The sequence below is a fragment of the Calliphora vicina genome, chromosome 5 (assembly GCF_958450345.1).
Source record: "Calliphora vicina chromosome 5, idCalVici1.1, whole genome shotgun sequence".
In the NCBI taxonomy this organism is placed as follows: domain Eukaryota; kingdom Metazoa; phylum Arthropoda; class Insecta; order Diptera; family Calliphoridae; genus Calliphora; species Calliphora vicina.
The window spans coordinates 105,562,705-105,634,793 of record NC_088784.1 but is presented as its reverse complement, the minus strand read 5'-3'; positions in this window follow the sequence as shown (position 1 = coordinate 105,634,793).

Genomic DNA, 72,089 nt, shown 5'->3' with positions numbered 1-72,089 from the left:
AATGTTAGACAACCTCGACCAAATTGTATGTAATTTCCACAGAACTTTATTTTTAAGAACACATTTTAAGCCTTATCCTGTTTCATAAAAGTTAACCAATAAATGAATTCCTCATATACATTTTACAGAAATTAACAAAATGGAAGCTTCTTGCTTATTCCTTGACTTATTGTTTTTCCTTTTTTATTCATGTCTATAATTTTTCAAACAATTTCTTAACATTTATACAGCATTTAACCAAGTCAAATTCTCAAAGCCATAAATATGCAATCAAATGTAAAATTTTAATGTATTTAAAGGGAGTTGCAGCGTAAAATTTGCGTCAACATAATTCAGACGTAAAACAAGCGTAAAAACATACACAAAACACTCATATACTCCAGCAAACACAGCCAATATAAAAAGGCAATAGAAAACAGCCAATACCAGACATACAAAGACTTTTGAGTTTTATATTAAACCACTCACAAATATACAAACAAAGAAGGCTAGAAGGGGGGTAAAAAACTCATATAAAGAGAAGAAATTGAAAACAAATAAAAAAAAAACATAACAAGGAAGAAATCGGCAGACTCTCATGCAACAGCAATAACGACAAAACAATATTTTCTAATCAGCTGCTTGAACTGTTTTTATCCTAGTGAGATAAACAAACAACAAAAATAATAATAATAACACAAACAACAAGAGCAGCATTTTTAGCAAAAAGGAAGGAGTCCTCAACTCAACTGGAATACTTAGCTATGGGAATATTTTTATAAATTTTAGCAATAAGCATAACAAGGTTTAACACAAATTGGTGTTTTTTACTGACAGCAACAACAACAACAGCAACACCGCAATAACAACAAATACAATATTAGCAGCAGTATTAAAAAAACAACTTTGACTTGTACTTTAGGTCGATGACAACAGCAACAACATCGACGACAGCCATAACAATGGTTAACGACATTTACAATAATGTCAATATAAAAAACTCAAAATATTTGCCAATAATACAACAATGACGTCGACGACTACAACGACTACAACAAAGGCATGCGAAGAGCCAGGAATGACAACGAGTCTGGCAAAGAGAGACTAAAGATACGTTTAGTTCTGGTACAAGAAAGAAAATCTACAAAACAATTCGACATAATCCACAAACTAAAAGAATTTCTAGAACAAAAGTCAACAACAATCCGATGCTGATAATGATGATGATGATGACGAGGGCAAAGACTAAACACTAAGTAAAATTAGCAGACGGTGGCAGCAGCTATATACAGTCAGCAATTGCAGCGACAACACAACAGCAATCATCATAACTTATATTTTTACAGTTCCATTTTGGTTTTAAACGCTTAAATGTCTTTTTTTGTTATAACCACCATCAAAAAAGGTGGGGTGGGGGGTGGTATATTGTCACTCCGTTTGCAAAAAGTATATTTATCCGGGGTTCTCATAAGATTACTCTCCCGAATACTGGCTGTTGATAGGGTTTGTCTGATATTGACAATATCGGTCCATGATTTCACCTAGCCCCCATACAAATTGTCGCCCCCGTATACTGTTTGAGCAGACATAAATATTTTGATTATGCGGCAATTATAATAAAATTTTGCAGAAATTAGTTCTAAAAACTCTGATATTATACTAAAGTATGTCGAAAATCGGGCAACATTTGGCCGTAGTCCGCACACAAATGACTTGAACATTCATAATTTTCTTATAATAACACTGTGCACGAAATTGATAATTTTTTTCTGTAAAGAGGGGCACCCAGCGCCTTAAACTAATTCGGTTACGCTGAATTCTGTGGTGCTAACCGTTATTTAGGTTAGCTCGAATTTACGAGATATACCGCTATTTCGAAAATGGAGGAGGTTGCATAACATAAATTCTCGTAACTCAAAAAGGGTTTGGTTTATTAAATAAACTGAAAAAATTCTGCAATAAAATAAACTTTAAGTAAGGCTTAACATGTTTTTAATCTTCGCAGTCGTTTTAGAAATATAAATATTTTTGTACTAGATTTTTCAATTACTAGAGTTTTATTGTAATAGACAAATAGTTTTTAATATTGTTATTATTCCATTAATTCGGAAAATTCCATCGATTATTCGAGTAAAATTACAAGTAAAAGTATCGTTAAATAACTTATGAAATTGTTGTTGAATGAACGATTTAGATTCAAAAGTATCTTTTCAATTTTCATAAATTGTATATATGTTGGTTATTATTAATTCTGATCTTGGTGTTTTGGTATTTTATCATGTAGTGGTGTCCGTGTATGGTTATGTATATTCAAAAAAAGCTCCAATCGAGAAAAGGATGATCCCTTTTATTTTCCACCAAAAATCGATTTTTATATGAAAAACCTAAAATCTACTGTAGTTCCTTTAAAAGAGCTCCAATCGAGAAAAGGATGATAATCTGTGATCCCTTTTATTTTCAACCAAAAATCGATTTTTATATGAAAAACCTAAAATCGACTGTAGTTCTCTACAAGAGCTCCAATCAAGAAAATTATGATAATCTGTGATCCCTTTCATCTTTTGTTCTTTATGACAAGGGCTACAACCTTGCCTCAAAGAGTAAATCAAAATTCCGAACTGTTTGAAAGATATGAGTCTGAGAAAATGATCACTTTTTTGCAAAAATGACACCGAGGTCCTAAATCTTTGGGGGCTTATAAAAAAATGCATGACTTTGGGCAAACTGGGAGACATTGGTATTTTTTTCGTGTTGCACTCTATAATCTAAAGTTGAACAGAAAGCTAATGTGGAAAGTCATTTCTAATAAAATTTGCAATACATTTATTTGACATAACATTATAAACTATTGGTCTCGTTTCTTTGAAATATTTTTTCCAAATTATTCAAAGTGTATTCGATAAATCGACAATTATTGATCAAATAATTTTTTAATCCAGAAGCTTTATTGTCAACAAGTTTTAAAGTTGTTCAAAAAATTAAATTTCGCTTTGAATTGTTTGTTTTCTATCGAGGATCCAATTTAAATTTGTTTTATAAAAATGGTATAAAGTCGCTCATTCAATTGTATATAAATTTTTAACAGCTTATCCAATTTTTACAATATTGGTCTCATAGCAATACCTATTTAGACTGCTTTCAATATGTATTTTTTTTTAGAAAAAAAATTGTCGATCAGCAAAAACGCATAATAACCTCCACATTATGGTATAGGGTATAATAAGAACTTTGAAACTTTATAAAAACTAAACTACAGCGAATTTCAAAATTCTGGAGAACTTTAAATTTTGTATGCGCATGGCAGAGCTGTAAATGAATCATTCTTTTTTGATTTTAATTCATTATGAATTAGCTAAATTTTGAATTAATTCATTGAATTGAAAAAATGAATTGAATGAAATTTGAATCAATTCAAACGAATTAGGCAGAAATGAATTTCAATTCATTTCTAATTCAAATGAATTTGTAAAAATGAGTTGCAATTCATTTACAATTCATTTGAATTGAATTGATTTTGAATTAATTCAAATGAATTAGAAAAAAGAATTAGCAATTCAAATGAATGACTCGAAAATGTATTGCAATCAATAAAATTCAAGAGCAGATCTCTAGGGGGAATGAAAGATTTCTCCTACCAAAATGAAAATATCCAGTAAAAAAATTGAAAAGCCTTGTCCTGTATACGCGCATGATCAATGAAAACATGGTGTTTGGGGTTTATTTCTTCAAGAAGAACTGATTTTTATTTTGAAATACGCTGAACGACAAAACATATTTAATATTCAAGAAGCAATTAATAATTTTTGAAATTTTGTAACCCACGACCACCCAACGACAAACTTTTTGCTAATATTTATATTATATTTATTTCAAAAAAATAAAACTATCTTCCAAAAATAATCAAAAATCAGGAAAAATAACAATGTATGTAGTTCAAAACACAATTGAGTTTCATAAATAAGGCTAATTAGATTTAATTAGAATGCACCATTCACCTTAAACAATAATAGCTTTTCAAAATTATCATCTGAAAGTGATCCACGTTTAGGGATGTTTAGAATAGAGGCGTACGAAAATAATCTTTCAACGCCAGCTGACGATGGTAACGGCGCATTATATTTAAAGAAAGACTTTTTAACCGTCGATTAATTACTGCATACTTGATGACTTTGAACAATCTGCTAAATATGCTGCGAATTTCGCGTCGGAGTTGGAAATGAATTGCTAATTTTTTTCTAATTCATTTGAATTAATTCAAAATCAATTCAATTCAAATGAATTGTAAATGAATTGAATTAATTCAACATCAATTCAATTCATTTGAATTGGAAACGAATTGCAATTCATTTTTACCAAATTCATTTGAATTAATTCAAAATCAATTCAATTCATTTGAATTAGAAACGAATTGCAATTCATTTTTACCAAATTCATTTGAATTGACTCAAATTTCATTCAATTCATTTTTTTGTGTGAATGATTCGCGAATTAATTCAAAAATGAGTGATTCATTTACAGCTCTGGCGCATGGAAAGCGTATATATGAACTTAAAAAATAATTTTTTTTTATCATATTCTGGATAAAATTAAGTCTTAGTTTACTTATACACGGAACAAGTTATTGTATTTTTTTCATGAGCAAGAAAACATATTTTTACACATAAATCTGGTCAATTATATAATCAATTAAATTCATAATGAGATTATTAAAATATTTATCTTTTATCGCATTTTTAATACAGTTTTATACAAAATAATCTTTTCATTAAATATAACAAAAGATACGCATTGGAATACACGCACTTATAATGATTTTGTAATAAATTTAAATTAAAATTATCACACACATTTTAGTAATTATATATTTTTAATTAAAAAGCTAAATATTTAGCAAGAAATGTTTTTGTTTTTACAAAAATAATAATTTTTAATATAAAAGTAATTAGTTTTTGAAATAGTTTTGAAAAAAGAAAAGAGATAATTTATACTAACTAGTACATTGAAAATATATATGTGTATTTTAAAAAATGGCTGTGACGAATCTTAAATACCCTTTCATCTAACGATGTGTTTATGTTTAACATTTGGCACTAAGGGTGAATAACGTTAGTTATATCAGAATATATCATTGATTGTCAAATTCGTTTAAACTAGGGTCTAAAATGTAGAGTTTTTCCAATCCCATTTCGATTTTATCTGACACGCGTTCATTATCAAAATCGTGAATTATTTTCAATATAATTAAAAACTCAAAAGAATCAATGATATTATAGTGTAAGTAATTTCATTAAGCTGCATATTAACAAATAAATATTTACAAAAGTATAATTATTATGTTTGGTTACGGGTTATTTCTAAGTAAGCAGCAAAATACCATTTCAATTATATACCCTACACCACCATTGTGGGGAGGGTATAATGCGTTTGTGCAGATGTTTGTAACGCCCAATATTAGTCTAACACCCATCTTAAAGTATACCGATCGACTTAGAATCACTTTCTGAGTCGACTAAATGATGTCCGCTGGCTGGTCGGCCGTGTAAACCTTGTGCGCAGTCCGTGTAAACCTTGTGCGCAGAGTACAGGTCGCAATTTTGAAGATATCTCAGTAAAATTGGGTACGTATAATTTTTTCGGCCTAAGGACGGAGCCTATTGAAACTGGCAGAAATCGGTCAATTATTTCACCTAGCCTCCATACAAATGTCCCCCCAAATTGGACTTGATCGGTCATAAATGTTTAATTTATATAGGTAACTACACAAATTTTGCTCCGAATAAGTTTTATATATACGAAATTCATGTCGCCAGATTTTAATTTGATCGCTCCATAATTAGTCATAGCTCCAATATAAGGCCCACTTCCGAAAATATTAACGAGCATAAATCTCTTAAAAATGTCGGTATATACATAAAATTCAACAAAAATAACTTTCGTATAGACACAAATAACATAGCCTAATTTAATGGTAACCGGTCCAAAGTCGAAATTCATTCACGAAAATAAATGATTGAAATTTTAAAAGAAAAATGATTTTGCTCATTTACTTAGTGTAGGGTATTATATGGTCGAGCTTGATCGATCATACTTTTTTACTTTTTTTTAAATTAATTCATAATCATATACAGGCAAATCCAGGTATAACGAACGATATGTTGTCAGGCCCATTCGTTAAATATAAAAATTCATTATACCGAGATGTCTTTTTTTAATTTTGGACAACTTTTTCTATATTGGAATTTAACTTAGCTAGGTTGGATGAGCGGTGTGACATTAGGAGGCATGAACATCGTCCAAATTGGTATATCTTTAGTAGTTTTTACTAATTGGTCTTCTGGAGGATGGCTTGGTGCATTATCCACGGTTAATAAAGTCTTCATTGTAAGGGATTTCTATTCGGAAAATGAAAATTAAACGCAGGGACAAACATATTTTGAAGATTCTAGATTTCACTTAGTTTGTGTAAAGATAATTTACAGGAAACACTTAGTCACGATAAAATGTTTGTTTTTATTTTCTTCAAAATACATGTTGAGATTTTTGGTATTCCATATTTCATTCATCTAAATTTTTTGTTTTTCTTTCAATGAAATTCTTCTACGGTTTCCCATATTTAATTCACGTGAATTATAGCCTGATTCACAATATCGAATGAAAGATTTCGTTCGCATTCTAAGTGAAAGAAAGCTGATTTTGGATTCCCTAACTTCATATTTATGTGAGCGAATCAGTTTTCTTTCGCTTAGAATGCGAACGAAATCTTTCATTCGATATTATGAAAACAAGCAATTAAAACCACTATAGAAAAAATGACAGCACCTATTATTAAACATTGAAAACGATACTTTTGTTTTTTATACTTTCTGTTCGTTATATTGAGCGTACAATTTTCGAGATATTCGCTAAAAATTTGGTCGTTTGTTTGATTTTGTTTGTTTTTCTCATCATTCGTTATATCCAGCATACAATTTTTGAAACGTTCGTTATATAAGGTGGTTAATGTTACGAATTCGACCGTGCCTTAAATCGGATTTTCGTTAAAGTGAGATTCGTTAAACCGGGATTTGCCTGTTCAGAAATACAGAATTTAAATATGAAGTGATAAATAAACTTTCTACGGTATTATTGCTTTTCTATAAACAGGGTTTAAAAATCGAACAGCAATGCCTTGAAATCGGAAATGAGAAATCTAAAGAAATCCTTAAAGTTTTAAAAAAATCACCAATCAAAATGAATTTTATATAAAATCACCATATGCTTGTTGTTTCTACCAACATATTTTAAAATTGTTATGCACAATTATCTTTACTTTTGGTGTTTACAGTTTTTAGGGACATATATGTCATAGCAAACCAAATCTGTAACTTATGTGACAGTTTCCAACGAAACTAAACATTCATATTTATTGATATTATAATAAATTTTGATTATACCTACATACATATATTTATGAGTTATTGGTACAATCAGTCAGCCAGTTTGCCATGTATTATATTATATCAACGATGATTGTTCAATTGATACAAAAAGCTAATGAAAATGTTAATTTTATATGCAAAAATTTAAATTTCGTTTATTTCTTATTTAACTAATATAATGACGTATGAGTAATATTAAATGTTATGAGGAAATTAATATGAAATTAAATATTAATCATACGTAAGAGAGAGAAAAAACGTCCTGTGAAAAACCGTCATTATTGGCAACATATGTAGATAGTATTATATTTATATTAGACATATTTTATATTATTATATATATTAGACATATGATAAAATTCAAAATTTGCATAGCTGTTGAAATATTTATACAAGCCACTGTACCATAAAATGCATTTAAATGTGAGCTTTGTATTTAGTCATTGTGAATATGATTCGCAAATTATTTATATAACTACATACTACTATAGCAAGTAAATAAATGTGTAGATCTTTAGCAGGCTTTAATTATTATTTACAGCATTAACAACACATCACATCCAAAATGTAATAATTGCAATACTTTCGTGTGCTACAAACCGATTAATCGTAAAACCCCATAAATAGTTAAAATATTTATTTATTTATATGGATGTGTTAAACAGAAAAAGTAATATTTTAAATATTTTTGTTTTCATATTTTAATTAAAAAACTGTAACAAACAAAGAAACCAACTAAATCCTGTAAATACAAAAGTTATTAAATAAATACATTACATTTGCATATAAACATTAAAATGTATATTGCATTCACACATATTATGTTGTATATACATATTTAGTAGGGTATTCAAATTATTCAATTTTTATCTTGTTCGAATAAAACGAATAATTCGAATAAGAGATTTTAATTTATTCGAATAATTCGTTCACACGTTTAAAATTAATCGAATTACATATTCGAATAATTTAAATTTTTTTAATAAAGCAAAGAATAAAGTTTTGATGTTGAATTTCAGAAAAAAATGTAGTTTTTGTAGTCATTATTACTTATTTAAATTTGGAATTATGAAAAATTTTAAGCAATTTAATAAATTTAAATATATGTGGGATTAGAGCCGCCTGGTCACTGTACTAGATCTGGCAGACCTTATTAAGGGTTAATTGTTATTTAAATTAACTGACCAATATTGACGACTATGAGAGGGAAAGTGACAACACTATGACATATTGCACGGACGAACTTTCTAGAATGTTTTATAATCGGACGAGTGACGAGTATGGTTTGGATAGACAGATATTTTTAATATGGAAAAGTTTTATTTAAGTTGCAAAGTTGTATTAAACTGAAAAGTCGAATTAAAGTTGTTTTCCTATATTACTTTATACTATTTTTAATTAAGAATATTCCTAGATCTAAGTGAATTAAATAAATAATTTTATAATAAACTATTAAATAAAACAATTGGAAGTCAACAAACTTCTGGGGAAATTAATCCCACATATTTATGTACATTTATTCGTTTTATTCGATTATTCTACATAAAATTTTTTGGAATTATTCGTTATTCGAAAATGTTCATTTTTAAATTGTTCGAATAATTATTCGCAATAAATTATTCGATTAATCGAACGATCATTACTCGTATGAATACCCTAGTATTTAGGTTCAACAAATTGACATTTTATTTAAGCTCAAGCGTATTTAATTTTAATAACGATTTAAAGCAATTGAAACATAAAATAAATTTGACCATTAATTAATGTGGTTGTTGGTAAATACTAGAAAGAAAAAAAGATGAAAATATTTTAGCTAACTTTCTAATACCCTACATACTTTGAACTAAAACTGAATGCCATATTGCATTCAGTTTTAGTTCAAATAAATCTGTAATTTCTAAACTAATGGTTTGAGATAATAGATTTTTGTGTGTAACCGTCATTAATTGACCCAACCCCCCTATAAATCTTTCAGCCTCGGTTTTATGTGTATAAGTTTATAATCAAGACAATTGCATTTTTACTTTAATTAAAATGAATGTATTATGAAAAATAAGAAAATATAAAAATACAGCTAAAGGTTTCTATGAAATGTGGTGGTTAGTTTATTAACCACCTTTGAGGTTGGCATTAAATATAACTATGATAAATATTATCGTAGCGTATAAATTTGTTTGAAAGCTAATCATTTTGACTAAATTTTCTGACCAAAAAAAACGAAATAGCTGTGTAGGTGAAAGATTCTCTAATTCGAATAAATCATTTGATATACTTCCACCTACCGTGTAATTACATGACTCTTCCAATCGAAAATTTGTTCATCATTTTGGTTACATCACTGCAGTTTATGTAGATAAGTCACAAACAGAAGTATTAGCCAAATTTGACATAATTCATCATCCGAATCAAAATCACCATCAAATTTTGACTGGAGCACCATCAAATCGGTTTGCTCTTCATAATTATCTTCTTTGTCGTATTCAAGACTGCAGTCACTTTCACCATCCAAAGGTATACCTTCCTACAAAATATCTTCTACCAGAGTGCGCTTACGTCAAAGTTTTTCAAAAAAACATAAACGATGACTTTAAAAAATTTTAATTTTTAGCAAAATTTAAAGACTCTAGAAAAGGTGGTTAGAAAAATGACCATCCATCAGGCAAATATTTTTTTTGTCACACTCTTACTTTTCAATAGTGTAATAGTTTATATTTAAGGGAAATTTGGATGAATAATACCTTTTTTGATGTATACTTTGCTCAAAGACAATTTTCTATGCAGTTTTGGTAAGAAGTGGATTTCGAAAAAGAAACTTTAAAATCTACACAGAAAAAACTATTCCTTAAACCATTTCTATTCAAATATATATCACATATTGAACAGGTTTCAATTATTTTGTAATTGAATCAAGTATTCATGTGCTAAAAAACAAAATTTTCTGATATTTTCTATTGAATTTTGAGTTTTGAATTTGATAATTTTGACAATTGAATATACAATTTTCGTTATTGGTTGAACCATAAAGAAAACACATAGAGCGGAAACTCTCCTGACAAAGACCTAACTCAGTTTTCAAAAACCTATGTGGTGAGAATGTATTAGTAAAAAAAACTATGTGAAAACAAAAACAACACTCGTATGTGTAACTTTTTTGAGTAATTTTTTTGTTTGAGTTTTTTTCGAGTTTCCGCCCTATGTTCTCTATGGGTTGAACTTTAAATACAAAAATTATTGAATAGATAATTTTCGTAATTGAAAACACATTTTTGTTATTTTTTGTTTTTCATTTACGAAAATTATCTATTCAATAATTTTTGTATTTGAAATTCAACCAATAACGAAAATTGTATATTCAATTGTCAAAATAATCAAATTCAAAACTCAAAATTCAATAGAAAATATCAAGAAATTTTGTTTTTGAGCAAATGAGTACTTGATTTAATTATGAAATAATTGAAACCAGTTCAATATGGGATAAATATTTGAATTGAAATATAATTTTTTCTGTGTACGATTCATTAGCTTTAATATGAGATGAAAAATTGCAAAATCTTACTAACAATTTTAAAGTTATTTACAGTTTTTATTTAGGACTTTTGCACGCATTTGTTAAAAAGATGAACTTTTAACCTATATAAATCTAATGAGAAATGCTGGAGAAATTTAATATTTATGGAAAATAAAGAATTAAGAACAGTAAAGGTTAAGAATTATTTTTATCTAAAGTTTTCGTTTCATCTGCACGCAGAGAAAAAATATAGTTGTCCATGGTTACTGTAACCATTTGAATATTGTTACAAGTTTTTTTTAACAATATTATAGTCACAGTAACTATTTACATGGTTGTGGTAACCATAATATGGTTAATATGCAATTCACATGATTGTATCAACCATATATATGGTTACAGTAAACAAGTATATGTTTGTGACAACCATTCATATAATGAAGGACTTACCATATTATGTTGCTCTCGGCTTATGGATATCACAATCTGAGAACAACATATTATGATAAAATTATTATATGATGAATAATTTTGGTTGTCAAAAACATATACTTGTTTACTGTAACCATATATATGGTTGACACAATCATGTGAATTGCATATTAACAATATTATGGTTACCACAACCATGTAAATAGTTACTGTGACTATAATATTGTTAAAAAAAACTTGTAACACTATTTAAATGGTTAGAGTAGCCATAGACAACTATATTTTTTCTCAGCATGTGTGTTAACATTCTCTTAAGTCATTATTCACTATTCATCTGAGAAGCTTTTTTAAATGAGCAATATAATTTCAGTTTCATAAATATTCATAATTTTTATTTCAAAAACAACACCTAAACGTAACACTGATAATAACTTTAGTGTAGCGTGTAAAATTTCATTCATGCATTAATTAGATACAATTATGTGACAAAATTATTACGACTTTTTTTATTTTGTTCCATTTGATGCAATCAGAGAAAAAATATTATTGTATGTACATGTTTACTGTAACCATTTACTAGTTTTATAACAATATTATTTTCACTGTAACTATTTATATGATAACGGTAAACACAATAGGTTAAAGATAAGATAAACATGATTGTATCAATTATATATATGATTGTAGTAAATAAGTATATGTTTGTGACAACCATTTGAATGATAACGGATTTATCATAATCTAATGGTTATCATAATCTCAGGACAAGATTTAGTCATATAATGATTCATCATGAACATGATTGCCATAAACATATATTTATTTACTACAATCATATATATTATCGGGATTATCATTTGGTTGCCATAATCATATAAATAGTTACGGTGGCCATAATATTGTTAACTAACTTGTACAAATTTTGAAATTGTGTATAGTAAACATGCAAAACTATATTTTTTCTCTGGGTGTGGTCAAACAAATTCTATTGGTAAAAAAAATAAACCATCAAAGCGGCTTTAAATAAAATTAAAATTAATTTTGCTAAATAATATGCTATAGAAATATAAAGAAAATTCCACTTACAAAATTTATATTATTTTTAAACATTATTATTATAGCTTAAGTTTATTAAAAGTTTATTTTTATCCAAAATTGCTTACAAGGAAAAGAAAAAAAAATAACAAATAACACTTTGAAAAAGAGTCTATCAGCAGACTCTGAAATGCAAGTGTATGCTTCAACTTTAGATACATGCACGTATGCTTTAGTTAATTTTGTCATTTTTTTTTTGTCAGTCTCCCTGCTGCCCCAGCACTTTTCGCAAAGTTTGACTTGCTTGCAATAGCAGTGAAATTTAAGTTGATGAAGATCTCACCAGTGACATGTTGGCAAAGGTAATTTAACACTTTAATACATAGTTGTTAGTCGTCCTCGAAAAATTCACAGACATGCATGCTAAAGCAACAACAATACAAAGAATGCAGATTTTTTTCAACACTTTTCTCATTTATTTCCTTTATACTAGTATAAAACTAGAAAAAATAAAACAACAATTTATATGAGTCCTACATGATGTATGTATGTTTGTAAGTATGTTTATTGGTTGCTATGACGACAGTCAAATTACTTTAAAAGGATTTTAAGCTACAGCAACTAAAAAGTTAATTTTGTCATGCAAAATATGCTCAAGGGATAAATTTTATCACATATTTAATATGCATTAAATTGTGTTATTTTTCATAGGAGACTTTACAAGTTTTAAAAGCTTAAAGTTATAGGGCCTCATTTATGAACTATTTTTAAAATATTTGAACAATATTTGAATAATAATGAAAGTTTGGCAGTCACAGTTATAACAAATGCGGGTTTCTTAATAACTTATATGTCATTTTGAAGGCTACATAGTCGTATATGGGCAATTCCATGTCATCGTACGTGACATTTGTATGCCTATAGAGTGGAATAGATTTTGCAAAAATAAGAGTATCTGAAAAATAATTTGGTCCATATGTTCCATTCAGAGGGTAATATATTTAGAAAAAATAAAAAGTTCTTTCGAAATATTGTTGTACAAAATATCGAGCGAAATAATGGTATATCGTACGTGACATAAAACGGAAGTAATTATGTTTTGTTTTAATATCTTACACTAAATCAAATATTTTGCCCTCACAATCCGTCATATTTAACTAAAAAATTTTTTTGGAAGATTTTATAATAAATTAAATTTAATATCGTACGTGACATATTTTTCTCTTATAATAAAATAATATGTAGGTATATATTCTGTAAATATATGTATGTATATAAAAAACTACAAAAAGAAATATAAAATATATAATCTGTTTCAATAAACAATTTGACAATAGCAAAAAAACAATCAGAGTCAAATTCATTTCATACTACAAGCTAATTGGGAGCCTAGTTTTCGCCGCAATTTTAGCCTAGTTTAGTTTAAACTATTATTTTTGTCTTTAAAATGTTGTAATATGATCTAAATACTTTCACATAGTAACATTTTATTATTTTCTTCTATTCAAATCATCTTGAAAAAAAGTTTCAAGGGTTTTTTGTTTTTCAGTCGTGGTAGCGATGTTTGTGGAATATGTCATTTATTTACTCTTAGTTATTGATAGTGTAAACAACAAAAAGTATTTGCTTGTCGAATGAATGTCCAATTTTGTGCCAACAAGGCGTCGTATGCAGGAAGTTTTGCTTTATTTCTTTAATTTGAAAAAAAGTGCCGCTGAAGAACACCATCGGTTTCAACGTGCGAGAGATGGTTTGTGCGTTTCAGTAGTAGCCAAAGATGTTTGTATACCAAGAATTGGAGGAACTACTTCACGAAGATTGTTGTCAAACTCAACAAGAGCTTGCAACATTATTGGGAGCTACTAATCAGCAATTTGAAGAGTTTTACCAGCAGCAGGATTCATCCAAAGCAAGGAATTGAGTACCATACGAATTGAAGCTGAGAGACCTTGAAAGACGATTTTGTATGTCTGAAATGCTGCTTGAACGCTATAAAAGAAAATCATTTTTGCACCGAATCATTACTTGCGATGATAAATGGATCAATTACGATAACCCGAAGCGTAAGAGGTCATATACGAAGCCCGGCCATCCAGCCGAATCGACACCAAAGCCAAATATCCATAGCTCTAAGCTAATTCTCTGTAGTTGGTGGGAGCAAGAGGGTCTTATCTATTATGAGCTGCTGAAATCCGACGAGACCATCACAGAGAATCTATACCGATCGTTATTGACTCGTTTGAAGTGAGCATTGGCTGAAAAATCATGAAAACGCTCGGCCACATGTGGCAATACCTGTTAAAACTATTTAGAAAGAAGTGGTTGGGTAGTTTTACCTCACCCGCCTTATAGTCTAGACCTTGCCCTAATCCGACATGAAACCGTAATATTCCATCATGACAAAGCCCGGCCATATGTTGCAATACCTGTTAAAACTATTTAGTAAGAAGTGGTTGGGCTGTTTTGAGTCACCCGCCTTATAGTCCTGGCTGTGCCCCTTCCGATCGCTCACGATTTGGAACAAAGTTTACGATATTGGCTTGATTCGTTTTTGGACTCAAAAAATGAGCAGTTATTTTGGATCTGAATCCATACGTTGCAAGAAAGATGGGAAAAGGTCATGGTTAACAATTACCAATACTTTGAATAAATTTATATTGAACAAATGTTTTAAAATAAACACTAAAAATTAAAAAAAAAATACACATTTTTCAGTTATACGCCAAATAATTGACAAAGTTGCCCTTTTTCGAGAAATGTTTTTTGTGCACTTCGAGCAACAATGTCTTTATCGAGAAATCATTTTGATGATAATCGAAATTTATCGTTACGGAACTGTCAACTGACTACCTGGAACTTCTGATATCACAGCTCTTGATTTCGTACGTTGAGATATAACGATAGCAATGCTGGAAAGAGTGATTGAAAATTAAAATTAAGAATAGACCACCTACAGCTAAGTCGTGACCAACATTTGCTTGAAGTTTTTTATGAATCAAAACGTACATAAAACTGCTTAAATTGGGAACAGTTTGTTACAATTTAAACAAAATTAAACGAATCACAATATCGTTTTACATTTCTAATCGAAAAGATAGGACAACTAAACAAGTAAAATATTCATTTATAAAATTATAAACAATTTTGTCTACTAAATACAAAACTGAACAATTGATCATTTAAGCATTAAATGAAAAAAAATAGGAAATCCTTCCTATTCGCTTTCCAAACAGTGACACTGAAACCCAGAAGTAAAATACAGCATTTTAAGGCAAATAGTAGTAGATGTGAATGAATGGTGGCAACAGCTGCTATTGCTGGTAGTAGTTGTTGTGATATGTATCTTAATAAAAATAACAAAAAAAAAATCAGTGATTGTAAGAACACAATACAAATGTCTGTATCGTCCAGCCAACATAGCAACAAGAAATTATTCTACTATTTGTTAAGATGATGATGATGATAATATTGGCGTTTTTGTTGTATCTGTTATTGATGCTGCTGCCGTTGTTGATGCTGTTTGTTGCTGGCAATAAGTAATCAAGATTGTGTAGCAAATTTGCTAAATAACAAAATATTGGAAACGAGAAGAAAGCAGCCACTCTCCTTACCAGCAATAGCAACAGCAATATGGCAAAACCAACAAAATAGACAGACAGACAATAAAAAATAACAGCAAATAAACAAACAACAAACACATTTTAGTAGACAACAATTGTTTGGGTAAATAATTTACCAACTACAACAAGAGCAACCAACAAACAACAACAAAAAATGCCACATTAAAAGCATTAAATGAAAACCATTCTCCAGTTGTACTTCACTAACTAACCTTAAAGAGGAAAATGAACAAAGATATGGCCGCAACATTATCATTGTTATCACTGATGATTCGTTTAAAAGCGTACACCGACCAACAATTGACATTTAAACATTTTTGAGGCGTACTACTACTGTTAGTGCTAGAGGCAATTGTGTTTGTGTTTAGGACACAAGAAGGTATTATAGTTTTACCTGGGATTTTAATAGTTAACTTAAATGAAGATTTTAATATTTTTGTATAATGTGAATTTAAAATATAGGGACGAAACGAAAAATTTCGGTCAGGAAATAAACTTTGAGCAAAAGTCGTAAACAGGCAACATAAAACTGTTCATGTGATTTAATCCACAAACTTTACAGAAAATGTTCAAAATCTGAAGACCCAAGTTCAGAGACTTATGGTTTCTCTGATAAACATATTTCCAATAAAAATTTGTTGAATCGGTAGTTTTATTTTCTAGGTTTTCAGAATATTGTATCTGAATTTATTATATTTAGATACGTCTTGCTGAATCTTTACCAGAAAATAAATTTAATAATACAAGGATTACTTTTAGCTTATGTGTAACATAACTGATAGTAATTTCATTTGGTTTATTGTTAACAAATGCCCATAGTGCATACATACTATTAGGTGGTTTCCTGTTGATAATGTTAGGTATTAGAGTTATCCTCTATATCTGCCATCAGAGATATAATAAAAATTTGTTAACATTTAAAGATTATCCCTAAAGCTAATATTGTTTAAGAAAAAAATGCCCAAAAGACTTGTAGACAAAATGTAAAAAATCAATGTAAAAAACATAACTTTTCTTACTGTAACTAAAATTTCGTGCATCATACGGGTTTTAGAATTCACATTTCATTTTCAGATTTTTTGTTTGTGTTGTTGTTTCTCTGTCCGTCCGCCCGTCCTTCCATCCATCCATTCCTCCATCAGTCCTAAGTGTTTTGTGTCTGTTGATATTCTCCTGGTTCGCTATCCTGCCTCATACACAGTACAGCATGGATGGAAGGTTGTTGTTGGCTAGCTAGATGAATGAATGGGCCCAGCTGTGTTGTTTTTGTAAAAAGTACAAAACATTTAACTTCAACCGGATGTACAGATGCACAAATTTCGCAATCATGCCATTTGTTATTTCCGCTTTGATGCAAAATGAATGGGCAACATTTTTAAATGTTTGATACAAATAAATAAATAAATCAATTTGATATTTGTTGACAGCTACCAACGAAAAAATTGAGCAAAAAAAAAAAAACAAACTAATAATTTGTAATAAAATCAAAAACTACAACGGAAACACAACAAACCATCTATGAAGATTGTGGGGGAAATGGTTATTAAATAAATATTTGTTAATTTTAAAATTTGTACTAATGAAGTAGTTTTTACTAAAATGTAAATGGATGATACTCAAGTTTTATAACTAATATATGAAGTATTCATATTGTAGCATATTTTGTATAAAGTCAATATTATGTACAACTGCTTCTATGCCTTTAGTTATGGCAATGAGAAAATCCAATATCAAATTATGCCATAAAACACTTTAAGCTATTTGTATATACATATGTATTCTTAATAAACATTTTGCAAATAATACTTAAATGTCATAGTAAGTTAGTTTTTAGTAAATATAAAAAAATTTAGTCAATTACAGAATTTTTAATTTTATTCTTAGGCGTCCAAAGTAACTATATTGAAAGTTTAACCAGTACCAATCACACAAACTTTTCTCTTTGGAAGGCATCTAAGAACATTAAGCCACCGGTAGAAGGGCAAAGTCCGATAAGAAGATGTGATGGTATCTGGGCACGTAATGCTAAGTATAAGGCCATAGTTTTCGCTGAACATTTAAGTAATATGTTCCAACCAAACTCCACAAGAAATAATTTTGTATTAGGGTGTTACCTGTTCGCATAGAAACAGACCCTGAACAATTCAATGTTAGTCTAGAAGTTGTTCAGAAAATCATTAAAGACAATCTTAAGCTAAAACAATTGAGAGAGCTAAAAATACAAATATTTTTAGGTAAACAAAATTTATTTTTTTTTCAAAATTAAAAAAAAAAATTAAACTTTTTAAATTTGTTTCCAAATTTTTTTTTTTAATTTTTTAGAAAAAAAATTTATGACAAAAAACTTTTTTTTGTGAAAAAAAAATCGAGTTAAAAAATATTTTTCTTGATTTTGACTCTTTGTAATTCCAACTTACTGTATATAGCCTTATATACATCGTTGTAATGGACTTTGAAATATCTATAATTAGATATCCATATTGTCTATATTAATGACTTAATAATCCAAATATAGATAAAAAATAGGCCAAATTTCGAGGTTGTCCCGGTTTTTTCCTTATATATCAGCCATTTTATGGCCGATTTTCTCAATTTTAAATAGGAACCGAGCCGATATATTGATGTATCAATCATGTTTGTAAGTTATTTGGGGAATACGGAAAGTGGATTTCAACATACAGACGGACAGAGAGATATGGCTATATCGACTTCGCTATCTACAACGATCCAGAATACATATACTTTGTAGAGTCTCAAATGATAAATGTAGAAATTACAAATGGAATGACAAACTTATATATTTCCTTGCTACTCATGGTGAATGGCATAAAAATCTCCATTTTATGATTTAATTACACCTTCAATGATTAGAAACATACCAGATTTGGCAACAATTGTGATCACAGTATTATTCAATGCGATCTTTTATCTAGAAGTTTTTCCGAATGATAGGAATATCTCCCAAGTTATAATGATTCCCAGGCAGAAAGGATTTGACATTGGCATCATCCAACAGAACGATTATCTTATTAGCTATTATATACTTCTGATTTGCCAGAGTCCGAAGAAATAAACATTTCATTTGTAGCATCTAGAAACCTCGCCAATTAAAGAATTTGGAGAATACAAATAAATGATATCAAAAGTAAGAACACAACGTTTTCTCTTAAGATAGGAAGTTATCTACCAGTGAAACTAAACAGTGTGAACATCTCACACTCTGATCACGTCACATACCGTGGTAGTCACTTGAAACTAAAAGCTTCTAATATACACTGGTTAATCGAAATAATCAATCGAAATTAATCCTTAACTGCAAAGTCATCCTGTATAAGACAGTTAAAACAATTTGGACATACGAAATCCAATTATGGGGAACAGCAAGCAATACCAGCATAGATCTCATACACACGCAGAGATAAAATATAGTTGTGCATGTTTACTGTAACCATTACAGTAAACAAGTATATGTTTGTGACAACCATTTTTATGATGAAGGACTTACCATATTATGTTGCCCTCTGCCTATGGGTATTATAATATGAGAACAACATAATGATATAATGATAATATAATAATATTATGATTGATATAATAATATGAATAGTAAATTAACCATATTATGATTACCACAATCATATAAATAGTTAATGTGACTATAATATTGTTAAAAAGCTTATAAAACAAGTAAGAAAGTATGGTCGGTCAAGCCCGACCATATATAATATCCTACACTAAGTAAAAGAGCAAAAACATTTTTCTTTTAAAATTTCAATAATTTATATTTTTGAGTGATTTTCGGAAGTGGGCCTTATATGGGGGCTATGACCAATTATGGACCGATCACATTAAATTAAGTCGTGTGATTTATGTCTATATGAAAGTTTACTATGTTGAATTTTGTGAGTATACCAACATTTTTAAGCGATTTATGCACGTTAAAGTGATTTTCGGAAGCGGGTCTATATGGGAGCTATGACTAATTATGTATCGATCTTAACAAAATTTGGTGACATGAATTTTGTATATACAAAACTTATTTGGAACACAATTTGTGTAGATACGTTTATAAATTAAACATTTATGACCGATAAGGTCCAATTTCGGAAGGACATTTGTATGGGGGCTAGGTGAAATAATGGACCGATTTCAGCCAGTTTCAATAGGCTTGGTCTTTGGGCCGAAAAAATAATATGTACCAAATTCGATCGAAATATCTTCAAAATTGCGACCTGTACTCTACGCACAATGTTTACATGGACAGCCAGCCAGTCATCCAGCCAACCAGACGGACGGACATCGTTTAATCGACTCAGAAATTGATTCTAAGTCGATCGGTATACTTTTATGTGGGTGTTAGACTAATATTTTTGGGCGTTACAAACATCTGCACAAACGCACAATACCCTCCCCACTATGGTGGTGTAGGGTATAAATATTGAGCTCCATGGTACATAATAAATGAGAACATCCACAGAACGTCTTTGATCAAGGATGACTTTAAAACTCGCGAAGCTGGCTGTGAAAGACATGTGATTTGAACAAGATGTTGCCACTTGACATACAGTTCTATGAGACCTTTCACGGTCGTGCGCTCCCTCCTTTCAGAGTTCAAATTCAACTCTGAATCAACGAAATTCAGCTACATTAATGCAAAATAGTACTGGAATGCGTACCTTTTGGAACACCCTTTATTTTAGTTATGGATTTAAATACAATACATACACTTAAATATGAATATAAATATTACAAATGGAAAATAGTTATTCATAAGTGCTTTTATAAATATTACAAACATATTTTTTTCAACATTCAATTGTGAGAGAATTTTGCAATTTTACTATAAATTTCAGGTATGTATTACGAAGTGATACAATAAGTGATGTTAACATATAGAAAATTAATAAAAATACAAACATGAACTGAAAACTACAACTACCCAAAACAAATTCTGTCATGTGTCTACTGTGTTGTCGATAACAAGACTGACGAATTCTTAAATGAGGTCTTCAATCAATTTATAGAAGAACTTTTAATTTTTATTGTGTGATTGGCAATCTGAGCGACATTATCTCTCTTTCGACATTATCTCTCTTGACGATTTATTCTAGCTGACCATCATTTGTCTTCGTTTAATAAATATTATACTGCACCTATTATTGGGAATGCCTTGAAGACATGGTCAACTGGTTATACACATAAAACATAAATACTTATATATACATATGTATATATTCGACTATATATGAATTTGATCCATATAAACAAAATAAAAAAAATATATATTTTTACACACAAGTACTCCATCTGTGTATTTAAGCACACATGTCATAAACGTTTGTGTCAGTAGTTAATTCAAGGATATTGAAAAATTTTCTCATCATTTCTATCTTTTAACAACCAAATTGAGTTTGAACAACTTTTCAAATGCTTCAGTCATCAGCATCCTTCATTATCATATCGAATGCATAAAATTGTGGTTGTAATAAAAGGACATCCGTTTACCGTGGTGCCCTGTGCATGTGTGTAAGAGAGTGCGAAAGTAATCACATTAAAATTGGCAGAGAAATCATTTTGATTGCATTACCGCCGTACTTCCGGCATTCTGTGTGGTTACCAAATCTATCAACACTTTTATTTTTTCTTTGCATTCATTCGTTCAGTCAATCATATTTAGGGCCCACAAAGTCATATAAGGATTTGTACTGAAATACAAAGAAGCAAAAAGACACACACATGTGTTTGACATTATTTAACGAGCAAGAAAACAAGGTATCAAAATGTTCCACAATAAGGGTTAGATTTATATCAAAGATAGCTAAAATGTTTATAAACTAATTTTTAATATATTTTTATATAAAAATAATATGACCAAAGTAAGAGTGTAACGAATCAATTTGTAATGATAAAAGTCTATTGTGTAAACTTCAGAAATGACACAAGGCTTGTTGACAGTTTTCTTAATATTTTTTTTAACAACATGTATGTATGTATCATAGCCATCTAGTAATCATCAATCATGTGGTTGATAATATGGAATAAATTTTTCTTTAAACTTATTTAAAACAACTAATTAAGCAAGTAAGGAAGTATAGTCAGTTAGTAGTAAATGTATCCCTTTTAGACAGTTATTTTCATAAATATCGTTACTTGCATTAATCCAATTTATATATATTTTTGGGTTATATGACAGGAATGTGTTCTTTGCAATACTAAGATACTTCAATAATATAAACTTCTATATTATTAAAGATAGTTATTTTATGCACCAGAAAAAATCTATTGATGTGTTAATTGTCCCTTTGAGATCTTATATAAAATTTAAAAAAAAACCAGAATTTTATCACAAATATAGCTGATAATTAAAAAAAAATCTACCCTCCGTAGGACTAGCAAAATAAAAAAAGTAAACCTAAGTATCTCTTGTACTAAAAGTGATAACTAACATATGTATGCATATTTTTGTAGATCTTCTCAAGGACTATTATTTTATATACATATAAACTATACATTTTAAATTTCAGCTCATTGGGATCATAAATGGATTTTTGGCGATTTTTTTTAAAAAATATGAAATCAATAATAAAGAGCATTATTTACAACTTTGGTATCTTTGGTGACCCCAATGAAATTTTCCTGCAAAAATTTTCGTAGAATGATTTAATCTTTAAATGTCCTTTTTGAAAGGACTTTTTGATTTTCTGGAAAAAAGTTTCAAATTGACCCCTAAACACAGGAGCTAGAGGGTTAAGATAGTCCACAAAAATGATCCCCATAAAATTCCACAATATAACTTTGACAATAATTTTTTTATTCGATCAAAAAATTAAAACTTTGACCGACTGTAAAAAAAACTAAGACCAGCTGGACCATAAATTAATTCTACAAAAATGATCTAAATGACGATTTTTGGAGGTTGACGTTATGTGGCGGCTATGGTGAAATATGAATCGATCCAAAAATAATATAGTGTTGTGATTTCTTTTTACATGAAGAATATTTTGTATGGATACTGCTATTCTATTGGCATTTATATACCATAGATCCATATTCTGGGAGGAAATTCTTGCTATTTTCAATAGAGCTTGTCCTTTTATCATAGGAACAATGTGTGCACCATTTGCAATATATTATTAGGTTTTTACCTTTTAAAAACGGTGGTTTATTTCCTTTAAATAAACCGGACACTTTTGATTGCAAATAAAAGTCGTTTAAGATTGTGACAACTATTTATTTATTCAAATGTACATCTACTGTATAAATAATCCCTCTCTATTAATACACACACTTATATTAAACACTTTAAAATGCAGTTGATATTAACTCTAATAGCGACTATAATAAAGTAGCGACTGCAACTGCTACCATAATCTTACTCAGAGTGGCTTCAAGAATGATCTTAACGGACAAAGTTAGAATATTCGAATTCTATAGCTTTTAGCATCTTAAACATTTGTGTTGCCATACTTACGAAAAATAAAAATTACTGCGTGATATTAACATTGATGATAAGTATAAGCTTCTACTGATGCACATGTTAATAAACATAATGAAGTCGCTAATGCAAATTCGTAACAATGTAAAAGAAAATACCAAAAAATAATGTTCAATACCAAACATTTATAACCAACAAAGAATATTTGAATATTTGGTCCCTCTACGTCCTTCCTTCGAGGCACTATAGTGCCAACAACAGACAGACGGACGAATATAGCTAGATCTTGTTAGAATTTTATAAGGACCACTTTTTGGTTCTACGACCAATATTTCGATTTTTTACAAATGTAATGACAAAATCGATATAGATCTCTATTTGCTTGTATGTTTTGGCAAAACTTTGTAATATGTCCGAATATGCTTAAATTTGACATGAAATTACCCCTTGTGACCATACAATATTATGTTCGAAATTTCGATGTTATGTTCAAAAAAGTCTTAAAGCTGTTAAAATGATGTCTGATATAGACATCAGCATGATGACAATGGAATTTTATGTTTGAACATTTGGAAAGCTGCTAAAATAATCTCGAAATCATAAGGATTATTAAAAAATATTTTTAGTTTTATTTATGATCAATTTCCTACATTTTCCTATTTCGAAGTTAAGAAAAACTTCTAAAATTTGAAATGAAAAGATGAAGGATAAATTAATAATAAAAAAAAAAATTTAAAACATGATTTTATTTAAATGCTCTTTAAAGAAGAAAATTAACTTTATTGAATTAAATAATAGGGGATTCAAACGGTCTTCTATTAGGTCGTATGTATTGTCATAGTGTCGTAAAATATTATTTTAGTTTAATTTTTGTTGTGTTTCAAACAAATTTTGTTAAGAAGTTCTAAACTAATGAGACTTTTTGAACTATGTTTATTGTTTTGTCTTAAAATAACACTTTTTTTGTTTGCAGCTCAACAACAATTTGTTTAAACTAAAATAATAATTTACGACATTGTGACAATATGACCTAATAGTAGACCGTTTGAATACCCCAAATATTGATTAGAAAATATTATGCACATAATTAAAAGTTTAATAAATTTATATTTTTTGTTGAATAAATTATCACAAAACTAATGGCGAATGAAGATGCAACACATCAGCTAAGAGGTTTAAAAGATTATTATAAAATTTCAATTAAATGAGAAAATGCAACAATAAAACCAATAATTCTTTCTAATAAAACTTTATCTTTATGGCCATAGTATCACACAATATAATAAATAATGAAAAAAAAATAGCAGAACAACTTCATATTCGTACAAGTACAAGTTTGTTTGGTAAATTATACCACTATAAATTAAGTAAACTTAATTGCTTCTTTAAAATGTTCAAAAAATTTTAGTTTTAATTCTCCAAACTTCTTTAATTTATCTATAATTATGGCAGAATTGTTATGAGTACTCAGAGTTTCAATGCTAAAATAAAGAAAAACTGGCATTATTATGCAATACACTACTTCCTCACTATGTACTGCAGCTCTTGCACTTAAACGAATGTGTTTATGAAAATTATTCTTAAGCTAAAATTTTTAACAATTGGAAAATAAAAGGGGAAATAATATATAATATTGGTTGGTTGGTTGGCTGGTTAACTTTGCTGTGCTACTCAGTCGTATATTGGCACCCACTTGAAAATTCATTGCTTTTTATTGTTTTTTTCATATTTGATTTTTTTATTTTTTTTTTACTATTAGTATTATTTGTAGCTAAAACTTTTGTTGTCTGTATATATGTATGTATGTGAACATTTGTATGTAGATGTGTGTAAGTTTGTAGAAAGTATATTGGTTTTGGAAACTTCTATAACAACTATAAGTTTATGTATATTGGCGTTTATATTGGAATTGTTCAGCGGTTTGCAAATCGAAATCAACATTTCGCATTGTAACAATTTTAAATAAAAATAAATATAACAATTTGAAATGAATTGAAAATTACACACACAAACAAACTCACACACATCGCTTTCTCATTTTGCTGTTGATTTTCATGTATGAAAGTATGAGTTTCCTGTTTTTCATTTTTATTTTTCTATTTTTTTCATTTCTCTTTCACATTCATATGAATACAAGCGTAGCTGGAATCTTAACATTTGAAAATGTTTCATATAGTTACTACATACTATAATATAAACAATATTTGAATTTGGTTGTGGAATTTTGCAGCAGAAACTTGTTATTGTTGCTGCATGAACTATAGTAGCAATTGTAGCGATTTCATGCTGCTTTTACTTCAACTGATACGAGTACTTACTGCTGCTGCTGTTGGTATTGTAATGCTGCGACTGCAGCTGCCATGGCAAAAATTTATTGTTACATTTGTTGCAGTCAAAAGTGTGGAAAAATATAAAGTTTTTGCATCAAAACTTTATCACTTGTATATGAATATTGGCTGGCTGTTTGGTTAGAAATAGCTGCAACTTATTTATTTGGCCGCCCTCCCTGCCTCTCTCTCTCTACCATTAGCTGTGATGAGAAACTGTTAACAAAATTTCAACTATGAATTTTGTGTTTGCTCCCGGAGAAAAAGTTTGTTCGCTGTCTAAAGATTAAGCAACCACGTTTATAGGCAATACATTTTACATGTTTGCTCAGTTATTCATTTATATTGCATATTTATTTGGCAAGTGGTAAGAATACAAAAAAAAGGAAATAAAGTTTTCCTGCTTTATGCGAATTTAAATATACGATTGTATACAATTTTTAATAGGTCTCTTACACTATGAAACAAATGGATATAGAACAAGCCGACGTTTCCAAAACTAATATAGTCTGAATATCATATTAATCATATTAAACTTTAATTCACTATTTTATTTAGCAAACTTATAACAAAAAAATTAAAAATTACTTTTTAAAAAATCGGCAACTTTATTTTGAATTTTATTTTTGCCAACTTTCAAGGAATTTCTTAAAACTTTTATATAGATTTTATAAAAGTTTGCAGTCTTATGTTCATATAAATGCCTAAAATTTATTTAAATTGCAGCAATTTTCAACCAATGTCGAGGAAAAACAATAATAAGTCTTAATTAATATTAATCATACGTAGTATAGCACCAAATTGAAAATAAATTGAAAAAAAAAAATTTGCAACAAACTAGTTTAAAGTTTTGTAAAACATATCAATAGCGTGAAATTATTATCTTTTAATTTTCTAAAATCTTGATCTACAAACCTTCAGATATTCCACGGAATAGGATTTTAATATTTTGGATGGTTTCATATTAGTCTTAAAGAGATAATAAATTTAAACTAACTGGTTTATTTAATAGATTTGGCATAATTCCTAGTGCTATCCCATATCCCCATATGGAAAAATGATTCATATTGTAATATAGACGAAGTTTGAAGACTTCCCAATACCACACACAGAGAAAAAATATAATTGGGCATGGTAACTATAACCATTTAAATAGCGTTACAAGATTTTTAACAATATTATAGTCACAGTAACCATTTACATGATTGTGGTAACCATAATATGGTTAATTTATGATTCACATGATTGTATCAACCATATATATGGTTACAGTAAACAAATATATGTATCACTATTGACTAGGTAGTTACTTTCTATACCTATTGACTACACAACATAATAAAAAAAACCAAACTATTGACTCGATCGTCGACAATGTCACCAAAAATGCACTGGAACTGTTGTCTCTAATGTATTTCTACTGACGCTTAAAGGAAAGTTTGTCGACATTTTAACTAGTGCAATTGTCTGTAGAGAAATAGTATTGACATAGAGACATATGGTCCTAGGCTGGCTACAGGGACCTAAATGTTAGGGATTTTTTCAAATGTGTAGCTTTTATTTTCAAACATTTCACAATATAAATTTGTTCGAAGTATTGGCCATGTTTAGCTATGACCTTTTCCAATCTTTCTGGCAACATTTTGATGCCTCGCCAAAAGAACTGCTAATTTTTTGAGGTCAAAAACGAATCAAGCCAATTAAGCCAATTCCGATACTCCGTTTTGAAGCGAAAACAGATTCGTGATAGCAACCGAATTTGTTGCCAATCGAATGATTCTATCTTAGTGACCGAATTTTACAGTTCTGGCTACAAAATTTAGAAGGGGTAAGAAAAGTTTCGGGGCTCCAACCGAAATTCTTCTTTATCAACTGAATTTCTGTTGATAGAACCGAAAAATTCTATCTGCACAACCGAATCATTCGAATGGCTACATATTCGGTTCCTATCACGAATGTGTTTTCTCTGTGTATAGCAGAGAGAGCGTTCTGCATCGATCGAAATAGTAGTCGGACGGAGCAAGGTCTGGACTGTAAGGCGGGTGAGGCAAAACTTTCCAACCACTTCATTCTATATAGTTTTTTGTCAGATTTCTGCAACTCATAATAGATTGGACCCTTTTGCTTCCACCAAATACAGAGCATTATTATATTTGGCTTTGGTATCGATTTGGCTGGTTGGCCGTGCTTCACGTACAATCTCATACTATTATCGTAATGGATCCAATTTTCATCGCAAGTAATGATTCGGAGTAAAACTTATTCTGACAAGTAGCTCTCAATGTCTTTGCAAGCTTTTGTTGAGTTTGAGTAATACCTCAAACTCTTGGTTTTCAAACTATTTTGGCTGGCCTGGGCGATCTTTGTCTTCCGTATCAAAATCACCACTTCTGAACAGCACAAACCATCTGTTGAACGTTGAAGCCAATGAAACACATTCACCATCAGCTTTGGTGAGCACTCAGTTTGCTTCAGCGGCACTTTTTTTCTAATTAAAAAAGTCAAGCAAAACTTCCCGCATATGACGCTTTGTTGGCACAAAATTCGACAATTTCGAAGCAAAAAAATTATTTTTTACACTACAATGTTTAACAACTAAGTGAGAATTAATGACAGATATATGCCCTACAAAGTTACATAAAAATTATTAAAATCAATAACCGTATTCAAAAAATACGCCATCTATTGCAAATCCTGCATTTTTAAGTCTGTGGCATTTTTAAGTGGTAGAGAAATGGTTAGCATTTGCACTACATCTCTCCAGCGTATTTAAATAGCAAACAATAGTCAGATGTTCGCTTTAACTTTTTGAACATAAATTCAAGTAGAATAAATTCCTCGAAAATAAACCACTTCGATGACCACATGTAATGCTGAAAATGCATAAATTGAGCAGTACTAATAACAGCTCTGTAGATCAGTGATTAGCGCATTTGACTATAAAACGAGAGGTTATGAGCTCAATACCGATCTCTGAAACAATTATTTTTGCTTTTAGTAGTTTTGAATTTAATATTGAATCGGCCACCTGCAATGACATCCCCGTGTCGCTAACTAATTCGACGTGGCGGAAATAGTACAGTGAACTGATCTCTCCCATTTACATTCCAACTACATACAATTCTATCAAAATAACTCATTCAATCACACTATTATAGTTCTACAGATATCTAATAATAACTATTTACATTATGCGGAAGGGGTCACGCCCACTGTTTCGATCTCCCTAAATAGTGGATACTACCAACAAAAGTATTTTCCAAAATTTTCTCAGATAATCGATAATGAATATTTAATTGATATGGGAAAGACAGCGCACACTCTTCCGACCCATTTAACAACGGATGAAGATTCCCACAATTAAGGTTCTTCAGATATTCGAGGACAATTCAGAAATAAAAAAACTATTTTAATGGGATTTTTTATTTAATTATTTTGGGCCAAAACTAGCAACTTTAAATTAAATATCATCCTAGTTTATAGACATCCTTGTTGAATTTGTATAATTTATTTTATAAATAATGAGTACCTTTTCAAATAACTCACAGTGTATTGAAGAAATCTTCGAATTCTTCTGAATATTTTCAACTCATTTAAAAGAAAACCCCCAAAAATGTTCGCTACTTTTCCAGACATTTTTTTTATTTCTTGATTCACTTCCATTTGAATTCATTCATTCTCCAATTAAAATTTTATTTTACTGCATTAAACATCTTCTCTATTATTGCGGATTGTTATAAAATTTCCCATCTACAATTACAAATTTTTCATACAATGTTTATAGTTCTCTTTTTTTCTTTTTCAGTTCAATTTTCAATTACGTCGATAGTGTAACAATGCATTTATGATTTTACTTCCTATTTCCGTTATTGATGGTTTGCTGAGTTACATGAGTCTGTCGAAGTGCGGTGAAGCTTTAATAATATTTTGCTTATTGGCGCCTTCGCCATTTTGTTAGTGCTGGGGCAAACTTGTTTGGCAGCAGGAGAATGACGAGGATGATTATGATTGTGATACACTTGAAGAAACTTGCAAATTAAACATTTCCCAAACGAACCAAACAAACAGGCTGATTATTTTCAAGTGCGAGAGCCTGGCTATAGCTACCATTAGATTTCACAACACTTATATATCTACAGATTTACATACAAATGCCTCTCTACTACTCGCAAAATGCCAAAGGCTATCAGTTTTGATTGGAGAAGTTTTTTTTTCGTTCTTTGATTATTATTGACATGTTGTGGCTAAGTTATTGGCAAAAAAGAAGTTTTTTTAACAGCAATAAATTGAGAAAACCGCAAAATAGTTTTTGCTAATGAGTGACTTTAAGAATTTAAATATTTAATATTCAATATTTCTAAGAATTATGCGATTTATATACAAATGATGTAAAAATATGGTTAAAAGTTTGCGATTTATTAAATAAAATTCTAAAACGATAGGGCAAAGACTAAAGGACTTTGGTTGTGAAATTTGTTCCAACATATTCTTTGTTCATCAGAAATAATTCGTAATAAAGAAGGCTAAAATTGATATCTTAAAACCTACATTTCTTTGTAAATACTGCAATAAGCAATACTTTCTAAAATCTAGTACAAAAATCCGGGTAAACTAGAGTGTAAAGGGATATTGGTACTTTTCAAGGTACTTTTAAAGAAAGTACCTTTTAAATAAAGTACCTTTTAAATAAAGTACCTTTTAAATAAAGTACCTTTTAAATAAAGTACCTTTTAAATAAAGTACCTTTTAAATAAAGTACCTTTTAAATAAAGTACCTTTTAAATAAAGTACCTTTTAAATAAAGTACCTTTTAAATAAAGTACCTTTTAAATAAAGTACCTTTTAAATAAAGTACCTTTTAAATAAAGTACCTTTTAAATAAAGTACCTTTTAAATAAAGTACCTTTTAAATAAAGTACCTTTTAAATAAAGTACCTTTTAAATAAAGTACCTTTTAAATAAAGTACCTTTTAAATAAAGTACCTTTTAAATAAAGTACCTTTTAAATAAAGTACCTTTTAAATAAAGTACCTTTTAAATAAAGTACCTTTTAAATAAAGTACCTTTTAAATAAAGTACCTTTTAAATAAAGTACCTTTTAAATAAAGTACCTTTTAAATAAAGTACCTTTTAAATAAAGTACCTTTTAAATAAATTACCTTTTAAATAAAGTACCTTTTAAATAAAGTACCTTTTAAATAAAGTACCTTTTAAATAAAGTACCTTTTAAATAAAGTACCTTTTAAATAAAGTACCTTTTAAATAAAGTACCTTTTAAATAAAGTACCTTTTAAATAAAGTACCTTTTAAATAAAGTACCTTTTAAATAAAGTACCTTTTAAATAAAGTACCTTTTAAATAAAGTACCTTTTAAATAAAGTACATTTTAAATAAAGTACCTTTTAAATAAAGTACCTTTTAAATAAAGTACCTTTTAAATAAAGTACCTTTTAAAGAAAGTACCTTTTAAAGAAAGTACCTTTTAAAGAAAGTACCATTTTTAACTTTCTTTAGCTGTAAATTCAAATATACAAAACTACGTCACTTATATTTCTTTTCTTTTAGTGTTTACCACGGTGAACCTATATTTTAAAGAAAGTACCTTTTAAAGAAAGTACCTTTTAAAGAAAGCACCTTTTAAAGAAAGTACCTTTTAAAGAAAGTACCTTTTAAAGAAAGTACCCTTTAAAGAAAGTACCTTTTAAAGAAAGTACCTTTTAAAGAAAATACATTTTAAAGAAAGTACCTTTTAAAGGAAGTACCTTTTAAAGAAAGTACCTTTTAAAGAAAGTACCTTTTAAAGAAAGTACCTTTTAAAGAAAGTACCTTTTAAAGAAAGTACCTTTTAAAGAAAGTACCTTTTAAATAAAGTACCTTTTAAATAAAGTACCTTTTAAATAAAGTACCTTTTAAATAAAGTACCTTTTAAATAAAGTACCTTTTAAATAAAGTACCTTTTAAATAAAGTACCTTTTAAATAAAGTACCTTTTAAATAAAGTACATTTTAAATAAAGTACCTTTTAAATAAAATACCTTTTAAATAAAGTACCTTTTAAATAAAGTACCTTTTAAAGAAAGTACCTTTTAAAGAAAGTACCTTTTAAAGAAAGTACCATTTTTAACTTTCTTTAGCTGTAAATTCAAATATACAAAACTACGTCACTTATATTTCTTTTCTTTTAGTGTTTACCACGGTGAACCTATATTTTAAAGAAAGTACCTTTTAAAGAAAGTACCTTTTAAAGAAAGCACCTTTTAAAGAAAGTACCTTTTAAAGAAAGTACCTTTTAAAGAAAGTACCCTTTAAAGAAAGTACCTTTTAAAGAAAGTACCTTTTAAAGAAAATACATTTTAAAGAAAGTACCTTTTAAAGGAAGTACCTTTTAAAGAAAGTACCTTTTAAAGAAAGTACCTTTTAAAGAAAGTACCTTTTAAAGAAAGTACCTTTTAAAGAAAGTACCTTTTAAAGAAAGTACCTTTTAAAGAAAGTACCTTTTAAAGAAAGTACCTTTTAAAGAAAGTACCTTTTAAAGAAAGTACCTTTTAAAGAAAGTACCTTTTAAAGAAAGTACCTTTTAAAGAAAGTATATTTTAAAGAAAGTACCTTTTTAAAAAGTACCATTTTTAACTTTCTTTAGCTGTAAATTCAAATATACAAAACTACGTCACTTATATTTATTTTCTTTTAGTGTTTACCACGGTGAACCTATATTGTTTGAAATTTAATTTTTTTTAAATTTAAGAATTTACAATGTGCAAAAAAAACCTTGCTATTTAAATATAAATAAGATGCATTGTAATATTAAATATTAGCGTGTATTGCAATGTTAACTCATTCTGGTGTTTTCTATAATCTACACAAATATAGAATGTATAGGTATTTATTATTTATTTATGCAAATATCAAATGTAAATAATACATTGTATACATATTATATCATAACTATAGCTATGTATAAATATTACAATAAAAAAAATGAATATTTATATTTATTTTTGTACAATAACTTAGGTAAATATTAATAAATAGTTTGAACTTTTATCAATAACCACAATGAAAGAAAAAGAGTAGAAAAAGTTCAAATTGTTTCACCTTCTAGCCATTGTTTTCATAATGCGAGGGCCACAACTAGCATTTTGGGGAAAAAAATATAAATAATTTTTAAAATGTTCATGCCACAGACTATTTTCTGCAAACAATTGACGCCTTGGAGACCATCTCTGTTCGAGACAAACAGAGAGCAATGCCCGAAAAAGTGGCCCAAAATAGAACATCCAGAATGCTCCTTATCAAATGTTACATTAATAATTAAAATTTAGTTTTTGTGTTATTTTTTACAACTTCATGTTCTATCGGGCTTAGGAAACCACATTTCCTTATCATTTTCTATAATATTTTCAGAGTGACCCTCGTACCATTATAAATATGCATCATTTTTCATTTTAGTTTGTATAGATTTCCAAGAAAAACTTATATTTTAGCATGTTGCAACTTATTACCATTATTATTTTTTATTACAAATTGCACTTATTTAAATGTTATGGCCAACAAAGTATTTATTTAAAATATTATTGAACAAATGTTTTAAGTCCAAGAATAATTGTTAAATATTTATTTACAAAAACAAGTTTAAAGAAGTTAAAAACTTTAGAAATAAAAAAAATATAAATTAAAACCTATAATTTAGTCAGTGATAAACAAAAATAAAAGACTCAATTAAAAACAAGTAAGAAAGTATGGTCGGCCAAGCCCGGCCGTATAATACCCTACACTAAGTAAAAGAGCAAAAACATTTTTCTTTTAAAATTTCAATAATTTATATTTTTGAGTGATTTTCGGAAGTGGGGCTTATATGGGAGCTATGACCAATTATGGACCGATCACCATGAAATTAGGTCGTGTGATTTGTGTCTATATGAAAGTTTACTATGTAGAATTTTGTGAGTAGACCAACATTTTTAAGCGATTTATGCACGTTAAAGTGATTTTCGGACGCGGGTCTCTGTGACTAATTATGGACCGATCGTAACAAAATTTGGTGACATGAATTTTGTATATATAAAACTTATTTGGACCGCAATTTGACCGATAAAGTCCAATTTCGGGAGGACATTTGTATGGGGGCTAGGTGAAATAATGGACTGCTTTCAGCCAGATTCAATAGGCTTCGTTTTTGAGCCGAAAAAAAATTATGTACTAAATTTGATCGAAATATCTTCAAAATTGCGACCTGTACTCTGCGCACAAGGTTTACATGGACAGCCAGCCGACCAGACGGACGGACGGTCATCGTTTAATCGACTCAGAAAGTGATTCTAAGTCGATCGGTATACTTTAAGGTGGGTATTAGACTAATATTTTTGGGCGTTATAAACATCTGCACAAACGCATAATACCCTCTCCACTATGGTGGTGTAGGGCTTTGTATGTGGTCTAGACGTATTTAGAGCGATTTACACAAAATTTTATAAATTGCTTTAAGATACTGATACTCTGTTTCAAAGTGAAGCGTGTCCCAGAGACAGCGTTCTGCATTGACCGAAACAAATAGTAGTAAAACGGGCACGGTCTGTACTATAAAGCGGGTGAGGCGAAAGTTCTCAACCACTTCTTTTTAAATAGTTTTTAACAGGTATTGCAACATATGGCCGAGCAGAGCATTACCTTAGCGCCATGGTTATTTGGCTTTGGTTTAGATTCGGCAACTTGGCCGGGCTTCACATACGATTTCTTAAGCTTCGGGTTAGCGTAATAGATGTATTTTTCATCACATATAGCGTTCAAGCAGCACTTCGGACTCTCAATGTATCTCACCTTCAATTCGTTTGATACCCAATTAACCTACTTTTAGATTAATCCTGCTGCTCTCAAACGTTTTGAAATTGCTGCTTGAGTAGCTGCAAGAGTATTGTAAGCACTTGTTGAATTTTACAATCATCTTCATGGTTTTGTTCTGGCCTGGGAGACATTTGTCTTCCGTGTCAAAAGCACGACTTCTGAACCGCTTTTCATTTCGAAATACAAGCCATATGAATTCAGTTTCAGCGATTCTCCAAAATTATTGATTCTCCTGATATAATTTTTGTGTACTAAAAAGGATTTATAAGCAATTCCGGAGAAATCTTTGTATGGAAGCTCAGTGAAATCATGGACCGATTATGGGCCTTGGAACGAAAATGGTACATGTGCAAATATCATTGAATTATCTTTAAAATTATGAGCTACATTCTAATTGCAAATATTATGTGGACAGACGAAATGATGGACATCGTTTATTCAATTCAGAAAGAGATTCTGGTTCGATTGGTACACTTTAATATGAGATTCGAATCCTTAGTTTTCAGTTTATTCCCATCAGCACGAAGGCTATATACCCTCTGCACTAAGGTTGTCCATTAAAGGATAACATATTTAAATTCTCACTAAAACGCAAGAATTAGCAATCCTGACAGCCGCCAAAAGTAGTTGTTATCAATTTATAAAATCTCTGCTTAATTGACTATAAACTACTTATTTATGTGTAGTTATAATCTTCTAACTATTAAATTCTTTGCAATATTTATGCTAATGAGTTTATATAAATTCATAAAGCTTAAATACATGTAAGTTTCAAATAAACTTCTTACTAAATACCAGCCTGAGGGGTAAATATGCAGTAAAGAGGCCTAATTAAATGCCTTATTTTGCAAATACTAGGACACCACGCCATATTGCAAAATCATTTAAATTTTACACGACGTTCTATTGAAAGACTAGGCCTTGCCTAATAGCTTCTGTTAGAGGTTTTATAGAAAGCCTACTTAAGATGATGCTGAGTATTTAATTTTTAATGCACACTTTCTTTATTCAATCACTTGTTATTAGAAGAAGATTCATAGGCCTACTAGAACAGCTTCTTAGAGAAGGAACAGTGGAATGATTATAAAATGAATAAAAAATCCGCGGCAATTTTTTTTTCCTTTTCCCATTTTTAACATTGTATTTGAATAGAAAAATTGGGAAACGGAAAAAAACTCCCGCGGATTTTTCATTCATAATTGGGCTGAATGTAAACAGGTATTTAAGAAGGCCTACACAGTAAGACCCTAACAATTTTTCCCACTGGGCATTTACACATGTAAACACTCTCTCAATACAATAACGCACAAAACGCCAAGCGTCCCCGCAAAATAATGCACAAATCTACACATGCCCTTCCAAATGCAACTTATGCCTAACGGCCTTCCTTAAATAGATAATTAAGATAAATAATAACATTATTAATGATTTTAAACTAACAAAAACTTGACTACAGACCTTTAAATTAGATTAACGAAATAAGCGCCTAAAACCAGACTGCAATAAAAACAAATTAAACTACATACAAACACGTGCGTTGAAAATCAAATATTTTTTCTTGGAAAAAGGAAACAATTTAAACCGCACATATTGTTTTTGGGTCATTAAAAGTTTGGCATGTTGTTTTAAATATTTAATTTTAAAATAGAATTCCAAGAAAATGTTGGCAGCCAATACTCCACATGTATGACTGTAAAAGAAATTAAACTTTTTAAATACATATAAAGATAATAGAAACCAAACAATGACCGGATATGGTTAATGGTAATTATACAATTATGGTCACTTTAGTACGAAAATAAAATCTAATTTTAAACAAAATTCAATTTGATATTTTAAATATGGTCGCTTTAGTTATGGAATATAATTTTTTTTTGGTTTTAATGCTTAAATAGAAAAGTAATCAGTGTGCATTTTTATTTCTATTGAGTACATGTTTCCACACGTCTGCCTACATCGATTGAAGGACTAAATATAAAAGAAAACTTTTAAGACTAACGGAACTGGCAATACAAATGTTTGTAGTTTTCTAAGTTTGGTGTTGGGCAAGTGAGTTGACAATTAAACAAGATATTATTGGATGTATGACTTAACAATATATGGCGTATAATTTGAACGCGGTTTTTGTTTCTAATAACTGTTATGTCTTTTTGAAGGGAACATATCTGTCACTTATTCTCACTTAGTTATTGAATATTATAGTTTAAACAACAAAGTTTTTTTGCTTTGAAAATGTCGAATTTTGTATCAACAAAGCGTGATATGCGGGAAGTTTTACTTTACTTCTTTCATTTGAACAAAAGTGCCGCTGAATCAAACCGATAGCTCACAAAGCGTGTGCTGAATATATTCCATTGGCTTCAATGTGCAAGAGATGGTTTGTGTGGTTCAGAAGTGGTGATTTTAATACCGAAGTCAGAAATCGCATAGGCCAGCCAAAAAAGTTTGAAAGCCATTACTCCATGAAGACTGGTGTCAAACTCAACAAGAGCTTGCAAAATCATTGGGAGCTACTCAATCAGCAATTGCAGAACGTTTGCAAGCAGCAGGATTCATCCAACAGTAGGGAAATTGGGTAACATACGAAATGAAGCCGAGAGACATTGAAAGACGATTTTGAATGTCCGAAATGATGCATTTTTGTACCGAATCATTACATGCGATGAAAACCGGAGCCACTACAATAACCCGAAGCGTAAAAGATCCAGCCGAATCGACAACAAATTCTCTGTATTTGGTTGGAGCAAAAGGGCCCTCTCTATTTTGAGCTACTGAAATCTAACCAGACCAGGGAACCTGAGTCGAATGCAACTAATTCATTTGAAGCGAGCATTTGCCGAAAAAAGGCCAGAATATGCATCCAGACATAAAACTGTGATATTCTATCATGAAAACGCTCGGCTGCATATTGCAATACCTGTTAAAACAGAAAAAACACTATTCTTAAACCGTTTCAATTCAAATATTTGTCACATATTGAACTGGTTTCAATTATTTCATAATTAAATCAAGTATTCATTAGCTCAAACACTAAATTTCTTGATATTTTCTATTGAATTTTTGAGTTTTGAATTTGATTATTTTGACAATTGAATATACAATTTTCGTTATTGGTTGAATTTCAAATATAAAAATTATTGAATAGATAATTTTCGTAATAGAAAACAAAAAAAATAACAAAAATGTGTTTTCAATTACGAAAATTATTTATTCAAAAATTTTTGTATTTAAAATTCAACCAATAACGAAAATTGTATATTCAATTGTCAAAATAATCAAATTCAAAACTCAAAATTCAATAGAAAATATCAAGAAATTTTGTTTCTGACCAAATGAATACTTGATTTAATTATGAAATAATTGAAACCAGTTCAATATGGGATAAATGTTTGAATTGAAATATAATTTTTTCTGTGAAAGTATTTAGAATGAAGTGGTTGGGAAGTTTTGCGTTACCCGCCTTTTAGTCCACACCGTGCCCCATCCCACTACTTTTTGTTTCGATCGACGCAGAACGATCTCTCTGGGATACGCTTCGCTTTGAAACAGAGTATTCGAAATTGGCTTGATTCGTTTTTGTCAACTCTTTTGGCTCGGAAGCCATATGTGGCCAGAATGATGGGAAAATAGTCAACAAATGGCCAAAAAATAATTTTTTAATTTTTCGTTTCGTCCCATATGTGTATATCCTTAAAATAAATGGTAAATTTAGAACATCAAAGTGTGATATAATTGTATGTTTTTCTAACCACTTGTCCATCTCAAATATCAGATTTACATTTCTTTTTTTCGATGCTGAAAGATGACAATAAAAAAAAACTCACTACAATGACAATGTATGAAGTGACAAACGCTTTCATTACGAACGTGTTTGTCATTCGTAAATTGTACGTGATGATTTTTCAACTCTTCATATTTTACAAAGTTCTTGTCCACAAATAAAAACAACAACCTACAACTAACTAAATGTAGTACATGAGTGAATCAATGAATGAATGAATGAATGATTGTAAGTGGGTGTTACAGCAAACAACATCTTGAATCAGAAAATAAAAAAGATAAGAATAAAAAAAAAAAAGAAAAACTATATATACATATTTATAAAAGTATTTGTAAATGCCCTTCGGGTCTTTCGATCAATAACTAAATAAACTAACCTCAATTATTTACTATTCATAGGATCAACACTAACTCAATATAAAGATGTTTACAAAAAAAAAATACTAAAACCCACAAATACAAATAACACGAATAATAATGCAAAGAAATAGAAAAAACCCACAACTTAGATAAAAGTGTTCATCAGAAAAATAAAGTTTGAAATGAAGAAGCCTGCTACAAAAAAAAAAGTGCAATCAAACCAAACCAAGCCCCATTTGAACAATATGGTTTATTTGCGTTATAAGTTTTATCTCTATTATTGTTAAATTGAAAAGAGCAAAATAAATACAATTTCATTATTTCACAGGCCTTGAAAACTAAATACATACGATATAAATTTAATAAGTTTATGGAGATTTGGTATCATATTTGATTTTATGTCTACATAAGTAGGTATTTTTTATAGGGATTAGTATTTAAGTAAGTTGGTGGTATTATTGAAAATAATTTTTATATAAATTTTATTTTGAACCTCTACTTAATTTAACTTCTATTTTGATTTTTTTAGGCATGCAGACTTCTGTTTAATTTCCCAGTATATTCTATTATGTTTTAAAATGTTTAGGTGAGAGAAAATATCTACATACACCAAGAGAAAAAATATAGTTGTACATGTTTATTGTAACTATTTAATAATTTTTACAAATTTTAACAATATTATGGTCATTGTAATTATTTATATGATTACGGTAACCATAATATAGAGCCCTTAGCGCCAAATTATCGTAAGCGACAAAACACAAATTTTACAGGAGAAGGTTTTATTTGATTATTTTGAAATTTATACATAGAATTAAAAATGTTATGATGTGATATAATAGAATTTCGTTCAAGCTATTTGTCTATTTTTCAAAAATATTTATAACTTTTGACAATTAAAAATTCATGGAATACTTTATAGAAATATATGGCAAAAATGTTTTTTATTGAATTTTTGCATAAATACAAATTTTTCGAATTGAAATAAAAGTTTGATTTAGTTTTTAATGAAATTTCACAGTTATGTAGATTTTTCTATTTAAAATGGAAAACTAAAAACGAATTTTGAAAATTATTATCAGCAATCCCGCAATTCCCAAAAAAAGTTTTGAAAAATTCCAAAAATGGTAATTTTTAGTTTTTTGGCTATAATATCCATACCAGGGTCCGGGTTATCGAGACCCTTTACAAAATAATTAGAAACATATTGAGCCACCTATAATCGGTTGCTATATTTTGATATCGGATACGCGATTTGAGAATTTTTGCCCCAAATTTTTATTTTACATAAAAAATAGGTGTTTTTTGAATGAACCTGGTCCCCTCGGTAACAACAATTTTGGTTTTCCTTTAAAATATTTTATGAAGACCAGGCTTTCAGAAAGCAGAAATTCCTTATACGTCCTCTTAAAAATTTTTTGCGATAACTTAAAAAGAAAAAAAGTTATTTTTTCCCAAAAAAAATAGCGAAAAATTGTTTTTTAAAAAAATTTTAAATTCAAATGCATATAACTTTGGACTTAGTCATTATTTTTAAACAGTTCTTTTTCCATTTGACACATACATGCGTTGTTAGTCCAACAAAGGAAAACTGGAGAGAATCCGGAATTATTTGGATACGCTGTTATCAAAAAACTGGAGTAGGGTGGGTAAAAATGTTGAAAATTTAACTTTCAAATGCGAATATCTCCTAAGCTATAATATATAATTGATAGCTACGACGAGATTTTGTGTAGTGCTCGATGAGAAGATTCTACATGTATTATGTTTTTGAAATCGGAACTCAAACCAAGAAATATTATCAATTTAAAAATGTAACATACCCGAGGTGTCCTACTTTGAGGACCCTTGGTCATTCAAACCTTCATTCAAACCAATCTAACCGTTTAGAAGTTACAGATTTATTTCCCTCTTTTTTTTCTCTACCACTGTGTCGCTTACGATAATATTTGTTTACTGTAAAATATAAACATTGACTTACGATAAAATCTTATGTTATTAACAATTTTGATATTCTGAGAACGCTAAAACATCAGTCGGCACATAAAATTTTAATTTCTGCAATAAAACAAAAATTTTAAAAATGTCGCTTACGATAATTTGGCGCTAAGGGCTCGATATGTTAAAGTTACCATCCACATGATTATCGCTGAAATATTTAGATTCATATTGGGTGTACGACTTTAAATTTGAAACATTTTCACAATATAAATATATTCAAATTATTGGTCATTGTTAGCTATGCCCTTTTCCCATCTTTCTGCCAAAATAACTACTCATCTTTTGAGGCCAAGAACGAATCAATCCAATATCCACAACTCTGTTCCAAAGTGAAGCGTATCCCAGAGTGAGCGCAATGCATCGATTGAAACAAACAGTAGTCGGGCTGGCACTGTCTGGACTATAAAGCGGGTGAGGTAAACTTCTCAAGAAATTCATTCTAAATAGTTTTTAACAGGTTATTACGGATTCATGTGATTGTGTGACCAGATTTCAGCAGCTCTTAATAGGTGTGACCCTTTTGGTCCCACCCAAACAGAGCATTACCTTAGAGCCATGGATACTTGGCTTTGGTTGACCAGGCTTCAAATACTATTTCCTACACTTCGGGTTATCTTCATGCATCCATTTTTCAAGCGTTCATGTAGTATTTCTGATATGCAAAATCGCCTTTCAAGATCTCTCGGCTTCAATTGATATGGTATCCAGTTTCCCTGCTTTTGGATAAATCCTTCTACACGCAAATGTTTTGAAATTGCTGATTGAGTAGCTCCCAATGATTTTTCAAGCCGGTATTTTTAGCAACAATCTTAATGAAGAAATTCCTCCAATTCTTGTCTACAAACTTTTTTGGCTGGTCTGGGCGATCTTTGTTTGCCGTGTCAAAATCACCACTTCTGAACCGAACAAACCATCTCTCACACGATGAAAAGTAAAGCAAAACATCCCGCATTTGACGCTTTGTTGGCACTAAATTCGAAATTTTCGAAGCAAAACTAAATTTGTTGCTTACACGTTAATGTTCATTAACTAAGTGAGAATAAATGACAGATATGTATGTGGAATTCAAAATGACATATAAGTTTTTAAAAACAAAAAGCACGTTCAAAAGATACGCCATCTATTGTAAATCCCACAGTTTTAAGTCATACACCCAATATTATGAAATAAGGTCCATTGTTTTCTAATTTGCGAAGAGCATATTATGTATCACGTCTGAAAAAGCTTAGAAGATACAATATACATAAGTTAAACTAAATCCTTTTTACATGTTTAAGAATTCATATTAAAAGTCTTTTGAATTATTTAATGCTTCAAATTTTTAATATTATAAAAAATCATCATTAATATTAACCCATCATTCCAAAAGATTTATTGGGTTGGTTGGTCTATATTGCAAAAACTAGTCGCTACAAATTTGAAATCAATTTTAACAAACACAACAACAAGAAACCTACACACATACCATACGTACATATGTGCAACGTAGCATAAGAAAAAGGAAATAAACATTTTGCCTTGATGCACAGCAAAACACAATTTGCAAACACTAACACATATACACACAACAGCCGAAGTAGCAGCAGCAGCAACAATCAAATGAATGAATTGAAAAGTATTGTGACGTTTGCCAATGACACATACACAATCGCCAAACACAAAGAAGACACAGAGGAAGAACAGGAACATGAATACAAACTGGATGAGGAAGTAGCAAAATCTCGAAAATATACAAACATACAAGAACAACAACAACCGATAGAAATGGCAGCAACAAAAATAAGTGTTATATTGACATATACAATCCAGCAGACACACACAAATACATATCCATTCACATGCATGCAATTGTAACGGTTTTGTAACAGTTTCTATTTCTTACAAAGTGAGAGTGTGTGCTTATTAGGGTGACAATTGTTTTGCACTTTTGCGAATTTCGTTGCTACCAAGATCTAAAATTGTTCTACACTTTGCCACAAAAGTCTAAGAACGACTTGGAATTTCAATATATTTTCAAAAATAGGGGATTTCATGTCAAGTGCAACAAGGTTAGTTTTACTGAATATTAATTCAGACACATTTCTTAGCAAAATGTGTACCAAATAGTTTAGATAGCTATTTTGCAATCTTTCGAAAAAAAAAAAATAAAAAATAATTATAAAAGCCACCATTTTGAAAAAAAGTCAAAAAGTTTTTAATTTTTGCCAAAAAAATCAAAAATTTTATATCTTGAGATACAAAACACTTATTTTGATATATATCGCACTCGCATTCCACTAAGCGAACAAAATATTCTTAAAGGAATAGACCCAAGCTTTCTATTGAGCAAAAAAAAAAGCAAAAACTGGCTCCATTTTGAAAAAAAGTTATATTTTGCCAAAAAAAATGTAAAAAATTGTATATTCTGAGTTAAAAACCATTTATTTAGATGGATATCTCATTCGCATCTAGACTTATCAATTATTCGACATATTCCAAAAACCGGTTTTCGAATAATTCGAAAAAGCGTAATTTTTAAAAACCGGTTTTTGGTTTTTTCAATTAAAAACAGGTTCGAATAACTGGTTTTTAAATTTTTTGTCATTTATGAATTGAGGTATAAATTAAGCTTAAATATTTTTTTATTAAAACTAATTAAAAAATCATTCAGCCTTTTAAAAATTTATTTAACTTAAGTTAAATTTATATAACACACGATTTGAGGAGAATTTATTATACCCTTCACCTTCGTGAGAATGGTATATATAAGTTTGTCATTCCATTTGTAATTTCCACAATATAATTTTCCGACCCTATAAAATATATATATTCCTGATCCTTATAGATAGCGCTGTCTGTTGAAATCAGTTTTCTGAAGAACCCATATATCTTCGAGATCCAAATCTTCCATAATTCTGTCAGACATGCTTTCGAGAAGTTTCCTATTTAAAATCAGCAAAATTGGTCCACAAATGGCTGAGATATGAGGAAAAAACCAGGACAACCTCGATTTTTGACTATTTTTGACCTATATCGGGATTACTAAGTCAATAATATAGACAATATATACAAAAATTATAGATATTTCAAAGACCTTTGCAACGACGTCTATAAGATCATAGTAAGTTGGACCTACAATGGGTCAAAATCGGAAAAAATATTTTTTAACCAAAATTTTTCTTTTCATCAAAAAAAATTAAAAAACCGATTTTTTTTTTAAATTTAAAAAAAAATTAAAATAACAATTCGAAAATTTTTTTTTAAAAAAGTGAAAACAACAACTTTGGAAAAAAAAATGGAAAAACTAAAATTGGAAAATAACCGGTTTTTCGAATAATTCGAAAAGCGGTTCGACCACTCTATTCGCATCCCACTCAGCGACAATAAAGCTCTTAAAGACCTAAGCTTTCTTTTGAGAAAAAAAATTAAAAAAAGTTTTCATTTTGAAAAAAAACTTAGATTTTGCAACAAAAAAAGTCAAAAATTGTATGTCTTTAGTTACAAAACATTTATTTCGATAGATATCCAACTCGAATCCCACTAAGCGACCAAAAAGGTATTCAAGGAAATAATCTAAGCTTGCTTATGAAAAAGAGTTCTTGTTTTTGGAAAAAAAAATTCAAAATTAAATGTACACGCAGAGAAAAAATATAATTGGGCATGGTTACTGTAACCATTTAAATAGTGTTACAAGATTTTTAACTATATTATAGTCACAGTAATCATTTACATGATTGTGGTAACCATAATATGGTTAATTTATAATTCACATGATTGTATCAACCATATATATGGTTACAGTAAACAAATATATGTTTGTGGCAACCATATTTAGATGAATAATTTTATCATAATATGTTGTTCTCAGATTATGATAAGCCTTAAGCCGAGAGCAACATAATATGATAAGTCCTTCATCATATGAATGATTGTCACAAACATATATTTGTTTACTGTAACCATATAGATGGTTGATACAATCATGTGAATCGTAAATTAACCATATTATGGTTACCACAATCATGTAAATGGTTATTGTGACCATAATATAGTAAAAAACTTGTAACAATATTGAAATGGTTACAGTAACCATGCCCAACTATATTTTTTCTCTGCGTGTAAGAAAAGATAAATCACGGTTTATTGTTGGTGTTTTGTTTAAGCTTTGATATTTTTACAAATAAAGCTCAAACACTCTATAGTTTTATTTGTATAATATCTTTAGTTTTTCTAAAGCCTTTTGGGAAAAGGTTTCCTGATGATCTGGCCTAAGCAACCAGTGAAATGCGCATAGGAACTAGCTTATCCCCCAACAATAAATTTCAGTGAATTTATCAAATTAAAAATTGGGAATTTAGCATAAAAAGCATTTTACTAAAATACTAATTTTGTATTCCCGAATTACCTTTTAACGATTAATTTTTTTTATTTTAACAACCTCTAACTCAGAGAGTTCTTGGCCGATCTTGTTGAGTACAATTGTATTAATTTTTTTTTTTTAAATCATTTTCGTTCAATTATTTGAAATGTGTGAGATAAACGAGGACGTGCGAAAATTGCTGTTAATCTAAAACACGAAGGAAGTTCTCTATTTTTAAAAAATGATTTTCCTTAAAATTTTTGAAATGTGTGAGATAAACGAAGACATGCGAAAAATTGCTGTTAAGCTAAAACACGAAGGAAATTCTCTGTCCGAAGTTGGAGAAATATTAAATTTGGTCAAGTCCAGTTCATATGATAGTGCGCCTAGAAGAGGACATATAAAAAAGATAGAGCAGCGAATTGAACGATTGATAGGTAATTATACCAAGAAATGCTGAAATATAATGCGGTTGATGTTCATCCAAAAACCATTCGTCGTTGTTTCAAATTAAATGATTTGTACTCTCACGTTGCACAGTGGCGGCCAAAAATTCCATGTTCCCCTAAAAAATATTGAATAAACCTTTTTGAAATTGCCCAAAGATTTCAAATATGCTACTTTGGCTCAGAAGTTATAACCTTTCAAAGCCGACTGATTTTCAGTTTTCAAAAAAACACACAATTTTAGGTAATTTGATCCGCTTTCAGATACAATATCTTGAAAACTAGATAACGAATCGTCATTCTTTTTGATTTTACTGATAGATATATTTATTAAGAAAAGAATAGACAAAAATTGTATTGATTGCTTTGTATTTGTCCAGCTAAATAGGTAAATCCATTTTTTCACTGTTTTTCAACTTTGATGGAAAATAAAAAAAACTATCAATTACTATATTTGTCATATTTTCAAACTCAGTTCTTAGATTATTCCTTTACCTAATGCAAAAATCTTCAGTTGCCCGTCATTGTCCCATTTTTTGCTAGAGATAAAGTTTTGAAAAAAGACCTGGTTCCAAAAATGTGTTGCATGCATTTTTGGGCAATTTACGACATATAGCCGTGAAACCCATTAGATATACCTTTTTTACGGATTGTGAGCAATATTTTACAAAAAATATAAAAATAAATTAAAAAAAAATTTAAATCTTTTCTGGAACATTTTACAAAAATTTGTAAAATAAATTAAATCTTTTCTGGAACATAAATCAAAAATTTAAAAAAAAATATTTTATTTTACTTCCCATAAAATTGATTTTTCCACAAGTTTTAATTTTGCTAACCCATAAGTAGGCACCTAAAAGGCGTAGAATCCTTTCCGAACACTCATTTCATAGCATGATCAATTATCTAGCATATGCTTTTTTGAATTATTTGATTATCTCATTTGGTTCAAAATGAAACTAATGAAACTATTTGTTAGCCTGTTTACTATCAAGAAAATGCTATATTATGCACTCAAGTTTAGATGACAGAGAACAATTTAGAGCATCGAAAAAGTGCAAAATTAGGACCATCCTAGTTCACATAATATGCTGTAAGGAGTATGTGTGTTGGTATTTGTATTTATTTTGATTGTCGCCATTTGCAAAGGAAATGAAAAATCAAATTGAAAAAGCGTCAAGTAAAAAAGTAGAAAGCAACAACAAAAAAACAAAAATATGTATGAGTAAATAAATAGTAACAACAACACAAAAAGTAACTTTCACACGCACTCCTACAAATTTTACTCACTCTCTGTATTTTCCTGTATTACAGTCACTCTTAAACACACATTCACATATATTCTGTATAGCACACATAACTTAAGTCTCAGGAAAAGTGTTGTTGATTTTACAAGGTTGCATTGTTTGTATTTCAAGCAATTTTAACTTTATTTTTTTTTCCTATTCATTTTTTGGTCCTTCTCTTCCAGTTTCAATTCACATTTATTGTTATTGTTGCTGTTGTTGTCTTGGAAATTTAGTTTGTGTCGTTGCTGTTGTTGTTTGCTGTGTTCGAGACAGATTTATTGTGTTTAGCTTTGGCTATAAGCCTAAACAAATATAAATAAAATAAAATTCTTAATATAAAGTCTATAAGAGATAACAACAAAAACATACACACAAACACACAAACACACACACACACATGAACCATTTACTCACTCTAATACATTTACAAACTGATATAAAATCAATTGATTTTATAGATTTTGTTACGGTTGACTTAGCGACTATGATGATGTTGATACTGCCAAGGGACACCAGTTGTCGTTATATTTTAAAGTGTCTTCTTTTTTATAATTTCGATTAAGTTTTAGAGTGTGTAAATACAAATGTATTTTTATGAAAGTCCAAAGTCAAAATAAAACTGTAACTTAATACTCTTAAAATATATAAAAGCTAATGTTGTAGGCTGTTAAGTGCATTTTGAAGGGGACAAAAATTTATCTTAATTTTAAACGTTAAAAATTCCAATAGAAATCAAGGGTAGATATTAGGAAAATCATTTTCGGGAGCCCACAGTGTAGCATAATCAAAATTGTTTGGCAATAAATCTGGCATTTGTAAACTTGGGCATAGCCAAGCAGTATTCCAGTTTAAGTTATTAAAATGGGCCTTACAAATGCTCCAAGGGCGGCGCTATGGAAGCTCAAAGTAGGGTACCTTCGACATGTACAATTTTTAAACACGTGCCCTTTTTTGTTTCCAATTCGATTGTTTTTTATAATTTCTGAGCTATAGGCATTTATAAATTGAAATTTTAAAACTTGTCCATATCTTGGCCCTCTTTTTTAAAAATATATTGCGTATTTTTGGACCGAATAGACTGCATATGTCGCCCCTACCCCCTTCGGAATTTGACAGATTTTTTCAAAATTTAAAATTTGGTCTACATGTTCTAAAATCCCAAAGTTGGAATCAGAAAACGAAAATCTGATTTGGAAACCTTGATGTGTTACCTATTTATCACCAAAGTATTTTCCCGCCCGAATAGGGTTCCTACACTGCAAAAATTTCCCGTTTTTCGGTTAATATTCGAGAAATGTTTGTCGGGAATTTCTAAATAAGTTTTCTTCTAAAAGTTACAATAGTCAGTTTCAATGTTTCGATGGCCAAATTTGTTGCTAATTGAATTATTCAATTATATCAATAGATTTTTTTTTGGTTCTAGCAACAAATAGTCAGTTGGCAGAAATAACCCAATTTTTTTCATTCAACTCAAGACACTGCAGAAAAATTTGATTATTTTGATCAAATTAAAAGTTTATGCTCTCAAAGGAATTATTAAGATGCCTAACATTACAACGTTTAGAGATATTCAATGATTATTATTCATATTTAGAGAAAATAATAACAATAATAGTGGATTAAATTTGTTTATCTACAATCAGATTTGAAAAATTTCTCAACTACGCATGTTTTTTAGATATAACTTAGTCGAAATTCTTAAGTTTTTTAATTAAACAAAGAATTTATTGATTTTATACTGATTAAAACTACGACTGTGACAATATCGATCAAATGCCATTATTAAATTAGAAACCCTTATAAAGGTTTTCTTTTAAAACCCTACACGCAGAGAAAAAATATAATTGGGCATGGTTACTGTAACCATTTATATAGTGTTACAAGATTTTTAACAATATTATAGTCACAGTAACCATTTACATGATTGTGGTAACCATAATATGGTTAATTTACGATTCACATGAATGTATCAACCATATATATGGTTACAGTAAACAAATATATGTTCGTGGCAACCATATTTATGATGAATAATTTTATCATAATATGTTGTTCTCAGATTATGATAAGCCTTAAGCCGAGAGCACCATAATATGATAAGTCCTTCATCATATAAATGGTTGTCACAAACATATATATGTTTACTGTAACCATATATATGGTTGAGACAATCATGTGAATCGTAAATTAACCATATTATGGTTACCACAATCATGTAAATGGTTACTGTGACTATAATATAGTTAAAAAACTTGTAACAATATTGAAATGGTTACAGTAACCATACCCAACTATATTTTTTCTCTGCGTGTAGTAAAATTATAAGTCAATTTATTCGAAAAAAAAATGTTCTGGTTTTTGGTTTATTTTAGTGCTAAAAAATGCCGGGAATTCCAGGGGAATGAAACAATTTTTTAATTTTCTCCCGGGAAAGAAAAAAGTCCGGGAAATTAGGGATCCACGCCCGAATGAAATGTGGACCCTATGGGCAAAATTGTAAAAAATATTTTTTGGGATTTTATGAACTGTGGGATTTCTTTTGAGAAGTTTTTTTAAACTTTCTTATTTAAAATGGCACATAAAAGTTGAACATTTATTTCATTACTTTAATATCTGCATATAACAATATTCTGAGATAGGCATCGCTTTGGAAAGTCCTTTGAAATACCTTTCATTTGATATAAATATTGTATATGTACAAAACTTAGTATTCGAGATATAACCAAAAATCTAGGCAGTCTTGAATTCAAATCATATCTCAGCCATTAATGCACCTTTTGGTTGATTTTCAATACCAAAATATTCGAATGTATGTATATATTTTGTATTCATATACGATTTGGACCCCTGAGATATCTGCTGCTTGCCTTACATTTTTGATTAATGTCATCTGCAAAACTATCTTTATGTTATTCAGTGTAGGGCATAATTTGTTCGAGCATTCCATATTAATCTTCCTTTTTGTTTGTTTTTTCTTCATATTCATTCAGTTTCAAATTTCTGCCTACACAACAAAAATATCCTGTTGCATTTTCTTTAACCATGAGACAAATATTAATGTCTCAAGAGTGGATTTATGTTTACAACAATCAATACAATCAAATGAAATTTAAATCCCACAAATCGAATGATGATGTTGTCAAGTGTTCAAGGTTTAATTTAAGCAAAACTAACCTGGGATTTCAAATGATTTTTAAGTACAATATATACAATGGAAAAAATTTCAAAAAAAAGAAACAAAACAAAAAATGTTTATATGTATAAATAAATAGAATTTACAGGAATTTCCAAACACCAAATATACATACATGAATTTTATAAAAATTAAAAAAAAATATATAAAAACAGAAGCCCTGTTGAATATTTGATCCCATAAAATTATATATATTCTAGATCGCTGTAGAAGATCCCAAATATATTTCATACATAATTGATACATCAATATACCCATTATAGTCCCACTTAGGTTGCTATTTCGATAAATCAGCCCCCAAATTGCTAAGATTTTCATATTTTAAGCCAGAAATGACTAAATTTTGTTTTCAAGATCATAGCCCATTATCGGTTATACATTTTTACTTAAAATTTTATTATTTTATTAGATTTAACACCATCTAATTATATTGTTATTAATTGGTTATTTGAAGTCCACAACTACTCGTCGTCCACTGAAGGAGGAATTTCGACGCTGCATCAAGGAAATCCAGTTTGAATATATAAGTAAGAGTATATAAGTGGTGTAACCCAATTTTTTTTGGTTGCTGTTCTGGAGTTACATACAGTCCTTACATTAACAACTATCAATACAAGCTATCTTTTGGTATTCAAAAGCAGATGAAGCTGAAAAAATAGTTTTTGCCTGATTTGGCATCCTATCATAATATATCAAAGTAATGTAGAAAAAGCGGTGTAAGTAAATAGTTTGGTGTTACAAAACTGATACCCTCAAATATAATGCTTCCTATAAGATATATTTGGATTTGCCATATTTGGAAGGCTTCTCATGAGCGACAACAAAAAACATTTTTAATAAAAAATCAGCTTGAAACCTTCAAAATAAAAATATTTAAGTTGACTGCAGTGTAAACTAAATTCGATGTATGATAAATTTAAATATTACTGTACTTAGCTGCTGCAGTATCAATGACAACAGGTATTAATGTAAATCATAGCATTAAACAAATGTGTGTATTTATTTTTACTATTTAATTTATTTTAACTTTTTGAATTGAAAATGTAAAGCCATGAAAACATTATCCTGTTTGTAGTCACAACAATTTGTATTATTTATGTAAACGTAATACTGAAATCTCTACTCACTCGCCGTACACACATTTGTGTAAAAACCAATGCATGAAAAACATTTACCACATTCTGAAATAATTTATGTTAAGTTACAATACGATACACATTCAAATTGCAAAATTTTAAACCACCCTACAGTTTTAATACTACATATCATTTTATAACACTATTTACTGGAGTTACACTGCAAATTCAGTTTCGGTAATTGGATAATACTTTAAAAGGAACAATTTTATATAGAAAATCATAATACAAAACCCAATAAATTATTGAAAACAAATTCGTGAAAAAAAAATTTTGTTAAAAAAATTTTCTTGAAAAATAACACTGTCCAACAAAATAGCTTTGAGTTGTGTCACTTTTGAATTGGGTGTGCGATATGTATTCTGGGTCCTCATAAGATTCTAAGGCGATCTAGCTATGTCCGTCATCCATCTGTCTGTTGAAAACTGGATGAAATTTCCACAAATACCCTCTGTTGATAAGGTTTGAAAATGGTCAATATCGTGATTTTATCTAGCCCTCATACAAATGTTCCCCCGGATTACTGTTTGATTATGCGGCAATACTGATACAAATTGTGCACAAATTAGTTCTAAGTACTCGGAAATTATACTGTAAAGTATGGCGAAAATCGGGCAACATCTGTCTCTAGTCCCCATATAAGGCCCCCTCAGAAAATGACTTGAACATACAAAATTGTCTTATAATCCAACAAATTGAGACTTTTTGATTGGAACAGAACAGCGACCCTATAATTCTGAAAGGGCATGATGAGTAGATCATTTTTGTAGAATAAACTTATAGTCCAGCTGGTCTGAATTTTTTTACAGTGGGTCAAAGTTTTCATCGAATGTTTTTGTAGATCTTCTCTAGGACTATTTATATTTTAAATATCAGCTGAATCGGATAATAAATAGATTTTTGGCGATTTTTTTAAAAAAAATTGGACCCAAGGTGGCGTATAATTTTGCTAGTTAAGTGTAAAGGTCTTTATTTACAACTTTGGTAACTTTGGTGAAATTTTCCAGCAAAAGTTTTCATAATTTATTTTAATACTTAAATGTCCTTTTTGAAAGGACTTTTTTTGATTTTCTGGAGAAAAGGGTCAAATTGACCCCTAAAGAGTGGAGCTAGAGGTTTATGATCTTCCATAAAAATGATCCCCATAAAATTCTACAATATAACGCTGACAAGAAGAATTCTCTCAGACATTAAATTATAAAATGTTTTTCATTCGATCAAAACATGAAAACTTAGACCCACTGTAAAAAAAAATTCAGACCAGCTGGACTATATGATTATTCTACAAAACTGATATACTAGACATGACCTTTTGAATTATAGGGGGGCTATTCTCTTCCAATCAAAAAGTCTCAATTTGTTGGACAGTGTAATTTAAGTGATTTTTTGTTTATATCTCAGCCATTTGTAAGCCGATTTTCTCAATTTTAAATAATTACCTTAGCGGGACTATAGCGGATATATTTATGTATCAATCATGTATGAAAGATATTTGGGGGCTTCGGAAAAAAGATTTCAATATACAGATGGACATTACTATATCGACCACGCTATCTACAACGGCACCGAATATTTACATAAATCTCGAGTTAATCGTTAAAATTAATATAATTGGGATTCAGAAAACCCACATCTGATTGTCGGAAAACAAATGTATCCACAATGTGTCTGAACAAATCAATAGAAACAAACCAGAAATATTATACGCTCTAAAAACAGTATTCTGTTCAAAATTAAAATATAAGATGTTATGTAAAAGAAACTAATGTTTAGTGTAGCATCCGTATAATAGAAATTATTTTATCTGGAATGCCTGCATTACGAAGACATTTCCAGACACTGTATATACAAAAATTATACAGTGGTGAGTTCCATTGGATTAACCGTTCCACGATTATTCTCAAAGAGTTGATGTGGTATATACATGATCGCTTGCGTCTAAATCCAGCTTGTTCCTTACATAAGGAAGCTTCAACAACAGGTGATATCTGATCCAGAATGATTAAAGCATATAAACTAACTTTGGTGGTGTATTTGAACAGCTCTGATGGAAGATTGTCCAGACCTGTCTTGAACTTAAAAGTGTTTTACACGGACAAACCAACTGACTGACATAACTAAGTCGAGTTTGAATTTTATAAGGATCAAGATTACTTTGTTGGATCTTAAATGAATATATCTCAATGCTATACAAGGAATAACAAATTCATTACTATTGGTTGTTGATAATATTTAAATTAGTTGCCTTTTATGTAGAGTGGACATTTTTAATTAAAATACAGTGCGATGTTTATCACTTGTTACTTTTCTAACCCAAAAATAATGCCATTGCAAATATAAACATGCAATCTTGTTGTTTCTACTTTAATGGTTTTGAAATTGATTTGATCACATGAAAAACGAAACTCAAAATTATTATTAAAGTTACGTAGAAAAATTGAATATAATATAATTTATCTATCTCAATACTAGTGTTTAACATTTAAACATGCATTTAAATTTGTATATGAACTGGTAAATGTATTTGTTTTTATTATCTAACTAGTTTTCTCTCCGTAAATATCTATTGAATTCTCTTTGTATTTAACTTGACTTAATTTATTTCATGAAAATTCTATGATACACTTGATTGCAAATAGGTATTTGGGTTTTCTGGTTGAGTGCAACCAGGACAGACTGGCTTTAGACATACAGACAGACAGACAGATAAGCAAGCAAGCAGGAAGAGACAGACAAACAAGCATCAAATTACGCATATATACATTTCAAAATTACGCACATTCATACTTATAAATACCCTGCAGACCATAGATATTGTGGCTGGCATTAATTAATATGGTTGCACTATTAGAAAAAACGTAATTGTTTACTCTTTAACCTACTAACAAGGCTTTTTAACTGGCTCTACCTAACCATTTACTTTACCATTTCCAATTGTAATTCAGAAATTGTAATTAAAGAAATATTTAACTATATATTAGGTGTATGACTTAATAATGTGTAATTTTTTTAAAATTTGTAGCTTTTATTTTGAAACATTTGTACAATATAAATTTATTCAAAGTATTGGCCATTGTTATCTATGACCGTTTCCCATCTCTCTGGCCACGTATGTCTTCCGAATAAAGCGGATACTCTTTTCCAAAGGAATCAGCATTCGGTATAGGTTCCATGTAATGGTCTGGTCAGATTTCAGCAGTTCATAGTAGATATGACCCATTTCGTCCCACCAAATGCTGAGCATTATCTTAACGCCATGGATATTTAGCTTTGGTGTCGATTCGGCTGTTTGGCCGGTCTTCTAATACGATCTGGACTATAAAACGGGTGAGGCAAAACTTCCCAAACACTTCATTCAATACTTTTTAACAGGTATTGCAGCATGTGGCCGAGCGTTGTCATTATGGAATATTACGGTTTCTTGTCTGGACGCATTTTCTGGGCGTTTTTCAATCAATGCTCGCTTCAATTGGATCAGTTGCGATCGACAGAGTTTCCATGTGATGGTCTAGCCAGATTTCAGCAGCTCATAATAAATAGGATCCATTTACTCCCACCAAATACAGACCATTACTTTGGCTCCATGGATATTTCGCTTTGGTGTCGATTCTGCTAGTTGGCTGGGCTTCACATACGATCTCTTACGCTTCGGGTTATCATAATGGATCCATTTTTCATCGTAAGTAATGATTCGATGCAGAAATGATTTTATTTTATAGCGTTCAAGCATCATTTCAGACATGCAAAATCGCTGCTCGCAAACATTTTGAAATTGGTGCTTGAGTAGCTCCCAATGAGTTTGAAAGGATTTGTTGAGTTTTACAACCATCTTCATGGAGTAATGGTTGCAAAACTTTGTCTTTCGTGTCAAAATCTGCATTTTTGAACCGCACAAACCATGTCTCGCACGTTGAAACCGATGGCACAGAATTCGGCGATATAGCCAGTAAAAATTTGACAATTTGTACTTTTAAAACAACAGGGTACGTAAACATTTGAAAATAAGTATATTTTTGAGATTTTGTGTAGAATAATGCAACAGTTTAGCTTACATATGAAGAAGTGTTAGTATATATTGTATTCCAGAGGTGGTCATGTAAATCTGTTAAAGGGCGAAGTTTGGAATTTCTCAAGGACCCTAAGCAAACTAATTGTTCTCTTTCTGATATAAATGTTTTTCTGAGTAATATAAAAAGTTGTAGAATAAAAACAAGTAAGAAAGTATGGTCGGTCAAGCCCGACCATATAATACCCTACACTAAGTAAAAAAGCAAAAACATTTTTCTTTTAAAATTTCAATAATTTATATTTTTGAGTGATTTTCGGAAGTGGGCCTTATATGGGAGCAATGACCAATTATGGACCGATCGTAACAAAATTTGGTGACATGAATTTTGTATATATGAAACTTATTTGGAGCGAAACTTGTGGAGATACATATATAAATTAAACATTTATGACCGATAAAGTCCAATTTCGAGAGGACATTTGTATGGGGGCTAGGTGAAATAATAGACCGATTTCATCCAGTTTCAATAGGCATCTTCATTGGGCCGAAAAAATTATATGTACCAAATTTGATCGAAATATCTTCAAAATTGCGACCTGGGGCCTATTTCACTAAACTACAATTCTACAAGTTTACAAGTTACAATAACAAGTCTAATTCTTACAAGTGCTGATGAATTGTGTTTCATTAAAATTTTCACAACACTTGTAGCTTTTTGCACTTGTAAACTACAATTTCTACAATTACAAGTTCTTGTACATATACATATATTGTGATATTAATTTTACAATTCTTATTTATTATTACACAAAATGCTAAAATATCCTAAAAAAACGCAATATAACATATTTCAATAATATTTCTTATATAAAAAATATTTTTTAACCCCAATTTTTTTCATAAATAAACATTCAAAAACCAAAATTTTTTTTTTTAAATTTAAAAAACAAAATTTTTTTTTTTAAAATTTAAAAAAAAAAAAATTAAAATAACAATTCGAAAAATATTTTTTTCCAAAAAATTAAAAAAACAACTTTGGAAAAAAAAAATTAATTTTGTTTACCTAACAAAATTTTAAATTTGTATTTTGAAGTATAATTTGGTGAAGAGTATATAAGATTCGGAATAGCCGAAAATAGCTGTCTTACTTGTTTATACGCAATATATCGGAAAATGTGTGGGGACTGATAAAAATAAATACTTTTGCAATTTTGGGTACTAATTTAGAATTGTCTATATATGTTTAGATTTCCAAAGTGGCTATTCCCAAAGGCAAAAAAAAACCAGTAAGAAATTTTGGATTTTGTGTTTATTTTAACTAATTTTTATTAAAAAATAGTTAAAAATCAAATTTTATTTAAATTTATCATTCACTTGTAACTTGTAAAAATTTTTCTGAGGGTCTCCGTCGACCCTAAGCTTTTTTTCTACAATTCTACAAGTTTACAAGTGCAAATTTAGTTTAGTGAAACAAAACCACTTGTAGAAGTATGACTTGTGACTTGTAAAATTCACTTGTAGCTACAAACTTGTAATTGTATTTTGATGAAACGCAATTATTCACAAGTTCACAATTTTACAGGCAAAACCACTTGTAATTGTGAACTTGTAGGTTAGTGAAATAGGCCCCTGTACTCTGCGCACAAGGTTTACATGGACAGCCAACCAGCCAGACGGACGGACGGACATCGTTTAATCGACTCAGAAAGTGATTCTAAGTCGATCGGTATACTTTAAGGTGGGTGTTAGAACAATATTTTTGGGCGTTACAAACATCTGCACAAACGCATTATACCCTCCCCACCATGGTGGTGTAGGGTATAAATATTCAAGGATTAATATAAGACTAAGTTTATAAAAATTGGACAATTTTCAAAACTATCCCTAAATTTCAATTATTTTATATCCTACTAGTGAATATTCACACAGAATTCATCCAGTGCTGCACATTGCCCATACCTGGTATAGTTTTACTTTAGTAAAAATTTATTTTCTATACAAAATCTTAAGAAATTTATAAATAAACGTATGCAGTTAATTGCAAGGGCAAAGGGATAGCTAGGAAAAGACAAACGACATAGTATTTCAATGCAACTTCTTTGTATTTTTGTGTTGTGTGCTTGGAATGCAATGAACTGGTCGGAACTAAACTGAACTCAACATAACTCTAGTGTAGTGCAAGATGTAAATACTTGCATTATATAAATAATGTACTGCACTTCCTTCTTGCCATAGATAAAGTGTAACGAGATGTCAGAGGCCCACTAAGACTATTAGAGAGGTAAGAAAGTAATTTTTGGAAAGATTGAATTAATTATGTAGAATCTCAGGGCAAAGTGCGAGATTTCCAATAGATTTTGAAAGCACTTTTTGTTTTTAATTTTTAGTTATTGAACATTATAGTGTTAACAACAATAACGTTACTTTTTTCTTCGAAAATGTTGAATTTTGTACCAGCAAGTCATATGTGGGAAGTTTTGTTACTTCTTTTATTTAAACAAAATTGTCCATGAAGCACAACGATTGCCCATCAAAGCTTATGGTGAATGTGATCCATCGATTACAATGTGAGGCAGATGGTTTGTACGCTTCAGAAGTGGTGATTTTAATACGGAAGACAAAAATCGCCCAGGCCAGCCAAAAATGTTTGAATACCAAGAATTGGAGGCATGAAGATTGTTGTAGAACTCATGAAGAGCTTGCCAAATCATTGAAAGTTACTCAAGCAGCAATTTCAAAATGTTTGCGAGTAGCAGGATTCATACCTTGCAAATTGCAGCCGAAAGACCTTGAAATACGATTTTTCATGACCGAAAATATGTTTGAACGCTATAAAGAAAATCATTTTTGTACCGAATCATTACTTGCAATGAAAAATGGTTCCGTTACGATAACCCGAAGCGTAAGTGGTGAAACTTAAACCTGCCGAATCGACACCAAAGCCAAATATCCATGGCGCTAAGGTAATGGTCTGTATTTGGTACGAGCAAAATAGTCTATATATTATGAGCTGCTGAAATCTAGCCAGACCATTACAGAGAAACTACACCGAATGCAACTGATTCGTTTGAAGCGAGAATTTGCCGAAAAACGCCCAGAATATACGATCGGCCACATTATTCAATACCTGTTGAAAACAATTTAGAACGAAGTCCAGACCGTATCCGTCCGACTACTATTTGTTTCGATAGATGCACAACGCTGTCTCAATGATATGGTTCGCTTTGGAATAGAGTATCCGATATTGAATTGATTCGTTCTTGGTCTCAAAAGATTAGCAGTTCTTGGTGCCAGAAAGATGGGAAAATGTCATAGCAAGCATTGGCCCGCCCTGGGGGTTATGAGTGCCAGCCACTTGTTAAGCACTATTAAGCCCTGCGATCTGGATTAGTTGCTATTCTTGATTCCTCTCTCCTTAGTTAATAATATTTTTAAAATATTTAAAAAATAATCCTTAATAATAACTTTTTAGCTTGACTAATATTTAGAAAATATAACAAGGTTTGAGTTTATCAATTTATACTGTAAAATAAGTCGTCACCTTAGTTTCTATGGAAACTAATGCAAACAATCTTACATACTATATTGTCAATTGTGTTTCTAATCATCTGTATAGATATTCAGTCAGTAACTTAATGACATTTACGACGGTTGTACGATAAATTTAAAAATTTTAAGATTTCAATATTTTAAGGTTTGGCAATTTTTTAGCGTAGTCTTTTTTCATATACTTCACCATTCCCACATTTTTAATTTTCATTCCTAATCGTTATAAACTTCGATGTCTGTCTGTTGAAATCAACATTCCAGCGATTATCGATCTAAGATAATTTTTATATTTAAACATCTATGGGTAAATTAAATGCAAAAACTATTTGAAATAAAATTTTTTTTCATCAATTATTTTTTTGATTTAATTGAAAATACTATTAATTTTACCCAAAACTCGAAACTTCAAATAAAATGTTCGACCTATAAACATTATCCGATTTTGCTAAAATTATTTTCTCAAGTTCCAATCACACATTGGATTAAATTTGTCTTGTGAAGAAAGATCCAGAAGTAAAATAATCAATTTTCGCAGAGTGATTTGGCAAAACCTCCAGAATTCGATCTTATTTTCGAATATTTTTGTTTCAGCTGGACTAATAGTGGCTTCATTGACGATATCCGCATTGACGATATCCACTCACATCCCTCGTTTTGTATACATACATTGCTAGTCGTACACAAAACTATAATTGTAATTACATATGATCGTAAGTCTTCCATTTTATACATTTCCATACATCTGATAATTTATTTAGGTTTTATTTAACTCTTGGGAATTTTCACACCTGTTTTGTAAATAAGTATTCACTTGTAGGATAACTGTTTCTTTTTCTCTATAAATATTGTTGCACATAAATTCAATATAAGTAAAAGTGTATTTGGGAGTGAGTGTTTGATAATGTAATACATCACTGATGTTAAAATTACTGCAAATAACTATATGTGTAGATAAAGATTTGAATGGATATTAATGTCAAAGTCATCATTGCTAGAAATTACCTTAGAATTCTAGCAAATTAAGTAAACAGGTAATTAAAAGATAAATGGATACAAATGATGTATAAATGAAATAACTACGAAATGTATTCATACATTTATTGTATTATAAATGAATTTTACGAGTATTTAAACTTTTAGATAAGATAATTTCTAATATATTATTGATTTAGTTAAAGACAATTATTATTTATATGGCTGCTTTGTATTTACATGTAAATCTCAATTTTTTAGGTTAAGATACAGCTTTCTAAAGAATTAACTAAAAAGTCCCACAAATCATCCTGTAAATTCCGTAAATATGTAATAATTTATAGCATCTTCAATCATTTATCATATTAACAGCATTAAATATTTAAATATTAAATATTTATGTACCTGTGGTGAAGTTAATATATTTTAACACTCTCAAACTATAGCAAATACATTAATAAGTCTGTGGTTTAACTTGTCAATACTGGTTAATATTTGATATTTACAGTCAGACATACTTAAATAAAAAGAACAGCACAAGCATTAATAACAAAAAACTGGCTCTCGAAGAAATATGTCAAGCCTATTATAAATATTATTATGCCCAAAACACATATACTCAAAATAATACACACTAAACAAATTAAATACTCGTACATTTACATGACATCTAATAAAATATAAATTCAAACCTAGAAATATGTTCATACCCTGCAGTTTTAAAGGTAGCAATTATCAATATTGCAATAGCTATTTTAAAAGTTTTCAAAGTCGATCGTAACTAGTAAAGTTACTTTTAAAATGTTACGTTTTAAACAGTTTCTACACGCAGAGAAAAAATATAATTGGGCATGGTTACTGTAACCATTTAAATAGTGTTACAAGATTTTTAACAATATTATAGTCACAGTAACCATTTATATGATTGTGGTAACCATACTATGGTTAATTAACGATTCACATGATTGTATCAACCAAATATATGGTTACAGTAAACAAATATATGTTTGTGGCAACCATATTTATGATGAATAATTTTATCATGATATGTTGTTCTCAGATTATGATAAGCCTTAAGCCGAGAGCAACATAATATAATAATAGTATAATAATAATAGTTCTTCATCATATGAATGGTTGTCACAAACATATATATGTTTACTGTAACCATATATATGGTTGATACAATCATGTGAATCTGAAACCATATTATGGTTACCACAATCATGCAAATGGTTACTGTGACTATAATATAGTTAAAAAACTTGTAACAATATTGAAATGGTTACAGTAACCATGCCCAACTATATTTTTTCTCTGCGTGTACATTACCCTTCATCTACAAAAGATGAAGGGTATATCGTAGTAGATTCACGCATGTTTACTGTAACCATTTCAACATTGTTACAAGTTTTAACAATATTATAGTCCCAGTAACTATTTTACATGATTGTGGTAACCATAATATGGTCAATTTACGATTCATATTATTGTATCAAACATATATATGGTTACAGCAAACAAGTATATGTTTGTGACAACCATTTTTATGATAAAGGACTTACCATATTATGCTGCTCTCGGCTAATGGTTATCATAATCTGAGAATAACATATTATGATATAATGATTCATAGTAAATATGGTTGCCACAAACATATACTTGTTTACTGAAATGATGCTGCAACGCTGTAAAAGAAAATCATTTTCAGAAAGAGATCGTCTGTGAAACTCGGCCAACCAGCCGAATCGACACCAAAGCCAAATATTCATGACGCTAAGGTAATGCTCTCTCTGTATGTGGTGGGACCAAAAGGGTCCTATGTATTATGAGCTGCAGAAATCTGGCCAGACCATCACCGAAGACAACTGATTCGTTTGAAGTGAGCATTGGCCGAAAAACGTCTAGAATATGCGGCCTGACATGAAACTGTAATATTCCATCATGACAACACTCGGACACATATTTAGAATTTAGGTTGGAGTGGTTTGGAAAGGTTTGCCGTACCAAATTTATAGTCCAGACCTTGCCCCATCCGACTACTACCTATTTGTTTTGATCGAAGCCGAACGCTCACTCTGCGCTACGTTTCACTTTGGAACAGAGTATCCAATATTGGTTTGATTCGTTCTTGGCCTCAAATGATGAGCAGTTATGTTCGTTCGGAATCCATATGTTGGCAGAAAGATGTGAAAAGCCTAACAATGGTTAGTAAAGTTAGTAAGTCTATGATTTGACAAACACTTGCAATACATAGTAACTGTAGTAAATTTCGTTAAGAATCAATTCTTAACGAAATTTACTACAAATTGAATGACAAATTGCGAACACTTTAAGCTTTGGCATTCCAAATATAGGTATTACTAAGCTCCATAACCCGACATTCGCCTTTAACTCTTTGCGATTGGGTGGTTAGTTTACTAACCACATTTTCTATAGTCTTTAAAACATAGTTTATTGGCATCTATTGCCATTTTGCTAAACAATTATATTTTTAGTAGTCATCGTTTATGATTTTTTCCAAAACTTTGCCGTCAGGGTGCTTTGGTTAGATAAATATATTAATTTGAAAATACATATTGTAAAAATCTGTTTTTTTAAGAGACTTTCACGCATTCAATAAAAAAAGCACAGAGTGTTAATTTTTCATCGAATTCAGTGTTACTTTGATATTTCGGTTGTTTAGTCAGAAAATTTAGTCAAAACAAGTAAGATGAATAAAAATATTTTTCTTTTAAAATATCAATAATTTATATTCGTGAGTGATTTTCGGAAGTGGGACTTATTATGGACCGATCACCATAAAATTAGGTCGTGTGATTTATGTCTATATGAAAGTTATTTATGTTGAATTTTGTGGATATACCAACATTTTTAAGTGATTTAAGCACGTTAAAGTGATTTTCGGAAGCGGGTCTATATGGGAGCTATGACTAATTATGGACCGATTGTAACAAAATTTGGTGACATGAATTCTGTATATATTAAACTTATTTGGAGCGAAATTTGTGTAGATACATATATAAATAAAACAATTATGACCGATAAAGTCCAATTTCGAGAGGACATTTGTATGGGGGCTAGGTGAAATAATGGACCGATTTCAGCCATTTTCAATAGGCTTCGTCCTATTGTGGTTAGTAAACTAAACACTTCACTCCACAAAAAACCTTGTTTTGATTTCTTTTTTCTTACTTTTTATAATAAACTAACCTTGATTAAAGTAAAAATGGAATTGTTTTGATTTTAAACTTATTTACAAAAAAGCGTGGCTGAATGAAAACTAAAATAAAGAAATATTTTCTTGTAATCTCAAACTTCTCATTTACTTTAGCATAATTTTTCTTGCTATCATGCAACTTTTTCTGCCTTGTGCAATATTTTTTTTTTCATAAGCTTTGTGGTTGTTTTCGAAATTTTTGATTGCGCTACTCAACCTTCTTCTTTCGATACACATTTAAACCATGTAAATATGAATTTTAAAATAATAAAAATATTTTTTTTTAAAGATACACGATTGCATTTCGAAACACATTGAAAAACAAAATGAAGTGATTAGTGTGATCATTATATGCTGTATTTTCATACAGTTGTTCAGAATAATGATTAAGGTTAAAAAATATAAACAAAATCAAATGAAAAATGAACCATTAATTGAGCTTTATTTAGACTCTTCTAATATGTTTCTATTAATTTTTTTGTTAATAGAAATATGTCATAAGACAATAAATACTAAAGAGAAAGTGCTATTAACTTTCATATGATAACAACAAAGATAAGCTGAAATTTTTAATTAATGTAAAAAAATCATCTGTTTATTAACATTTTAAGTTTCTATTGAAGTGAACTGAAATTTAAAGACTCTTTGTAACAAATATGCACATTCTCACTATTATGTTATAAATCCTAAATAAAAAATACAATATATACACAAAATATTTTAGCGTATTTATTTCGAACCTTTGGATTTTCATAATCTATAAAATGTATCTATGAGAAAAAAACTCCAGAAATGAGGAAACAAAAATAGAACGACATACAAACAAAAAAACAAAATGAAAATATTGTATACCAGCAAAAGAAGACAGCAACAGAAAACATAAACATGTCCCTGCTCAAATGCGACTATAAAAAGGAAATTAAGTGTTGACCATTTTTGACATACGAGCTCAACAACACTAAACACATACATATAAATATAAATATACAACACACATACAAGCATATAAAAAGTAGGATATCTACTCTTTAGTATACAAGAGATACAAATAAAATCTTTAACTTAATGTGAGTGTCTGTGTTCCTCTGTATCTTTAAACGAGAGTATTATCTAGAGTAGTTTCAAATAACTGTTTATTGGTATGTATAAGTAAGTATGTATGTATATTAGGATGGCCTTTATATTTTTCGATTTTTATTGCTCCCCAGACCTTAAATTGTTTTGTGTCATTTAAAAACCAAATGCTGAAAATTTCAGCGAAATCTGATAACATTTAGAGTCTGCTGATTTTGTATAAAAATTCGATTTTCGATAGTAGGGTATGTCTTGTTTGACTTTATTGTATGTCTGTAATATATGCAAAACTTGGAAAACGATCCAGCGTGGGTTATAGGTCTTGCTGAGTACATTACAAATTGTGTCAAAATATTTCAGAAACACCATCAAATTCGGAAGTTATTCTCAAAAAACCGTTTTCAGTGAAGTTCGTCAACTCAGTCAGTTTTTATCCTACTTTAAATTTTGTTAACGGATTTGGAAAGAAAACTGATTATGCTTAAAAATTACGTACATTGTTTGATACATTTGTAAGTTATAAGTATTGTAATTGTAAGGAATATCTACAAGAAAAACAAAATTTATCAACTTTTTTGATTTTAGTCGCTGTTCATTGCTTATTTTGATATGAAAGCCTATACAAATGTATACCAATGTATAAAGGAAATTTAGTTCTTAACAAGACATGGTTTTAATTATTCAAATCGAAAGTGAATTATTTTAGTATTTCGCTTTTTCACAAAGAGTAAAACGAAAATTCTTGGAATAAAACCACCTTCCGTGAAATTGAATTTTTTTTAATATCATTGGGTTTTCTTCAAGTTTCATTTAACATCTTTACTTAATTTTTGATTTAATAGGCAAAACATTGTCAATTCAAAACTAAGAAAAACTAGGCTGTGCCGAATCTTATATACCCTTCACAAAATTATACTTCAAAATACAAATTTTTAATATTTTAAGGTAAACAAAAAACATTTTTTTTCCAAAGTTGTTTTTTTTATTTTTGGTTAAACATTTTTTTTTGAATTGTTATTTTAAATTTTTTTTTTTAAATTTTAAAAAAAAAAATTTGTTTTTTTATTTTTTATTTTTGGATGAAAAAAAATTCGGTTAAAAATTTTTTTTTCCAATTTTGACCCATTATGGGTCCAACTTACTATGGTTTATATACGTCGTAGCCAAGGTCGTTGTTTGAAATATCTATCATTATATATCGATGTTGTCTATATTAATGACTTAGTAATCCAGATATAGGTCAAAAATCGAGGTTGTCCTACTTTTTTCTTCATATCTCAGCCATTTGTGTACCGATTTTCTGATTTTTAACAGTCACCAAATTTTGTTACAATCGGTCCATAATTAGTCATAGCTCCCATATAGACCCGATTCCGAAAATCACTTTAACGTTCTTAAATCACTTAAAAATGTTGGTATATACACAAAATTCAACATAGTAAACTTTCATATAAATCACACGACCTAATTTTATGGTGATCGGTCCATAATTGGTCATAGCCCCCATATAAGGTCCCCTTACGAAAATCACTCAAAAATATAAATTATTGAAATTTTAAAAGAAAAATGTTTTTGCTCTTTTACTTAGTGTAGGGTATTATCAAGCCCGACCATACTTTCTTACTTGTTTTTATTGTAATGATACTTTTTGAATACATTTATAATACTGGATCTGAATGAGTTAGAATCCAAGGGGAATTTTATGGTACTTTTTTATTCGAATCGTACTTTTTGAATATATTTATAATAATGGACCTGGAATCACAAAATTAGACACATATGATACTGAATGACCAAACGTGTATTTAGTGGTTCTTGTCCGTTATTCTAATAATACTTTTTGAATTTTCTTTAATAAGTGAGTGAGTGAAAATTCAAGGGAGAGACTTTATCGTACTTTTTCTTTATTAGAATAGTATGTTATGTATTTTATTCCCTACTGAAACTAGAAACATAAAATTAAGCTTATATGCATCCGATTATGTGGGAATCCACAAGTGGGGGCCTTATGGTACTTTTTCTTTATTCTAATGTTACTTTTAGGAATTTTCTATAATAATGGACCTAGAAATATGAAATTAAGCAAAAGGTACTTTTTCGAATTTTTTTACAAATTCATTTTTTTTGGTATTATTATAATATTTGGGTTGAAATCTTCTAGAAAAAAATCAATTTTCAAAAAAGTACCTTTTGTTCTGCAGCTCCTCATATGGACATAAGTGAATGAGAATTCAAGACGGGACTTTATGGCACTTTTTCTTTATACTATTGGTACTTTTTAAATTTTCTAGGACAATGAACCTAGAAACATTCAATTAAGCATATGTGGTCCTAAGTGAGTGAGTATTCTAGGGGGAGACTTATGGTACTTCGAATGAACTTAAACATTTTAAACTAGAAATTTCAATTCAAATGTGCAGCTTCTAAACGTTATCCAATGTTTCTAAAATGTTAAGCATTTGGTTTTTAAATGACGGACAACAATTGAAGATCTTGGGAGGTTCAAAAATCTAAAAAAGCCAATATAAGGGCCATCCTAATGTATATACATATGTGTATGTATGTTTGTACATGTAAGCCAAAGTGACCATATGAGACAGTGTTTGTTGTACGAGTACAGATATATATATAAGTACAGCAAATAAACGCCATCTTTGTCTACAACTCATTGAACCAGTTTCTCGTTGATTTCCGTATGTTTTTATTTTTTTTTTTGTCCTTTTTTTATATAAATTTTCGTTTCAGTTTCTTTCCTTTTTAATCTAAATGTTGCACATGTCGTTTGGCACACAACTGCTACACAATTTTTTGTTTTATTATTTTTTTTTATATCAAAACAACGACAATCTGTGTTTTAATATATATTTTTTTCAGGTTTTAAAGATTTATATTCGTTAGTCCATTTATTGTGAATGTAGTGAAGAGAAGAGACAGTAGATTTTGATAAAGGTTTGGTTTTTGTGTGTTTGTTTGTTTGTAATTAACATACAGCTGCAAATAATAACAATTATTTGTTATGCCAATAAGGTGACCCAAAAGAAAATACCGCATGTACATAAAATAACATAAATACAGATTTTGAATAATGATATAAGATATGTATAGTTTGGGTTCATATTTTTATAACAATCAGATTTTCTTAGAAAGACAAGTGATTTAAATTGCGTAATTTTTTTAATTAAACACAACTGAAATTTATAAATTAGAAAAAAAAACTAAAAGTCTTGATTGTCATGCCACATTTGCACGATTTGAGATAAAAGTATTTAAACTTTTTTTTTCCTGCAGCATTAAGTAAAAGTATTTACATGCTTTTATACATGTTTGTTTATACGTTTGATATTTTTGCAATTTCCATTTATGCAGCAAACAATGAATTACATAAAAATTTGCATTTTTACATAAATTCTTAATTTTTTTTCCCCATGTAGTATGTATAATGTTTTATTTTTTTATAACAGTTTTAATTTAGTTTGTTACAGGAAATCAGGAAAAATGTGCTAATTCCTTGCTTTAACCAACGAGAAGAGCAAAAAAAGTTGAAAGAAAAAACATGAGAAAGCAGCGATACGAGCAAAACTGTATGTAGATAACAAATGCATGAGAATTTATTCGTATATGAATATGCAAACAGATAAAATACTGCTTTTAACCATGGCAACCATACAACCCAGCTTCCCAATGAACGAACAAAATCTACAAGAAGCAAAAACCTCCTCCTCCACAGGCGGGAAATGGTTTCAGAAAAATTAAAACAAAAAAAAAGGAGTAAGAATATGAATGAAGAACGAAATGTTTAACCACAATGCCATCCATTTGTAAATAGTGTAAACGAACAAGATTGTCTAATTGTAATCCTACATGTAAGTCGTTTAAAACAGACGAGTACTTGAATTAATTACCCTCGGAAGCTAGAATATCCGTAACGAAAAAAAAAAAAAAAAAGATGAAAAAGTCCAAAAATTCATATAAAAAATAAACGGGAAAATTTTTACAAAATGAATGAGTGATAAAACGAAAACAAACAAGAAATACAAAAAAAACTAAGAAATTCTGTTAAATTAATACACAAACACATTCATTCATACATACAAATAAACTGAAGGACATGCATAAAAATAAAATGTAAGTAAGAACGGACGGACGGATAGATGGACGGATGAACTGGATGCAAACATACAATTACTACATTCATTTAATGTTCTCCGTACGAACAATATAAAGAGAGTGTAAATTTTTGTTTAAATTGAATACCCTGGCAAGTAACCACAGCAGAACGTGTGGCATCCAAATGATCGAGTTAAAGTGTGCAGTAAGTGTGGCAAGTTTTATAAGGTCATGTTCAAATAAAAACTTTAAACATCTGAATTCATTTGAAAATCTTATATATTTAAAAATATATGTTCTGGACCGATTTTGATGGAATCTTCATATAGCATAGCTGTTGACACTGTAGTCAGATTTTTCGGTCTGTGGGTGGAGGGGTGCGACAAAATCAAATTTTTACACTATACCGCTAATCAATAAAAAACAGATTGATATCAAAAAACAATTTTTGCTAAAAAATAAAATTCAAACTAAATTTTGCAAAAAAAATAAATTTCCCAAAAAAAAAACAATTTTGTCCAAAAAAATTTTTTTCTCAACAAAAAAAATTTGTTCGAAGAAAAAATTATTTTTTTTGCATTCGATAAATAAATGCTTTTTTTCATTCCCAACGTTCAAACAATGACAATTTTCATTTCGTTGCTTAACATCATTCTAAAAATTTTAATTCACTTTAATCGCACTTTTTAATTTTCCAGGAAATCGGTATTAATTTTGAAATTTCCCGGGATTCCGGCAATTCCCGCCCAGAACAAATTATTAAATTTTAAGAATTTAGACTTCGTTAAAAGTCTAAAAATGTCTTTGGTTATAAAATGTAATTGGATACAAATAAAAAATTCAATTAAAATTTAATATAGAGAGATAAACTGACTCGATTTTTAATTTTATTATATAAAAATCCGAGACCATTTGTCACTTGTATCGGAATGCCTTCAATTTCCATTTATCGCAAAAAAATATATATTTTATTTATTATTAAATCAAAAATTAAAATTAAATTAAAACTTGAAGAAAACCCAACAATATTAAGTAAACAAAATTCAATTTCACGGAAGATGATTTTATTCCAAAATTTTTCGTTTTCCACTTTCCATCGGAATAGAATTCACTAGTTTTTGGAATAATTTCAATAAAGAACTTGTTGTTGGTCTATTTGAGTTAAATATTTTTTGTTGTATGAATCTTTTGGAGCTTTAAGCATCTTTTAGAGAAAGTCAAGTTCAAAAAAATAATTCCCGGGTATTCTCGAACAATTTCCGAAAGAAAAACTCTAATTCCAGCACATGTCCGATACATACTAAATTTTCATATCGTTCGATAAAACATGTAGGCCGCGATTAATAAGGTGCAACATCTGTATCTGTCGAATCCACGAGAATTGTGGGAAATGTATCGGGAAAGCTTAAATGAAGACATTATCATGCAATTAAGCGTAGCTGACCCTAACCAGCAGTATTCAGACGATATTTTCAACCAAGGTCTACTGCTGATTGAGGACATGTGCATATCCATTAAAATCAGAGTCTTAACTTACCTACACGCAGAGAAAAAATATAGTTGGGCATGGTTACTGTAACCATTTCAATATTGTTACAAGTTTTTTAACTATATTATAGTCACAGTAACCATTTACATGATTGTGGTAACCATAATATGGTTAATTTACGATTCACATGATTTTAGCAACCATATATATGGTTACAGTAAACAAATATATGTTTGTGACAACCATTCATATGATGAAGGACTTATCATATTATGTTGTTCTCGGCTTAAGGCTTATAATAATCTGAGAACAACATATTATGATAAAATTATTCATCATAAATATGGTTGCCACAAACATATATTTGTTTACTGTAACCATATATATGGTTGCTACAATCATATGAATCATAAATTAACCATATTATGGTTACCACAATCATGTAAATAGTTACTGTGACTATAATATTGTTAAAAATCTTGTAACACTATTTAAATGGTTACAGTAACCATACCCAATTATATTTTTTCTCTGCGTGTAGGAATGCCGGCTTCAATACGGGACATAAACAGTTTGCAACACAGAGACTTGCTGCCACAACAGCACCTCGATGTGAACAAGCTAAAACAATATGTGAAATCTTAAACCAAACATTTGTTTCCTAACCAAAAAATGCAAATGGAAATGGCTGACTTTTTCTCCTCGATGCACCAGGAGGGACAGGCAAAACATTCTTTATCAATTAAATATTGGTGTCGGTTCGAATTCTGAATTGGATTGCACTCGCTGTTGCATCATCTGGAAGTAAATCGACGTTATTGGAAGCACTGCGCACTCAAATTCATATTGAATTTGAACCAGACGGAATCACCAAGTTGCAAAATCAGCAAAAACTCCGGCATGGCCAAAATCCTTAAAACGGCATAAAAGAAATTGCTCGAAGCGCTCTACCGGATCCTGGGTGATTTTCGAGGAGATAACCAACAGATGGGAGGTGCTCCGATTCTTCTTACTCAAAATTTGACCGTTATTCCTCGATCAAATGAACGCAGATGCTTGAAATCTTCATACTTTTGGAACCGAGTAGCTATCGTGTGCATTTGCTGCAAGACCCTTCTGCCGAAACATTGAGATTTCGTTCCCGACGAACTTCTGCCAAATGCAAATGAATATTGAAGCCGTTGTTCATAAAGTATTCCCAAGTTTTACAACCAACTACAAAAATTCGGATTGGCTGTAAGAACGTGCAATTTTGGCACCAAAAAATTGTGATGTCAACAAGCTCAATGACCAAATTCAATTGAAACTGCCTGGCGAAGCAATGAAATGCATTCGATGGACATAGTAATGAACTAAGAACAAGCCGTCAATTATCCTACATAATTTTTGAATTCATTGAAACCATCAGGTATGCCTCCACTTGTATTAGCATTGAAGGTTAGGATTGGTTAGGTCAAGTTAGGTCAAGTTAGCAAGAGAAAAAAATATACGTAGAAATTGAAGGAGTAAGTGGAGAGAAGAATTTAAGAATTCAAGTTTGGATCAGCGATAATATTTCTCCGCAGCTTCAAAGCGCCAAAATTATGCAACGGAACAAGATTGATCATCAAAAAAGTTCACCAAATTTAATTGAGGCAACAATCATCGGTGTCAGATTCGATGACTTATACCGATGATTTTCAACGACTTACCATTTGAATTCAAGCGGCTCAAGTTCTCGTTTCATCTTGCCTTTGTTATAACCATTACCAAATGAAGGAAGACATGTATGTACCGCATATAGAAAAAACATAAAAACCAAAGTAAAATTTTAATAAGATGTTTAGAACAGTTGTGGGGATTGAGAGAATATTGAATATGAAGTACAATAAAATGTTATGCAATTTCTTTCTCTCTTTTAATGTGAACAGCTTTTGATTGATAATTTAATGTTTCTAATTTGATAACCGATTGTATGCGGTCTCTGATAGATATAAATGCTGACCACTGGTTTTAAAGAAAATATTTGTAACATTTCAGTCTAGCAAGTGCCTAAATAAAATTTTCTAGATTTTTTCTTTAAACTTGAGCTAGAAGAATAAATTTATTTCAATTTAAAATTACAAGTTCCCCTAAAATGTCAAATTTTCACAATTTCCTAAAATATTTCCAAAATCATTGAAATAATAATCCAATAACTATTAAATACGAAACTTCCCCCATTGCACAACCTAGAATAAATTCTAAAAACACTTGTATTTGTACTTGTACTTGTACATGCAGTTAAAGTATGGCACAAGTGAAATTATTTCTTGTTACACAAAAAGGATTAAGCACTGGAAAGGCTTGAATGCATAAAAATTAAACTCGAAATAAAGACAAATGCAAAGAATAGCAAAGTAAAAAATCTAGAAAAAAGAAAAATAAGTAAAATGAAACACAAAAAATTACCTCCCTTCTAAACGGAAAACTAAACCAATGAATAACAGAAAACGGATGAGAAAATGAAAATCTTCCCAGAGTTTGAGCAAGCAAAAGCGTATAGAATCCAC